Raw genomic sequence first — 71,596 nt, forward strand, 5'->3', positions numbered from 1 at the left:
AACGAGCTATGAACTCGTCCGTCTGAACGGGGCTCGTAGCTATCCATGGTGCTGAAGTTGAGGCTCTGTCGTCCCGACAGGTCCGTTCCTTTCACATGAAGAAGGCCACTTGTGTTGTGGCTGAAACGTCGTGAGAATTTTATTGTGTTACTTTATTTTATTAACTTATTATTTTATTCTCATTCTACGAGGTGACTTTACCAAAATAACCAAAGAAGACGCCGTGAGAGCCGCGAGGCTCGCGATACTTTTGGTGGCCTTGTTTTAAGATTGATTTTTGACTTTCTGCCGGGGTGACGATCTCTGAATTAATTTAAGACCGGCTGCATTTGAAAAAACGCGAATACGTCACGATCGGCCGTGTTCTAAATGGTCTCCCCTCCCACGGCTAACCGATCCTTCATAATCCTGCAATGCCAGAACTGCGCTCCTGCGCATGAGATCATCTCCATCTGGCTCCACGGTCACTGCTAAAGGGGAGCGTTTTCTCCTTTGGGTGCCATTCCATCAATCAAGTCTTGTGCGAATGCTATCATCCTACGTCATCCTGGCCAAGAGCCCCTCTTGCTTTGAAGTCAAACAAGATGCCACTTTATTTATCCCAAGCCCCAACAGCTTCATCTTGACCCACGCTGGTTCCGTCAACCCAACCGAGAACGGCTCAAAGCTCGGTGGGAGGGGGTCACCTCCGCTCGTCGCCGCGACCTCTCACCCCGGTGATGAAGGCCGCTTATGTTATGGCCGAAACGTCGTGAGAATTTTTATTGTGTTATTTTATTTTATCAATTTATTATTTTATTCTCATTCTACGTGGTGGTGACTTTACCGAAAGAACCAAAGAAGATGAATCCTTGCAGTCACGAAAGCTTTAAATCGAAATTTAACCGCCTCTACGGGGAGGGATTCCACACAACCTTAAGATCATTCAACAGACTCCGGGATAAGAAGGCTCAACTAATCGAGTCTCTCACCTTTCTGAAGAGATGCTGCGACTCTAAGAGCTTAAAGGTCGCGATCTGAGCGTGGCTGTGTTCGCTCCAGCGCTGTCCTCCAGACAGTCTTGTCCCTTCACCTGATGAAGGCCGCTTGTGTTGTGGCCGAAACGTCGTGAGAATATTATTGTGTTATTTTATTTTATCAATTTATTATTTTATTCTCATTCTACGTGGTGGTGGTGACTTTACCGAAAGAACCAAAGAAGATGAATCCTCGCAGTCACGAAAGCTTCAAATCGAAACTCTCACCCCGGGTCGAGCTCCCCGGGCGTGCGGCCACCGGGGCCGCGGCACGCCGGCCGGAGCGCGACGAGCCGCTGGTTCATGAGCGACGGGGGGGTCGATGCCCCCGGCGACGTCGGTCAGCCGATCCGAGTCGCCGGTCGTGTTGTAGACTCGGACAAACTCCTGTGGGTGGGGGGGGGGGGGCAGCGAGGAGGTGCAGACAAATATTCTTCGGGTCTTTCGGTAAAGTCGACACGGGTAGAACGATAAAATAATAATAAAAATTAAGTGAACAAAAAAATATATAATTGTTTTTTTTACCCTTTTATCTGGCAACAAAACTGACACCTTTTTTTTACGAGGAATCATGTTTACATTGACCACAATACCTACGGTCGGAACGCAAGATAAAAGGGTAAAAAAACAATTATCATATTTTGTTACTGGCAAATGAGGTTTCCAATGTTGTGTAAATGCTTACCCCGAGCTCTCATACTCTGATGGTGCATTGCCTTTGAGTTGTGCGCCTTTTGGCGTCTTCTGGTCCAACACCAACGTGAGACGAGGCTCTAAAGAAAGCTGTCTCGGGTGTGGACCAATCAATTTCAAGGACAGTGCCACATACATTATCAGAGTTGTTGTTTTGTGTTTGCGTTCCGACCGCAGGTATTGTGGTCAATGTAAACATGACTCCTTGTCAAAAAAAGGCGTCAGTTTTGTTGCCAGATAAATGGGTAAATAAAACAATTATCATATTTTGTTACTGGCAAATGAGGTTTCCAATGGTGTAAAAAAATATATCGCGACATTTCGATCGCAACGCGAGCAAGCAAATCGTCGTCAGGAGAAGAGGAGTGGGGGGAATCTGCCGTGCCGCTGCGCTTGGGGATTGCTGCGTTGCATTAAGCGGCGAGCTCAAAATCATTCGCCCACAAAGGCCTCTTTCTTCTTCATGTACGTCTCTGTGCTTGGGAAGTCGGTGGCAATATTCCAGCCGTGCCCATGTGGAATTTCATGCCATCGTCAAATACCGCACACACACACCATTCAACTTCCACGTCACCTGCCTCAGACGCAAGCGTCGCTTTGTTGTTTATTAAAGTAGGTTCCGCTTACAACATTGGGCCAATTGAGATGATTGATTTTTTTTTCACTTGAAAGGAAACCGCAATGCCCGGAGAAAGCCCCGACGCACAAGGGGAGAATCCTTAATCGCTAAACTTGTTAACCTACTTGCTGTACCGCCTCCAAATGGCACATCGCTTTCCATGTGGTGCACTAGAAACTCGGAGCAGAATTTCTTTAATACGATATTTTAATGTGTTCAGAGTTGGCGATCTACAATAAAAAAAAAATCACTCTTAAAAACATGTTATGTTACTTGCACTGTTAAAAAAAGTTGTCGTTAATTCCCCCATTCGAACCAGCACTGAGCAGCTCTCTGTCTCGGTAAACATTGGAGGGTGGAATAATTTAATAACGTAGTTTTAATGTCATCAGGCCTGGAAGGGACGATGTTCTAAATAATTGTATAACCTCATTGCGAGTCAAGAGCGAATAACCGCAGCGATACCCAAAAGATCACTGCGCCAGGATCTGTGGCTTTCTCTATTTGCCAACGCCAGGCAGATCGCACTGCCCTTAGACAAAGCGTGAGGTTGCCTTGTTACGCCTCTTGCGCAGTGTGTGCATGCCTATGTGGGGAGCGCTGGCGCAGCGGGTTATCGCACTCTGCCACGAACCCGGCGACCCGAGTTCAATTCCCACTCGTGAGCAAAAAACCTTGGCGGATATCCGACGAGGTCTTGAAGTTGACTCAGCCTCAAAGAAGTGCCCGCTACAATGTGTAAACATCACCACTGGGGTGACATTGAAGGCGGCCCGGGCGTGTCGCTGGCCCACCCACCCACTCACGTGCCATGCCGGCCTTCATTAGGCGGTCGCGAGCACCGCTTGCCCCAAACGTCTATTGTGGCTATAAGGGGGATCTCAGTCTTGCATATGTGCCAATGCCTGCCTCCGTTGGGATGGGGGTGGGTGGGGGGTGGTGGTGCGTTTCATCACCTCCGTGTCGGCGAACTCGCAGTACTGCAGGTTGGCGGAATGGGAGAGGGTGCGCACGCACGCGCACGCGTCGCCGGTCGAGTCCTCGCGCACGCAGTCTGGGAAGCGGTGCTGGGAATGGAACCGTGCAACATTACCGCGAGACGAACGCCTGCGACTGGCAAAATAGTGCAAAATACGTCTCCCCCTGCCTCGTAGCCTCACATCCATTCATTCTCTAAAGGGAGGTCTGATGACCAAATAGTTGAAGGTTAAGAGGTACGGCACCTTATAATGTTACTTCCTCGTGCTAGACCTCGCGGCTGTCGCGCGGCGAGCACGTGGTGCGCGTTCATTTTCACTGAATCGGCAAATCATTCAATCAATTAATTATTAAACCACGTTTACAAAAATGTATATTGATCGCCTTGAAAATGACACCCCGCATGAATTTAATCATTTTTAAGTTGTCCAATTTGTGAAACTGCCCACCACAACACTGCCTCGCATTTGCCGTGACTAGACAAGGCAACATTTTTTTCACAAGTAAATACGTCATGGGTATGAGCCCTGAAATGTACGGCGTGTGATGGGAGAAAGAAAATCTCACGAGGGACGCAACAACAAAAACATCGCACCACTCACTTTGGCCTCGCCTCCCCTCTCGTCCTGTGCACCTTTCTCTCTTCTCGTCCCGCCGCCGCCGCCGCCGGATACTTCGTCATGGAACTGCGCGGCGGGGTTGTCAAGGCCCGGACGGTCGCGCTCCGAGGGCAACAGAAGCGGCTCGGAGTCGCCGGCATCGGAGGGGCGCGCGGCGTGCCGCCAGATTGCGTCTGCGGGGTCCGCCTGCTTTCTCCTGGACTTGAACCCGCACGGGCGGTTTCTCCTCGCCTGCCGCCGGACTCTCGGCCTACGCTCAAGTGGGCCGCCGCCGTCGGCACCGTCTCCGTTCGGCCCCGCCGGTTTGGCACGACCAAACGGCTTCGCCATCGACCGCATCTCGCCACCCTGCACTGGCGGAAGCTCGGTTGACTCCGAGTCCGCCGGTGACGTCACGGGAGCTTTCGGAGGGCCCTGAGGTCTCACGGGTGCCTTGCGGACGCTGCCGTTTATCTTCTCGAGAAGTTTGGGCTCCGATTTGTTTACCTGCGGCCTCTCCATAACGGGTTTGGGTTTCGGAGGAGGGAGCGACTTCTTGCGTGTCCTCTCGATGTCTTGGCTCGTTATGTTGGCGCACGTGAGTGGATTCATATTCCCCGTGGATTTTACACGGGGCGTGGTGCTTGGAATAAGCTGAGCTTCATCGCTCGTTGTGCCGTACCGAGGCTGGCCCTCGTCATCGTCGCTCTCGGGTGGCGACGTCAATGACGGCAATGACGCCTGCCGCGGCGTTTCGTTGCGCGATTCCAAAGTGCGGCCACTCTTGTAGTCGTCTTCAACCACAGCCTTCGTCTCCAAAACTTTGGTGAAAAACATCTTCAGATATTCCTTCTGTCGGTGAAAATGCGGCTGTGCGGGTGCGGCAATGGACTCGGCTCCGATCTCATTCGCAATACGGCTGCCCTCGGGGAAAAGTTCTCTTGCCAGCGCATTTTCCAGAAACTCTGCGGAGCTGTCAGTGATGGCCACGAGCAGAACCGGAATGGCCTCTGTTACGTCGGAGAGGAATGCTCGAAGCATTGCAAAGGAAGCTTTTCTTTTGGCAGAATACACCAAAACGTAGCCATGGGTGAGCTCTTCCCGCTTCAGCATTGCTGCGTGGTAAGAGATGACGGTAACCTTGATCCTTCTGCTCTGCATTCCCACAGACATTTCTAGATTCATGCAGTCGTTGCCAGCAGGATGCCCACTGCTGCAGAATTCCAGAAAGGGCGTTAGGACCGTGCCAATGTCGAAAGGGTCTCCACACATCAGACACATGGTGATGTTCACGTCGGGCGCGCCAGACTCTGGGCTGCTGAATGGGTCGGGCAGAAGGGTCGTGTTCTGGCAAGCATTCACGATCTGACTCAGGGCACGTTTGATCTGTGTTTCATGGAATTGTTTTCGAGATGACATCTCAGAAGGGCAATCGATAAAAGAGACTTGTAGCTTGTCGGCCGCTTGCTGGGCTTGCTGCCGTAGCAAAGGCAGCTTTCTGTCTGTAACGTCCTTCTGATTTGCCAGCATCAAACCAACAGGAATGCAGCTCGAGAGGCCATCCTTCTTTATGAAGGAAGCACAAGAATTCACTCTTCCTAGGCTGTCTACGATGTAATTTAACGATTTCAATGAGTTGAAAGCACACAGACATCCGCTGGGCTGAGAAACGTTACTCTGCATGATGTTTGCAAAGCCCGTCACATCTCCATCCATTGCTTTCAGTTCCAACTCATAAACCTTCCCATTCACCGTGAACTCATTTCCGGCCGATTGCTGTTTGATTTCGCTGCAAAGTTTGCTTGCGAGGCCATCTCTACCGAATATTATGACATCGAATGCATCCGCACTGTCAAAATTGATTAAAGATTCCGAACGTTTGCTTACCAATTTGGGAATAGCACTTGAGAGAAGCAGCGGAATTTGCAGGTCAGTGCACTTATCTTTGCTGAAGCAAGACTCCCTGGTTGAATGACGAACAGAGAACACGTGTTTCAGGATCAGCGCATCTCTCAAGGCAGGCGCCCACTTGAGCGTCTCGTGGCGACCGTCACGTTCCAGGTCCTGGTGAATCTCCGCTATCTCGTTGCGGTCAAACGCTTCGTTTCTGTCCACGCCGGCGAACGTTTCCGAGCGCTCGAGGAGCAGCTCCTGGTATTCGTCTTTCGCTTCATCCGTCATCTTGCCTCGGCACTCTCGGTAGATTGAAACGCGCCCTCGCCCGCACGGCGTCCGCGAGCCCTCCTCGTCGATAAGGAACGACCGTGCATCATCCCACGGCCTCCCTGGCAACACCTCGCCAGAATTCTCCAACGTGTCGCGAAGGGCTCCCTTCATTTCCTCCTTCTTCCTCAGCACCTGCAATTTCCGCACGTGGGCTTGGAAATGCGAAGGGCCGAACTCTCGCAAAAACGCAACGGGGACACGCCCGTCGGCGACGGCGTTGACGCGACCGCTGTCGGTCCAAACCCCATCGGACAGCTCGACAAACCACAATCCAAACTCTGGTTTCTTCCGCAAGAGCAGCAAAGCCTCGTCCCAGCTGAGGGATACAATGTCCGTGATGTCAGGGACCAATGAGTTAAAAGTGTCGGGCAGAGAGCTGATGTATTGTGCCACCTTTCCTTCGATATGTGCAGCCTTCAAACGCGTGATGTGTTCTCGAAAGTAACTTTCAGCCCTGTTAGCACCCAGCAAGTCCACAAGCTGGACGTACTCCGGGCAGTCATCCAGTTGCTTGCCGGTCACCTGCCAGGTCACGCGGTAGTCTGTGACAATTTTTGTCAACCGAGAATTATAATCCTTAATGGCACTTTGGTGGTGTTCCTTGACTTGCTTGGCGGCCTTCTCAAACGGCACCAACTTTGGCTTTCCTTTCGGCTTGTCAATCATCTGCGCAAGAGTCAGAAATGCTGCCGACACATTCACATTGTCACTTGCTGACGTCTCGACTATCGGCAGGCGAACTTTTTTCTCAGAGGCAAACGCTCGAAGTTCCTTCAGGTGCTGCTCATCCAACACGTCACACTTTGTGGCAACCAACAAAATGGGCTTCTTTAATTTCACAAGTTGCGACACCAACTCCTCCAGAAACCTCAACTGATCTCGCAGCGTTCTCTGCGCGGAAACGAATAAGTATAGACGTGTAAGTCACGTGTTACTGTGTATATATGCTTTCCTCTGTGCATCGATACTGACGTGTAGATGGTGTGGATATTATTTTTTTCTGTCTGCAGCTGACGCTTCCTCTGACGCTTCCTCTGCAGAATTGGTCTGATGGAGCAAAGGCACTCAGCGCAGCTCGGTAGGACAAGGCTCCAATGCGACCGGTGTGCATACAGCACAGATCGTACTGGAGATTTCACACGGCACGAGAGAACTCACACGGGAGAGAAACCCTTCAAGTGCAGTGTGTGTGGGAAGGCGTTTGCACGTTCATCTCATCTTGTAGAACACCAGAGAACACACACGGGAGAGAAACCTTTTAGGTGCACTCTGTGCGGGATGGCGTTTGCACAGTCACCACATCTTAAACTACACCAGAGAACACACACGGGAGAGAAACCCTTCAGGTGCACGATGTGCGGGATGGCGTTTACACAGTCATGTAATCTTGTAAAACACCAGAGAACACACACGGGAGAGAAACCCTACAAGTGCAGTGTGTGCGTGAAGGCATTTGCACAGTCATCTGATCTTGTAAAACACCAGAGAACACACACGGGAGAGAAACCCTTCAAATGCAGTGTTTGTGGGAAGGCATTTTCACAGTCATCTGCTCTTAAAAAACACCAGAGAACACACACGGGAGAGAAACCCTTCAAGTGCAGTGTTTGTGGGAAAGCATTTTCACAGTCACCTGCTCTTGTAATACACCAGAGAACACACACAGGAGAGAAACCCTTCAAGTGCACTCTGTGCAGGAAGGCATTTGCACTGTCACCACATCTTAAAGTACACCAGAGAACACAGAAGCATCAGAAGATCCACAAGGAGTGGAGTCTGAAATCAGCTTGTGAAAGTCAAAGTGCCGCAATGAGCCCATCCTTCATGAAACACGAACCGGAAAAAAATCCCAGCTTGGACACTTTTAAAGTTATCGAGGTGAAATATGAAGAGGTGATGGTGAAGAGGGAAGAAGTGATGGTGAAGAGTGAAGAAGTGATGGTGAAGAGGGAAGAAGTGAAGGTGAAGAGGGAAGAAGTGATGGTGAAGAGGGAAGAAGTGAAGGTAAAATGTGAAGATGAAGATTCAACTCCAAAATGGGACCTTTACATCGTGAAGCAGGAGGAGAATTCTGACTGTGAGGCAGGGCGAGGCAACTCCCAGCAGTTTGTGCAAGTGGAGGTGTGGGTGGACTTCCTCCGAGACAATCCAAAGTCAAGTGGAGACCCGGTAGATGTGTAAGCTTGAGACGATGTCGCTCCAATAGATGCACCTTTGTCACAGGCCTTTAATGACAAGAACGTGAAGTTGAACACTCTGTTCCTAGGTTCAACCTGCAGAGTAAGGGCGGCCAGTCTTTGTGGATCTGTGGGTTGGGTAGATCTCTAACCAGGAGCGAGGTACAATAAGCCCCCAAGCATTCACTATGTTATCATGATAATTGTATTTACACGTTGCTTGCTTAACCGCCTCAGCAACTCGGATTTTTGTGTTGTACCTCGTCTGAAACACTCGGAAGAGCATCCCCAAGTAGCAGCTGCCCCTGTGTGGCACAAGGTGGTGGCCCTGCACCGGCCTGCATGTGGACAAGAGCCTGTCAGTAGGGGGCGATGATTGATGCGTCATCTCAGTTGTGTAGTTTGTAGGCAATCTTGATTCGAAGCTTTCGTGACTACAGGAATCCACACTCTTGAGTTCTTTCGGTAAAGTCACCACGTGGGTAGAAACAATAGATCACGGCGTTTCGATCGCAACACAAGCAATCGTCATCAGGTGGGACAACCACAGCAAGAGAAACTGCTGAAGTAGTAGGCGCCTACTCCAGCAGTTTCTTCTTATTGCTGCTGTGCTTGTCCCACCTGATGACGATTGCTTGTGTTGCCATCGAAACGCCGTGATCTATTATTTGTAGCGTAATGTTTAGAATTTGCTACATTTTGACCCAGACGCCAACATGCAACGGCCTACTCGTTTTGAATGACGCAACAATAGTACGTTGTACATACACTGTTAAGCAGACGGTGCGTATTCGTAAAATAGCTTATTGTTAACACGATGTAACGTGATGCAGTCAATTTCGCTGCAGTAATCAATGTTAATTAGAATTAATACTTGTCTGATTGTGCGCGTACATGTAACATTTTGTCTGAGGGTCAAACATTGAATAAGTGATGTTAGGACAAAGTGTGTGTGTGTGTTTGGAAGTAACCTGTACAGAGAACTCAGGTGAGACCCGTTGTTCTTGTGATACAGGTCAAAGGGTACTTTTGTGTTTCACGAAGCATCTGGAGCAACTCATTGTCTTTGAAATAGGGAGCACGCTCGGATCATTCATCAGTTACAAGGCATACCACTTGAAAGTTACACGTATAGGAGGAGGTACATTCTCTACAACACGAATTGTAGTTTTGTCTTACGTGTTGACTTAGGTTTTGTCTAACTCGGACTACAAATGCTCCTTGCTGATTCACGTCTGGATGTTCGTAACCATCGGTTGAAGCAAACCCCACTGCTGTTGTTGAGACGCTGTGCACCAATAATGGTCCAACACATTGACGGCTTTCAGGCCAGTAAAGTCACAACATTTGCACACGAAGGACGCATTCACGCAAGTACCCCATGCTCCGTTTTGAAGTTTTAAAATGAAACATAATTGTGTTGTGTTTTGAATTAGATGATTTTATTTCCTCATTAAAAGCTTGTATCAATTTACATCTGGAAGACTTCATTGCAAAGGACATTTCGTGTGAATTTTCTCTCGTCATTAAGTAGATGGCCTTGCCGGGGGTTCGGTTCAATGCGGACACACAGTGTACACACACACAGTGTACACATAGTGTACACATACACAGTGTACACACACAGTGTACACACACTGTGTACACACACAGTGTACACACACACTATACACAATGTACACACACAATGTACACACACAATGTACACACATTGTACACACACACAATATGTACACACAGTGTACAGAGACAGTGTACACACACAGTGTACACACATAAGTGTACACAGAGTGTACACACACTGTATACACAGTGTACACACAGTGTATACACAGTGTACACACACACAGTGTACACACACACAGTGTACACACACAGTATATACACAGTGTACACACACAGTGTACACACACAGTGCGTATACACTGTACACACACACACAGTGTACACACACAGTGCGTATACACAGTGTACACACACAGTGTACACACACAGTGCGTATACACAGTGTACCCACACAGTGTACACACAGTGTATACACAGTGTACACACACACAGTGTACACACACACAGTGGGTACACAGTGTACACAAACAGTGTACACACAGGGTATACACAGTGTACACACACACAATGTACACACACACAGTTTACACATACAGTGTACACACACAGTGTACACACACAATGTACACATACAGTGTACACACAGTGTACACACACACAGTGTACACACACTGTACATACACAGTGTTCACACACTACACACACACAGTGTATACACAGTGTACACACACACACAATGTACACACACACAGTGTACACATACACAGTGTAGACACACACAGTGTACACACAGTTTACACACACAATGTACACACATAGTGTACACACACAGTGACGAGTGTCGCTGTCTTCCTGCTGTCTCCACAGCTGCCGTGACGAGTGTTGCTGTCTTCTTGCTGTCTCACAGCTGCCGTGACGAGTGTCGCTGTCTTTCTGCTGTCTCACAGCTGCCGTGACGAGTGTCGCTGTCTTCCTGCTGTCTCACAGCTGCGGTGACGAGTGTCGCTGTCTTCCTGCTGTCTCCACAGCTACCGTGACGAGTGTCACTGTCTTCCTGCTGTCTCACAGCTGCCGTGACGAGTGTCGCTGTCTTCCTGCTGTCTCTACAGCTGCCGTGACGAGTGTCGCTGCCTTCCTGCTGTCTCCACAGCTGCTGTGACGAGTGTTGCTGTCTTCCTGCTGTCTCCACAGCTACCGTGACGAGTGTCGCTGTCTTCCTGCTGTCTCCACAGCTGCCGTGACGAGTGTTGCTGTCTTCCTGCTGTCTCCACAGCTGCCGTGATGAGTGCCGGTGACTTCCTGCTGTCTCCACAGCTGCGGAGACGAGTGTCGCTGTCTTCCTGCTGTCTCTACAGCTGCCGTGACGAGTGTGGCTGTCTTCCTGCTATCTCCACAGCTGCCGTGATGATTGTCGCTGTCTTCCTGCTGTCTCTACAGCTGCCGTGACGAGTGTCGCTGTCTTCCTGCTGTCTCCACAGCTGCCGTGACGAGTGTCGCTGTCTTCCTGCTGTCTCACAGCTGCCGTGATGAGTGTCGCTGTCTTCCTGCTGTCTCCACAGCTGCCGTGATGAGTGCCGGTGACTCCAGGTTGTCTCTGGCCACTGCCGTGATGAGTGCCGGTGACTCCAGGTTGTCTCTGGCCGCTGCCGTGATGAGTGCCGGTGACTCCAGGTTGTCTCTGGCCGCTGCTGGAGCTCACAGGAACATTCTGGTGAGTCGCTTTTAGGGGGGGCTCACCGGTGCTCTGTGTACTACTATACACTGTACACTACTATACACTGTACGCTATACTATACACTACGCTATACTATACACTGTACACTATACACTGCACACTACACTGTACACTATACTATACACTGTACACTATACTATACACTGTACGCTATACACTGTACACTATACTATACACAACTATACACTACATTACTATACACTACACAACTATACACTATACACAACTATACACTACATTACTATACACTACACAACTATACACTGTACACTATACACAAATATACACTACAATTACTATACACTACACTACTATGCACTACATTACTATACACTACACTACTATACACTCACTATACCCTACACTACTATAAACTACAGTACTATACGCTACTATACACTATGCACTACTATACACTACAATGTAATATACACTACTATACACTACAATCGGTCCTGGGCCTCCCCTAGGTTGACTCAAAAGAGTAGCTGGTGTAGCGGTGTGTCGTAGTAAACAAAGCCACTGGGGAGACAAAGGCGGTTCGGCGTGGTGCTGGCCACCCACCCCCTCATGTGCCACAGTGCCGGCAGCCTTGATAGGTGCTTCTCTTCGCTAACAGCACTTGCCCCTATAGCCTGCCGTGGCTACACGGGGGACCTTTGTGTCTGTGTGAGTGATGACATGTGGCTCCGTGATGCCTCTGTCCGCTGGGATGCAGCTGAAGCCGGTGCCTGCGATGCTTCGTCTGCTGCAGTCGGTCGGTGTCGAGGGCGACACATTCACGTGGGAGCAGGTGGGTCCCATCACGACCACCAACACCATCATCATCTGCGTGGCTAGGAGATGTTGACTACCTCGCCTGGTGTACAGGAGGTCGTGGGTCCCACCATCATCATTATCAGGGTGGCTAGGAGATGTTGACTACCTCGCCTGGTGTACAGGAGGTCGTGGATTTCATCGCGACCCTGACACCTGCTGTATAATTTGGATTTGCAGGATTATCACACATGGCTACGTGCGGTGCGAAAGAAGTTCAACATAGTACAGACGTTACACTCACCCACCCACTCACCCAACCACTCGTCCACCCACTCATTCACTGACCTACTCACTCAGCCACCCACTCACCCAACCACTCACCCACTCCATTTACCCACACACTAACACTCACTCATCCAACCACTCACTCATCCACTCACTCACCCAACCACTCACTCTACTCACCCTCTAACCCATCCACTCACCCTCTAACCCATCCACTCACTGACTAGTCCATCTCTTCCGCCCATGCCACTAAATCACTGATCCACCCACCCACTCACTGATTCTCTCACTGATCCACACACCCACTCACTGACCTACTCACTCACCTACCCACCCACTCACCCACTCAATCACTCAACCACCCACTCACTCACCTACCCACCCACTCACCCACTCAATCACTCAACCACCCACTCACTAACTCATCCACTCACTCACCCACTCACTCACCCACCCACCTACTCACCCACTCAGTCACCCACTCGTGTGTGTGCATGCATGCGTGTGTGTGTGCATGTGTGTGTGTGTGCGTCCCATGTAGGCGCACCACTACGTGGGACAATACATCAAGCGGAGACAACTTTACGATGTAGAGAGGCCGTACCTGGTGAGGTGTGGCGGGGACCCCCTGGGGGAGGTGTTTGGTGTGGAGGGATTCTCACTCAGAGATCCCAGGTGAGGGAGATACAAAGAGGGTGGAGAGAGAGTGGGTGGGTGAGTGAGTGTGGGTGAGCGGATGAGTTATTTAGTGAGTGAGTGAGTGGGAAGGCTAGTGGGGGAGTGAATTATTGAGTGGATGGGTGAGCTGTTTAGTGAGTGGGCGAGTGATTGAGTGGGTGAATATTCTTTGGTTCTTTCACTAAAGTCACGTAGATAGAAAAATTATAATAAAAAAGTGAAATAAAAATAAACAAGCACAAGAGAGAGAGGGGTGGAGAGAGAGAGAGAGGGGCGGGAGATAGAGCCTGCATCCAAACCCAGCCTGGATCTCCCTGTCTCTCTCTTCCAGACACTCGGTGGCAGCGCTGTTTGTGAAGTCATTCTCCATAGTGACGGCCGACAGCAGGCGAGGTGAAGTTCCCCTCCCTCCTCCTCACTCCCTCCCTCCTTCTCACTCCCTCCCCGGGTTCATAGCGCGACGTAGCACTAACTACTACTACACTACCGCTACCCATATACAGTCACACACTCACTCACACACTCACACATTCACTCACTCACTCTCTTCTTTTTCTTTCCCTTCAGCCGGTGTCAACGTCACCACCACCTCCACCACTTCCTCTCCATCTTGCGCTCCAACCGGTGGTGGTTCTGTTGGTGTGGGTGGTGGTGGTGGTGGTGGTGTGGGTGGTGGTGTGGGTGGTTGTGGTGGTGGTAGTGGTGTGGGTGGTGGTGGCGGTGGTGTGGGTGGTGGTTGTGATGGTGGTGGTGTGGGTGGTGGTGGTGTTGGTGTGGTTGGTGGTGTTGGTGTGGGTGGTGGTGTTGGTGTGGGTGGTGGTGGCAGTGGTGGTGGCGGTGGTGTGGGTGGTGGTGTTGGTGTGGGTGATGGTGGTGGTGTGGGTGGTGGTGTTGGTGTGGGTGGTAGTGTTGGTGTTGTTGGTGTGGTTGGTGGTGTGGGTGGTGCTGGTGGTGTGGGTGGTGCTGGTGGTGTGGGTGGTGCTGGTGGTGTTGTCGTGGGTGAGTGCGTGGTGTGCCGGAGTGAGCCGCGTAGCTGCACGTTAGTTCACGGCGACAGCGGTCACCTTGCCACGTGCCGCCGCTGCGCCTTGGAGCTGCAGCGGCGTGGCATGGCCTGCCCACTCTGCCGCACGGAGATCCACTCTGTGGTGCACACGTTCCTGTCCTGACACGACACACACACAGACACACACAGACACACACACAGACACAACAACAACCGCCATTCGCCACTAAGTGGCGGTGACGTCACCACGACGCTTGTGCCAGGCTATGTGTACCCTGAGGCAACGTGAAGTGCAGAACGTCCGCTGGCAGGTCACAGTGTTGTATATATAGGTGTTATGAAAATTGATGAAAATAATGAAAATTAAATGAAATTTGCAATTTGCATAATTTATCCGAAATTATGTTAATTGGTGTAATTATGTGCATAAATTATGCTGATTCGAGAGATAATCGTATTAATTTATGCGAGTGGGCGTGGTTATGATGATGCAGGTCGTTATGGATTATAAGGTCGAGCCTCGGTGACGAGGATTGTGTTATGAATTGGAATGACGCAATTAATCGTATGCAGTGACGCAGGCGTTGTGAGCGTGAATGAGAGAGAGTCGATTCGACTCTGCTCTTTAATTCCGTATTATCGATAAGGATACGATTACTCTCGATTGAACATTACGAATTATGTGTGTTATGGATTATGTGTGGTGATAGTGTGCTTATGATAGGTCCCCAGGATTCAGATCTCATACGCAGAACAATATTATGCAGAATTTCAGGAAGAATCACACACAAACCTTCTGCTTTAATCAATTTTATTTCTAGCTAACTTTAATTTTTGGATATGAAAAACTCAATCTCGGGATTTTGGAATTCAACACAGCGTTAACACGATACCATCACGATTGCGTTGTTTCACCTCGATAGCGGCACCTGTGGTTAATTCCCGACGCGTAACGCAATCGATCGGTTGTTGAGAGAGAGATTAAAAACATGCGAACTATTCTATCAAACCTTAACTTTATAATATGCAAACTCGTATGCTTGAATGGTTACACAACACGGCACTTGGTCTTTGATTCGTATCCAATCCTTAATACATTCTGATATGCGAAGTTATTATGCTTGAAATCGTCAGCACAGTACCACGTTGATATTCGTTCATTGATTCATAACGATTATGAATTTAAAGCGTTCGACTGGAATACTTCTAATTGCCTTATCAACACCACTCGATGGCCGCAATGCTTCGTTACTTGAATTGTCACACAAAACAGCATTCGGTCACTGATCATGCGCGGCCCTTAATGCAATTATTGTCACGTTGTTAACAATAGGATGACTGATTATTATGCAATGCTACTCGTTGACAGGGCACTCCAACCAGTATTATTCTTGGAGGCACAAATATGCGTCTGAATTCGTTATTTCATTCGTGGATACCGGCAAGATTATGCAGAAAGACAAATATTAACGAACGACTCAAGTATTCCTAATCAACTTCTCAACGCGACTCAATGGGTGGCGATGTTTCCTTTTGAGATCCTTATCTCGGGCCAATCTTTTAATTGATTGTGGCCAGACCCCTGACAGGGAACCGGTTGAACAAGCTCTCTATCCCCGCGAGCGGCGCTCCGTGGTGAGGAGCCAAGAATTAATCCTTGTTAATGGGTCAGTTGGTAATTTATGCGGTTAGAAGTACAGCCCCAGCACAATATTACAGAGAAAAATTATGAACACTCTTAAAAACGATGGATTATTCACTCGGTCGTTGCGATGTTTCCACAATCACGGATGGTTCAATGGCTTGAGGTTTTTAGGCTTTGTTAATGACCCGTGTGTGTGTGTTGAATGGTGTGAGTGGTGTAAGAGTAGGCCAATGTTCAGAATCGATTCTTTGCGTCAAGCAGACGTCTGGTTTGTGTGTAGTGGGGGGGCAGTGTATCATACGTATCAGTTGATTCTTCTTTCAGTAGTTGGTTCGGACTCGACGGACGTTGGTGAACGAGTAGATGCGTTGTTGTAGCTGAGATGACCGCCTGGTAGACGGCGTTAGAAGCACGCCCGCAGCGGCGCGCTGGTGCTGATGGCACGCTGGTGGCGCGCGCTTCCTCTCCTTGAAGACGCGCGAACGCGCCCGTGCTGGTTCGCTGATAGCAGTTTCTCTCCACTGCTGGCTGAGCTGCTGCACGCTCTTGCTTGGCGTTGCTGGCCGCGCTCTTTCTCCTTGAAGATGCGCGAACGCGCCCGTGCTGATTCGCTGACAGCAGTTTCCTCCACTGCTGGATGAGCTACACCGGCGCGCGCTCTTTCCGCTGCTGTAGTAGCTGACGCTGCGCTCGCGAGCGACAGGTCAAGTTTTTCTTCTGCTGAGTTGAGTTGAGATGAGTCTTCTTCTGTTGAGCTGAGTTGAGATGAGTCTTCTTCTGTTGAGCTGCCCCCGAGGGCTGATGAGTTGGCCCCGAGGGCTGACGAGCTGGTTTCAATGCTGAAACGGCTCCTTTTTATGCCAAAAATCTCTCCCCTTCTCGGCTCCCCCTCACGAGGTGGAGCTATCTTTGATCTGATCGTATGTCGGTGGGGGGGTTCGTGTGTCGGTGGTGGGGGGGGTTCGTGTGTCAGTGTGTATGTTTGTGTGTGTGTCATTTATGACACGGTCCTGTTCGGGTCTTTCCTCAAGCCATAAACATCAAGACAACAGACACCTCGATTCATCTTGGTGGCGTCTGGTTGTCGGATCCCTCCACCCAGAGAGAGGGGCGGGTTCCCCCCCCCCCCCCCCTTTTCCGTTTGCGTTCCGACGCACAAAGAAATGGTTAAGATTTTTTTTAAGTTTAACATTTCACATCACAGTTGGTATCTTATCATACACAGTTATGATCCTGCTTGTGATTCATAGTATTTGATTTATTTCCAAGTGAAGATGCTCTTCCGAGCGTATGCATTTTATCACGTGCTGCAGGGAAAGACAAAGGTGGCCGGGATCTTCCCATCTCTCTATACTTTGCAAATATCATTTCGACTCCATGTTCGCCACGACTCGTGTTTGTAACTACGTCCTCCCGACACCTCTCGGTTTACCGAGGTTCGAATTGTTATGATGGAATTATTAAAAAGAAAAATAATTTTCATCCTGAGTTTAAGAGGTCCGTTTCCAGATTGTTGGAATCCATATCCCTTGGTTCTGTAAGGTTCTATAATGGAATATCGTTTAAGGTTAACACATTATTATTAATGTTATTTTGCAATTTCTTTAAAACTTGTTTGTCTGGTTGCCGTGTGTGGGGTGGGGTGTGTCTCCTCATCAAACCCGGCTGGCTTTTCCAGATGGCCTCTTGTGATAAGGTGTAATTCCTGCTTCTCCGCGCTGTGAGAGAGACAAAGATGGTCGGGGTTGCTTGGGATATTGTTTAAACTCTTTCGTAAGTTTGCCCGTTCGCCTCATTCCTTCTCGATAACCTTTGATGTGACTCGGTATTTTGTCTCCAAGCTTTGCTTTAACAGTAAAAGTATTAAAGGTGAAAATCATTTGATAGCGAATTAATTATTGGATAATAATTCACTGATGTGTCTGGTGGCCTGTTCTTAATTGGAGTGAGCGTTAGGCTCGCTACTTTTATCTTATTCTTGTTGTTGCCTTTTAATTTTTGTTGTTGTTGTTTTACTGGAAAATAAGGAAAATAATATGTATACGATTTACCCTGTTGGCGTCTGGTGTCTGCTCTCTTGGTGTTCTGACCTCGGAGGGACCTTTCCTAAGGGGCCCATCAAACTCTTGTTCATCTGGAGATTTTCGCCGATAGCTGTTACATCCTCGCCTTGAGAGTTTTATTATTTCTTTATTCTTTAATGGTCTGTTTATGACCGACATCTGGTTTTTCGTGTTTCTGGCTTACTGGTTTGATTCATTAAAAAAAAAATATATATATATTGTTTGTCACGAAAGAAAGGAAAAATAAATCTAGGTGTATGCATCCGTAAATATTCTTATGGATATTAATTGTGGAAAAAGGGCCGTATACAACAACAGGGCAGACCCAGGTGCCACGGGTCGACTGACTGAGATGACTGGCTGATGCACCACCTGTGCCCCCTACTGTGCCAACCTGCTGTGCTTTAGCCACCCGGCGCTCCGCTCGTTCTGAGCATCGCTCCTCCGCCCTCCATTGTTGTTGGAGTGCGACTACCTCCAACTGCCCAGTAGCATCCTTCACGAGCCTCCTCCACAGAGGCCGATCTTGACACCGCTGGTACCAGTCATCGGCAAGTCCACTCAGCTCCACGTCCTCCTGTACCACATCACTCCATCTCTTCTCTAACCCGTGCCGCACCCGCTTAGCCCCCTCAATCCGGCCGAACAAAAGCTGTTTCGGCATGCGGTGGCAGGGCATGCGGGCTACATGACCCAGCCATCGCAGCCTTGCCCGCTGGAGGAGCTCACCGATGGGACCTTGCCCAGATCTTTCAAGGATTTGTGAGCTCCTCACACAATCCAGTCTGGTTAAACCCAGGATGGATCGTAGGCAGGCCAGCCTAAATGTTTCTAACCGGCGAAGATGTTCCATTAGGGGGGTCCACGTTTCGCAAGCGTAGAGAAGGGAGGGAATGACCGTGGCCGAGAGGACCTGAAGCTTAGTGCGGAGCAACAGACCAGGTAGCTTCCACACAGCGTGACGCAACCGATGAAAAGATATTGCCGCTCGACTGATTCGGAGTGAGACCTCTGCTGTTAAACTGGAGCCAATCATAAGCACACTTTCCAGGTATGGGAAACTCTCCACTCTCTCCACAACTGCCCCATCACCGATTGGGAGTTGTGGGGGTGGAGTGTCCGATGGTACAAAATACACAGACATACACACACAGACACACACACACAGACATGCACAACAATAACAACAACTGCCATTCGCCACTAAGTGGCGAATCGCGTCACCACGACGCTTGTGCCAGGACATGTGCCCCTTGAGGCCACGTGAAGTGTCGAACGACCGCTGGCAGGAGGTCACAGGGCAGACCCAGGTGCCACGGGTCGACTGACTGAGATAAGATACACACACAGAGACACACAGAGAGACAGATACACAGACACAGATACACACAGACACACAGACACACAGACACAGATACACAGAGAGAGAGAGAGACAGATAGATACACAGAGCGTTTGTTAATTTATGTCTCCTTAAGGACAATTTAATGTTCATGTTTTTACCTCAGAATGTAAAAAAAATGTTCCTCGTAATGTTCAAAATATTTTTTTGTCTACCTCAGAATGTTTATAAAAAAATTAACCCCAGAATGTTATTTTTTTTACCTCAATGTAAAAAAGATTTGCTTTTACCTCAGAATATAAAAAATGTTTACCTCAATGTAGAAATTCTATTTTTTTACCTCACTCGCACTCTTGAATGCGTTTATTGCCGTTTAATATATTAAACTTTTGCACATTTTACCTCATCGTTTCCTGTCATCACTTTACGAGTTCACCGTGTGTGCACTGTGTGTGTGGGGAGCGTTGGTGCGGCAAAGCAAACCCCTCCAGTGAAGGCCCCCCGTGTGGCATCTAACAGACTGTAGGGGCAAGTGTCTCTTAGCAGCTCGCAGCAGCTGCGACCACCGTCACGACAAAATTATCTTACATCCACGTCCACCCTCTGTGTATATTCACACGCACGTGGGAGACGCGCTAACCCATCCCTAGCGATCCGAGCGGTGCGTCTTAAGAGTGCGAGGAATATTCTCCTGGCCGCTCTAACGCCGTTGCCACGTGACGAGCGACCTGACGGAGCTGCTTTCACTTGGTGCAGGGCAGGCCGCTCGCGTGGACCAAGATTGGCACAGCAGCTCAGTGGGGGGCCCCCTTACACCCTGGTGGCAATACACTTAGTTTAGTTTTACTTAGGGTCTCTGTTAGTGTGGGTCTCTGTGGGTATCTGTGTGGGTCTCTATGGGTCTCTGTGGGTCTCTATGAGTATGGGTCTCTGTGGGTCTCTGTGGGTATGGGTCTCTGTGGGTCTGTGTGGGTCTCTATGAGTATGGGTCTCTGTGGGCCTGTGTGGGTCTCTATGAGTGTGGGTCTCTGTGAGTCTATGTGGGTCTCTGTGAGTCTGTGTGGGTCTCTATGAGTATGGGTCTCTGTGAGTGTGTGTGGGTCTCTATGGGTCTCTGTGGGTCTATGTGGGTCTCTATGAGTATGGGTCTCTGTGGGTGTCTGTGTGGGTCTCTATGAGTATGGGTCTCTGTGGGTGTCTCTGTGGGTCTGTGTGGGTCTCTATGAGTATGGGTCTGTGGGTCTATGTGAGTGTGGGTGTCTGTGGGTCTCTGTGAGTCTATGTGGGTCTCTATGAGTCTCTTTGGGTGTCTGTGCGTCTCTATGAGTCTCTTTGGGTGTCTCTGTGGGTCTCTATGAGTCTCTGTGGGTGTCTCTGTGGGTCTCTATGAGTCTCTGTGGGTGTCTCTGTTGGTCTGTGTGGGTCTCTGTGAGTCTGTGTGGGTCTCTATGAGTATGGGTCTCTATGAGTATGGGTCTCTATGAGTCTCTGTGGGTCTCTGTGAGTATGGGTCTCTATGAGTCTGTGAGTCTGTGTGGGTCTCTGTGGGTCTCTGTGGGTCTCTATGAGTCTCTATGGGTCTGTGTGGGTCTCTATGAGTATGGGTCTCTGTGAGTATGGGTCTCTGTGGGTCTCTATGGGTCTGTGTGGGTCTTTCCCTCCCCCCCCTTTATCCCCTGGCCGTCGCCTCCCCCTCGGGTGCGGCCACGCCCACACCTCATCCAATCAGGAGTCTCTGGCTCACGGATGACGAGTCACCTCCGGCTTCCGGCGCTCAGCAGCACTTCCGGGGGCGTGGAGAGTCCTGGGAGTCGGCGGCTGCGTCACGTGACGACTCCCACGTGGCTGCGTGCTGCCCGCTCCGTCCGTAGTTACCGTGAAAGACTTGAGACTTGCTGTATTTAGACTATATCGTGACATATTGAGGCGTTTAAACAATCACGGTTTGTTACTTGAACGATTTCCCTTCCCGCCGTGTAATAATGGACAGTGTTTGGTAAGACTTTGTTTTATTTTTCATCATAACGGGACACATTTTTTACATTATTCCACATGCATAGCGGGGGGTAGGGTGTGAGCTTGAGACGTTTGGAAGCCGGTTTAGCATGAGCACTTTTAAGATTTCGTCAATAATGTAATCGGTGTTGCTCAAGCAAATGCATTATGAAGTTTGCACACGTGTCAATAACAAATTGCATTTATTTTTTACACATGGGAAAATGTGTTCATTTTTTTTTGCAGAAAATTGCAAATGTAGTTTCTTTTCCAAGTGTTGTGAAAATTCTGCCTTTATTCTTAATGCTCTGTTGAGCACGAAGTGCCCGTGGCGTAACCTGTGGTAATCTCCATATATATGAAAGGCAAAGTTGTGATTGTGTGTGTTGTCTGTACTTCTCCACATGCAACAAACTGGAAATTTGCCATGTGGGTACTTTCCAGACTGTACACCATGCACAAATTATGAAAATACACTTTTGTATATTTTTTTAGGGGGGGGGGCTCAATAATGTATTTATTTTTTGCATGGCAAGTAAGCTGTGACGTCAAATCTGTCACGTGACCACTTGTGTGCACCCAGCACGTGCCTGTCCGAGTAATAAACTCCACTTGTGAACACTTGTGTGTACCCAGCACGTGCCTGCCCAAGTAATAAACTCCACTTGTGTGTACCCAGCACGTGCCTGCCCGAGTAATAAACTCCACACGTGAACACTTGTGTGTACCCAGCACGTGCCTGCCCGAGTAATAAACTCCACACGTGAACACTTGTGTGTGTACCCAGCACGTGCCTGTCCGAGTAATAAACTCCACTCGTGAACACTTGTGTGAACCCAGCACGTGCCTGTCCGAGTAATAAACTCCACTCGTGAACACTTGTGTGAACCCAGCACGTGCCTGTCCGAGTAATAAACTCCACTCGTTAACACTTGTGTGTGTACCCAGCACGTGCCTGTCCAAGTAATAAACTCCACTCGTTAACACTTGTGTGTACCCAGCACGTGCCTGTCCAAGTAATAAACTCCACTCGTTAACACTTGTGTGCGCCCAGCACGTGCCTGTCCAAGTAATAAACTCCACTCGTGAACACTTGTGTGAACCCAGCACGTGCCTGTCCGAGTAATAAACTCCACTCGTTAACACTTGTGTGTACCCAGCACGTGCCTGTCCGAGTAATAAACTCCACTCGTGAACACTTGTGTGAACCCAGCACGTGCCTGTCTGAGTAATAAACTCCACTCGTGAACACTTGTGTGTACCCAGCACGTGCCTGTCCGAGTAATAAACTCCACTCGTGAACACTTGTGTGTACCCAGCACGTGCCTGTCCGAGTAATAAACTCCACTTGTGTGTACCCAGCACGTGCCTGTCCAAGTAATACACTCCACTCGTGAACACTTGTGTGTACCCAGCACGTGCCTGTCCGAGTAATAAACTCCACTTGTGTGTACCCAGCACGTGCCTGTCCAAGTAATAAACTCCACACGTGAACACTTGTGTGTACCCAGCACGTGCCTGCCCAAGTAATAAACTCCTGAGCACGAGGCGCGAGCGACTAACCAAGACATGGACAGAAGCGAGTGGTGGCAAGGCGAGTTGGCAGACGACGTCTACCGCGTCCTTCGAGAGAAGGTATCCGCCTCTCTCATTAATAGACCTCCTACATGCAGACGCAAATCCCACGAACTGATTTACACGGCACGTACGTTTGAGTGCTCGACTCGCAGTGGGAAAGTTGCAAGTTCAATCCTGGCCAGCGGGTCGACCCGGCCCCCTATCTCTCCGGGGACTATAACACGAGCGATATGGTACCTTGTGGAAGAATAAAAGTGGCTGTGCTTTGGAGGTACGGATCTCCACACCTTATGGTTTTTTTTAATCATAGGCTGAGGACTACCGAATGAGTTCTTCGCCATCTTTCACTCGCTTGAACAGGGAGACAATTTGGCCCGTGGCTTTTGTCACTCTTGGTTTGCGTGACGGCGAAAATTAACTGCTGTGGCCCACCGTAACCGGGCACGTCGCCTCCTTAGACCCCCAGAATAATCTATTATCGTTTAAAAACACCTCTTGACCTCTTGACCCAACTCTACAGCGTCCCAACTGCTCTCCCAACCCCGTGTCCTCTGTTTTTTCCCCCTCGCAGGAGCTGTCGCTGCCTCGGTTTTGCACACGCTCGCCCCAGCTGCACCTCCGTCGCCACTTCGTCGACCTCCTGGCAACTCTGAGCGAGCAGCTGCAGCTGGGTGTGGCCACGCACCACCTGGCCATCCCGATGTTAGACGTGTTCATGGACCGCCACAACATCACCGTCCGCTGCCTCTACACCTGCTCAATCTGCTACCTCATTATAGCAGGTCGGTCAATCGCTCACGTGACCCACCCACCCACCCGATCACTCGCTCATCTCTCGCTCGCACGCTTGGTCGCTTGTTCACCGTTGGCATGCGTGTCCCTGACACCCTGCGCAGCCAAGTTCGAGGAGATGGGTGAGCAGGTGCCGCGACTGGACTGGGTGAACCGGCTGGAGGTGATGACCAAGCAAGGGCTGAGTCTGTCCAAGGAGGAATTGCAGCAGACGGAGGTAGCTGCATGCCCATATTAATTTGGCATGCAATGTTTCACCCCAGAACCGTTCCGTGCATTGTCATGATTCAAGGTCGCGATTTGATTCAAGAAACCAATTGTTTTGTCTTGTTACTTTACAATCTTACTCTTTGGGTCTGTCGGTAAAGTCACGTAGATAGAAAAATAATTTTAAAAATCTCGACGTTTCGATGGCAACACAAGCAGTCGTCCTCAGGTGATTGCTTTTGTTGCGATCGAAACGTCAAAGACCCAAAGAATATGAACACATCATCTCTGTTTCATGCCAACTAATTATTCTGTAGACAATTTGAATGTACAGCCCGAATTTGAATATAGAAGCGTGTCTTCTTACTAGATAACAGGAAGGCAAAAGCTGCAGAATAACATTACCACAGCAGACCTGACGAATGAACGTGGAGTGGTGCTCATTTATTTGTATGGCACTGGAACAAGTGCAGGAAATTCTCCCATCCTATGGTGGGGCTCAGTCTCTCCATAAAACAATCACCCCGTGACGATTTGCTTGCGATGCGATGGAAACGTCGTGATATTTTTTATTAATTTTTCAAATCTACGTGGCTTTACCGACAGACCCAAAAGAATATGATGGTCTTCTTTGGTTCTTTCGGTAAAGTCACGTAGAATGAGAATAAAATAATAACTTGATAAAATAAAATAACACAATAATGAGAATATTATTGTGTTATTTTATCAATTTATTATTTTATTCTCATTCTACGTGACTTTACCAAAAGAACCAAAGAAGATGAATCCTTGCAAGTCACGAAAGCTTCAAATCGAAATTTAATATGATGGTCATTGCATTTACCCGTGCAGACGAAGGGCCGAGTTGACTCCTTGACCAGACATTTGAACTGTTTTGCGAGCCATGCACCAAATAAACCCTCCAGGCAACACGCAGCAGCGTGGCGGACTGAATGCTTCACGGAGTGGTGGCAGCTGTGCCGTGCCAGCCCACTCTCCCGTCTGCCGCCCCCCTGCACAGTTCCTGCTGCTGCGTACACTCGACTGGAACCTGTGCACGCCCACAGCGGCGCACTTCGTGGACCACTTCCTGTGGCTGTCGCGGCGTGAGGACGCCCCGGCTGGAGGCTCGTCTTACCGGCACGCGTACACCATCAAGTACACGGCCCACTTCCTTCAGCTCGCCCTGCAAGGTGCTCGCAGAGCTGTAGAGGAGCGCTTCGTAGGCACCGGCCTTGCAGCGCTAAGGTGACCGGCGACAGAAGGGGCAGTGCCTGAAACGTCACCGAATATATATTTTTGTCCAACGTCGGAATGTTTGTTCAAATGTTCAGGGTGCCGTTGGCCCAACGTTCCTCATTCACTGGGTGCTTGTGCGTTTAAGCGTCTGTGTGCCTGCCTGTCATTCCTGTGTGCAGGGTAGAGGTGGCGTAGCGGTTAGTGCTACGCTGCAGCTACGACCCTGGACACCCTGGTCCAACGCCCGCTCACGGCTATCACCGGTGACGATTATCTGAACCGGTCCTGGGCCTCCCCTAGGTCGACTCGGCCTCAAATGAGTAACTCAATGCGGTGTGTAAACATCGCCAGCACTGGGGAGACAAAGGCGGCCGGGCGTGGTGCTGACCGCCCACCCCCTCGTGTGTCGTGCCGACCTTCATAGGTGCTGCTACTCGCTAGCAGCACTTGCCCCAACAGTCTGTTAAGGCTAAACGGAGGGTTATTGTCTTTGTTTGTGTGTATGCAGACCACGTATTCCTGAGTTTCCGTCCATCCGTGGTGGCGGCTGCAAGCATAGCATTGGCCCGTATAGAAGTGAAGCTGCCCTCTGCGTGGACTCTGTACATGCAACACTTCACTGGCCTTGCCTGGGAGATGATCCTGCCATGCGCGGAGCAGCTGATTTGGTGATTTGCACGACAAACAACACAAAGCTCTCCTAAGTGACCGTTTAAGAGACCTATTAAGGCTGAGTTGTGGCTCACGAGGCAGCAACGTGCTCTTTTCTCTCCACAATTTATGTTTACAAACCATACCGGTTACCCGTTAAAGCCGAATTTACCCAAGGGAAATTGAATACAGGTTATGCATCGCTGCCCAAACCATCACTGCTGCCCAAACCATCACTGCTTTAAGATTAACTGCTGGTCACAGGAAGGTGAAAGTGTCTCCCAGATCAACTGAGCAATGTCGGTGGGACCAAGGTAGTCATGTCGATTCAACATTCACACGGTGGAGGCCAGTATCTCCAGAGGACAAATACTGTTGTCAAGTTGGCATGACGAGAGACTACTAAAAAAACCAACGAGTATGCCATTGTGCAACAGATGGCAAATATTTTAAACAATATCCATGACGACTAAATGAAGCTGATATGTGGATTCCTGTGCGTGCGAATTTCACGTCCTAGTCCATCACGGATGCCCTGAGACTCGGTGAGGGGCCCCAGCATTACCCATGGTGCCTTGTGACTCATTGGTAGATGGGCCCTTATGGTTGAGGTTTCTCATCACCTTGCTGAATTAAATAAGCAGATGAACGCTAAACGAGTAGACATTCTTACGGTGCTGTTGCTGGCTTCTTAGCATTTTGGGCCTGTGCTTAGCGACCGTTATTTAAACTTAACAACATTAAGTTGCACACTCTTAATTTTTAGAGATTGGGAAGTATGCTTTTCAGATTTTGCCCCAGGGTTTTTTCCACTTATGCTATATTGAGGACAAACTACTACAAACGACAGTACTATGCAGTGGTGTTAATTACTGCAGTACATCCCATGTGTTTTTATTGATGTCAAATTATTATATTGCTGTCAAGGGCACGGTGTGATATTGGGTTCAAGGATTACAAGATGGCTTGAACCTAACATGATTAGACACACAGGCATGGACCTGTGTGTGTGTCAAGATGGGCTTGAACCTAATATGATTAGACACACAGGCATGGACCTGTGTGTGTCAAGATGGGCTTGAACCTAACATGATTAGACCCACAGGCATGGACCTGTGTGCATCAAGATGGGCTTGAACCTAACATGATTAGACACACAGGCATGGACCTGTGTGTGTCAAGATGGGCTTGAACCTAACATGATTAGACACACAGGCATGGACCTGTGTGTGTGTCAAGATGGGCTTGAACCTAATATGATTAGACACACAGGCATGGACCTGTGTGTGTCAAGATGGGCTTGAACCTAACATGATTAGACCCACAGGCATGGACCTGTGTGCATCAAGATGGGCTTGAACCTAACATGATTAGACACACAGGCATGGACCTGTGTGTGTCAAGATGGGCTTGAACCTAACATGATTAGACACACAGGCATGGACCTGTGTGTGTCAAGATGGGCTTGAACCTAACATGATTAGACCCACAGGCATGGACCTGTGTGTGTCAAGATGGGCTTGAACCTAACATGATTAGACACACAGGCATGGACCTGTGTGTCAAGATGGGCTTGAACCTAACATGATTAGACCCACAGGCATGGACCTGTGTGTGTCAAGATGGGCTTGAACCTAACATGATTAGACCCACAGGCATGGACCTGTGTGTGTCAAGATGGGCTTGAACCTAACATGATTAGACACACAGGCATGGACCTGTGTGTGTCAAGATGGGCTTGAACCTAACATGATTAGACACACAGGCATGGACCTGTGTGTGTCAAGATGGGCTTGAACCTAACATGATGAGACCCACAGGCATGGACCTGTGTGTCTGTTCTAACTCTACGTCCTCCCCCTGTGTTCGAACTCTTCAGTAAATACAACTTCAACAGGAAGCAGGTCATGGAGCTTCAGGAAAATCCTGCTGTCCACTCTGAGCAGCCCTCCCACTCAGCCTCAGCCATACCACGTGTGCCTCGTCACCAGTCAACTCAACAGCAGCAGCAGCAGCCACAGCCACTACAGCAGCCACAGCAACAGCAGCAACAGCAGCAGCAACAGCAGCAGCCACAGCAGCAGCAACAGCAGCAACAGCAGCAACAGCAGCAGCAGCAACAGTAGCAACAACAGCAACAACAGCACCAGCAACAACAGCAACAGCAACAACAGCAGCAGCAGCCACAGCAGCAGCAGTCACAGCAGCAGCAACAGCAGCAACAAATGATGCAGCAGCAGCAGCCACAGCAGCAGCAGGAGGAGCAGAAGCACTGAGTGCCCACGCCGTGCCCCCCACGCCGTGCCCCCCACGCCGTGCCCCCCACGCCGTGCCCCCCACGCCGTGCCCCCCCCCCCCACGCTGCCTCGTGCCGGCCAAGCATCTGGTGCCCAAGTCGGTGCAGACGCCACCTGTGGAGGTGGGTCAGGAGATGGAGTCGTCGTCGCCGCCGCTGCCGCCGCCGTTCAGCAAAGAGACCCTTGGCAACATTTGGGATGACCACGATTTGGCCGCGCAAGCCGCGTGTCAGCAGGAACCTGGCCATCGAGCCGCACAACAGATATATCGGCGGGCTGTGCGGCGCTTGATGTTGCGTTTTCGGCAGGGCACTGATTTCAGGAATGCAGAACGCGGAGCGAGTTGTCGGTCAAAGCTCAGCTCGTCAGAGCTTTGGTCGGCAAGCTGGGGGGGTGGGGGGTGTTCAAGGGGGCTGTAGATTACCGGCAACGAAAGCGTCGCAGAATCTTCGTGACGGTTGCAAATTTCAATTAATGAGGTGTCGTGCCGCACGCAATCCCGCGAATATCGCAAACCGACTTCCGCTGGTCAAGAGGCCAGCCGAACGCCGACAAATAGTGGGTCGGCCTGCAGTTAAAAGCCACGCTGTTGGGGCCCGGCTCCGCTCTGGCCATTTTATGTTTGGCCATGAATTCAAATGGCCAAAGAGACATAGTAAGAATTGTCTTCAAGCCTAAGTGAGCATTGGTTGATGCTTATTTTCACGGGAGTTTCTCAGCCAATGAAGGTATTTTTTAAGGACATGTCTGTGAAGCGATCGTTGCCGTTCCACAAAGCGGTACTTACTGCGTCAATCCCGGAGGAATAATTGGTCGCGAAAGCCTACGTGTTAAACTGGAATAATTGTAGAATCCACCTCTGTGTGCGAATTGAACTGGCGACTATCTGGTTATAGGTTGGACACTTTTATCACTGCGCTACACTGAACAACATTACCAAATACACTGAACATAATGTGCCATCTGTTTAGCCGTTAAAAGAATTGAGGAGAAAAAAATAACCATGCGTGGAATTTGTACCAATCTCATGTCTCTGTTGCGGGGCATAGTGTTAGCCCAAAGCCACCCAGACACTTCCATTAAACAGTGCGAACTCTCTGCTACTTGTTTTTATATATTGCGACCTTGTCACTTATGCATCTCTCAGAAAGAATGTGTATTAATGAAATTACGTGAAATTGTAGGGATGGCAAAGTCAGGTTCGCAGTTTTCTACATCGACATGTGAAAGATGCTGCTACGGACAGGTGTAATGCTGTAATTTCATTGTGGATAATTATGTACACTTTAAATGGGCACATTTAATCCTGTGTGTGACTGGGTGACAGCATTTAGATTCAGAATTATCTCTTGCATGTGAGACAAGGGAATCATTCATTGTTTTAGACTATTAATCTAGAGAAAATTGTGTTACTGATAAAACTGTCTTCCTGCTCAAACGATCATGGCATGATATTCGTATTTGTGGTCCTGATCCAGTGTTGGTAATTCCTTTAATATCACCATCAAAGACTAGTTAAACCTGCAATTGACGAAAAAATCCGATCATAACAGCGCAGGTTGTAAAATCATGTTTTACTTGCGAATAAACACCAACGGTTTCTTCTTAAGCAGTGCATTGTGGTTCTCTTACCTTTGGTCACTGTCAAAATAAATCTGAGCAAATCTGACCGACTGTCAGGTAGCACCAATACAGAGATGGGTAACTCTAGGCCCATTTAGTCATTGATCAGACTCATCAGTGTGGTATCATCACCAATACAGAGATGGGTAACTCTAGGCCCATTTAGTCATTGATCAGACTCATCAGTGTGGTATCATCACCAATACAGAGATGGGTAACTCTAGGCCCATTTAGTCATTGATCAGACTCATCAGTGTGGTATCATCACCAATACAGAGATGGGTAACTCTAGGCCCATGTAGTCATTGATCAGACTCATCAGTGTGGTATTATCACCAATACAGAGATGGGTAACTCTAAGCCCATTTAGTGATTGATCAGACTCATCAGTGTGGTATCATCACCAATACAGAGATGGGTAACTAGGCCCATGTAGTCATTGATCAGACTCATCAGTGTGGTATCATCACCAATACAGAGATGGGTAACTCTAGGCCCATGTAGTCATTGATCAGACTCATCAGTGTGGTATCATCACCAATACAGAGATGGGTAACTCTAGGCCCATTTAGTCATTGATCAGACTCATCAGTGTGGTATCATCACCAATACAGAGATGGGTAACTCTAGGCCCATGTAGTCATTGATCAGACTCATCAGTGTGGTATTATCACCAATACAGAGATGGTTAACTCTAAGCCCATTTAGTGATTGATCAGACTCATCAGTGTGGTATCATCACCAATACAGAGATGGGTAACTAGGCCCATGTAGTCATTGATCAGACTCATCAGTGTGGTATCATCACCAATACAGAGATGGGTAACTCTAGGCCCATGTAGTCATTGATCAGACTCATCAGTATGGTATCATCACCTATACAGAGATGGGTAACTCTAAGCCCATTTAGTGATTGATCAGATTCATCAGTGTGGTATCATCACCAATACAGAGATGGGTAATTCTAGGCCCATGTAGTCATTGATCAGACTCATCAGTGTGGTATTATCACCAATACAGAGATGGGTAACTCTAAGCCCATTTAGTGATTGATCAGACTCATCAGTGTGGTATCATCACCAATACAGAGATGGGTAACTAGGCCCATTTAGTCATTGATCAGACTCATCAGTGTGGTATCATCACCAATACAGAGATGGGTAACTCTAGGCCAATGTAGTCATTGATCAGACTCATCAGTGTGGTATCATCACCAATACAGAGATGGGTAACTCTAGGTCCATTTAGTCATTGATCAGACTCATCAGTGTGGTATCATCACCAATACAGAGATGGGTAACTCTAGGCCCATTTAGTCATTGATCAGACTCATCAGTGTGGTATTATCACCAATACAGAGATGGGTAACTCTAAGCCCATTTAGTGATTGATCAGACTCATCAGTGTGGTATCATCACCAATACAGAGATGGGTAACTAGGCCCATGTAGTCATTGATCAGACTCATCAGTGTGGTATCATCACCAATACAGAGATGGGTAACTCTAGGCCCATGTAGTCATTGATCAGACTCATCAGTGTGGTATCATCACCAATACAGAGATGGGTAACTCTAGGCCCATTTAGTCATTGATCAGACTCATCAGTGTGGTATCATCACCAATACAGAGATGGGTAACTCTAGGCCCATGTAGTCATTGATCAGACTCATCAGTGTGGTATTATCACCAATACAGAGATGGTTAACTCTAAGCCCATTTAGTGATTGATCAGACTCATCAGTGTGGTATCATCACCAATACAGAGATGGGTAACTAGGCCCATGTAGTCATTGATCAGACTCATCAGTGTGGTATCATCACCAATACAGAGATGGGTAACTCTAGGCCCATTTAGTCATTGATCAGACTCATCAGTGTGGTATCATCACCAATGCTCACTGCAGTGAAGACTGCCTCTGGCAAGCCACACATGTAGAGTTACCACTTTCACACCGCGGGGTCAATTACCTGGGCTAAATCAAAGCTGCTTGAGAAAAATACAATACAAACTCAGCGTCTGATGTCACGCTACTGCTAAGGCAAGATGAGCCTATCATAATAGTAACACTGTGTGTCTGTGTACACCTATGTTAATCACACTGTGTGTGTACACCTATGTTAATCACACTGTGTGTATACACTATGTTAATCACACTGTGTGTGTACACCTATGTTAATCACACTGTGTGTGTGTACACCTATGTTAATCACACTGTGTGTACACCATGTTAATCACACTGTGTGTGTACACCTATGTTAATCACACTGTGTGTGTACACCATGTTAATCACACTGTGTGTGTACACCATGTTAATCACACTGTTTGTGTACACCACGTAGAAGGGAAACAATAAAATAATAAAAATATAAAACAATAAAATTCTCACGACGTTTCGACTGCAACACAAGAAGCAATCATCATCAGGTGTGGACCAATCAGTTTGAAGGACAATGCCACGTAAATATTATCATAGTGTTTGTGTTTTGTTTACATTTTGACTGCAGGTATTGTGGTTAATGTAGCGACATGAATCCTTGTAAAAAGGTTTCAGTTTTGTTGCCAGAAAAAAAGGGGAACCCCCCCACCCCTATTATTGTTATTATTATTGTTATTATTATTATTGTTGTAATTATGATGATGATGCAGTGATCACCTTTGTGTTGGGTGGTTTTGACTGTAGCCGCGGCGAGGATGACCCAGAGTCTGCGTGAGGGGTTTATGGTCCTCCTGCATAGACCCAGATGTTGATGAGGCCTGTCAACCCCCTTGCCAGCACCACCATCACCACCACCACCATCATCATCACCATCATCATCACCACCATCACCACCATCATCATCACCACCACCATCATCACCACCACCATCACCCTCACCACCATCACCACCACCACCATCATCATCACCATCACCACCATCACCATCACCACCATCACCACCACCCTCACCACCACCATCATCATCACCATCACCACCACCCTCACCACCACCACCACCATCACCACCATCCTCACCACCCTCACCACCATCACCACCACCACCCTCACCACCACCATCACCACCATCATCACTACTACCACCCTCACCACCACCATCACCACCACCACCATCACCACCACCATCACCACCACCCTCACCACCACCATCACCACCACCACCATCACCACCACCACCACCATCACCCTCACCATCACCCTCACCACCACCATCACCACCATCACCATCACCACCACCCTCACCACCATCACCACCATCACTACCACCACCCTCACCACCACCACCATCACCACCACCATCACCAGCACCCTCACCACCACCATCACCACCACCCTCACCACCATCACCACCACCCTCACCACCATCACCATCACCCTCACCACCATCACCACCATCACCACCACCACCACCACCCTCACCACCACCACCCTCACCACCACCACCCTCACCACCATCACCACCACCATCACCACCACCCTCACCATCACCCTCACCACCATCACCACCACCACCACCCTCACCACCACCACCCTCACCACCACCCTCACCACCATCACCACCACCCTCACCACCACCACCACCCTCACCACCATCATCATCACCACCACCATCATCACCTACACCACCATCACCACCACCACCCTCACCACCCTCACCACCACCACCCTCACCACCATCACCACCACCAAGTCTTTGACAGGCTATGATGTACACATTCAGACTGTTACACAACGCTGTTGCACAAACTCCTTCCTGTGTGCCCAGCCCTGGCATCATTAGCAGGCGCTAAATATCAACGTGCGTTATTAAAGTTACACAACTGTATTTGTGTTGAGTGGACTATTTGATGTTTCTCTCAACAAGCTGGGAAGTTCTGTTAATGAAGGAAGCTTCCAATGAAGATGACACTATGAACACGGTGAAAATTCGCACGGTTTCATTCTAAATCCCAGCCTTGAGGAACAACGCACACACACAAGACACAGAATCTTTAAGAATTGTACTCAATACGTGTTGTGGCACAGCCTTGTTGACACGACGGCTTAGTATAAATCATTAACTCTTAAACAGCCGTGAGTGGGGGGCACTGACGTCACACCCCACCCGCTCGCGGGGAGGGGGAGATCAGCCCCCCCCTCCTCGTAGTGGGGAGGGGGGAGATCAGCCCCCCCCCCCCACACGTAGTGGGGAGGGGGAGATCAGCCCCCCCTCAAGTAATGGGGAGGGGAGAGGGGGAGATCAGCCCCCCCCACGTAGTGGGGAGGGGGGCATTAGCCCCCCACAGATGCCTCTTTGCCAGAGGCTGCATACAAATGTGAATCTCTTAACGCTCATCAAAACTCTGGTTAGCTGAAAGATAACGCTTTATCATGTTACTTGTACAAAATTGTAAAAAATAATTACACTACAATTAACTACCAACTCTGCCTTGCACTAACGACATTGCCACTCTACGAGAGTGAAATGTGTAACAGCCATAATAAATACAATCACCCAGCTCTGTCGTTAGTGCTGCTAACGCGGCACGGATTGGTTGAAGTGCGTCACGTGACCGGAACGAAGCAGCCAACCAGAGGTACGTTTTCACCAAAATTGTACGTTGCACGGATTGGTTAAAGTGTGCCACGTGACCGGGACAGCCAACCCAGAGGGTGCGCCCCTCACCAAACGTGTACGTTGCACGGATTGGTTAAAGCGCGTCACGTGACCGGGACAGCCAACCAGAGGTGCGCCCCTCACAAATGTAGGTTGCACGGATTGGTTAAAAGTGTGTCACGTGACCGGGACAGCCAACCAGAGGTGCGCACCTCACAAATGTAGGTTGCACGGATTGGTTAAAAGTGTGTCACGTGACCGGGACAGCCAACCAGAGGTGCGCCCCTTCCCCAACACGCGCAGTCGTTGAGCGCGCGAGCCGAGTTCGACTCCCGCTCACGGCCACCAGCAGCAGCAGCAGCACTCCTGGGCCCTTCCCTAGGTCGACTCAGCCTCAAGCGGGTAAGTTGGTGCTGTGACGTCAAATTTGTCACGTGGTCCTTGCACGTGGAAGCGTAACTCATTGCAGTGTAGCGGTTTGCGTTGTCTGTGTGTGTGTCTGTGTGTGTCTGTGTGTGTGTCTGTGAGTGTGTGTCTGTGTGTGTGTGTCTGTGTGCCGGGAAAGGTCCTGGCAAGGATTATTCAGTATCGCCTTGCCAGGCACGCTGAGGAGAGGCTTGCGGAGCCCCAATGCGGTTTCAGGATAGGGCGGTCCTGCACAGATGCCATATTTTCTGTCCGTCTGCTACAGCAGAGGTGTAGAGAATTCCAACAAGACCTACATCTCTGCTTTATTGACCTGGTCAAGGCCTATGATACCATCAGTAGGCCTGGGCTCTGGGTTGTGCTTCGTGCTTTTGGAGTACCTGACCCTCTGCTCACGATCATTAAGGACCTTCATGATGGTGAGCGGGCCCGGGTAAAACTACGTGGCCGGGAGTCAGAGCCATTCTTTGTACACCTTGGGGTGCGACAGGGGTGTCCTCTGGCTCCCACATTATTTAACATCTATTTTGACCACGTAGTTCGTGAAGCCTTCAATAGCTGTACCGGGGGAATCTCCATATGGTACAGATATAATGGAAGGCTGATCGATGCCCGGGTGCGGTCAAGGGATGGCTCCCTATTGCTCAACCACGTTATGTATGCTGATGATTTGGTAATAGCTGCTCAGTCAGAGGAGGAGTTGGAGACGCTGCTGCTGGGACTGGAGCGTGCCACTAAGAGGTGGGGCCTTACCATCAGCCCCACCAAAACTAAGCACCTGCCTGGGTATTTTGTACCATCGGACACTATCACCCCCACAACTCCCAATCGGTGATGGGGCAGTTGTGGAGAGAGTGGAGAGTTTCCCATACCTGGGCAGTGTGCTTATGACTGGCTCCAGTTTAACAGCAGAGGTCTCACTCCGAATCAGTCGCGCGGCAATATCTTTTCATCGGTTGCGTAACACTGTGTGGAAGCTACCTGGTCTGTCGCTCCGCACTAAGCTTCAGGTCTTCTCGGCCACGGTCATTCCCTCCCTTCTCTACGCTTGCGAAACGTGGACCCCCCTAATGGAACACCTTTGCCGGTTAGAAACATTTAGGCTGGCCTGCCTGCGATCCATCCTGGGTTTAACCAGACTGGATTGTGTGAGGAGCTCACAAATCCTTGAAAGATCTGGGCAAGGTCCCATCGGTGAGCTCCTCCGGCGGGCAAGGCTGCGATGGCTGGGTCATGTAGCCCGCATGCCCAGCCACTGCATGCCGAAACAGCTTCTGTTCGGCCGGATTGAGGGGGCTAAGCGGGCGCGGCACGGGCTAGAGAAGAGATGGAGTGATGTGGTACAGGAGGACGTGGAGCTGAGTGGACTTGCCGATGACCGGTACCAGCGGTGTCAAGATCGGCCTCTGTGGAGGAGGCTCGTGAAGGACGCTACTGGGCAGTTGGAGGCAGTCGCCCTCCAACAACAACGGAGGGCGGAGGAGCGACGCTCACAACAACGAGCGGAGCGCCGGGTGGCTAAAGCACAGCGGGTTGACACAGTAGGGGGCACAGGTGGTGCATCAGCCAGTCATCTCAGTCAGTCGACCCGTGGCACCTGGGTCTGCCCCGTGACCTCCTGCCAGCGGGCGTTCGACACTTCACGTGGCCTCAGGGTGTACATTGCCTGGCACAAGCGTCGTGGTGACATCACCGCCACTTAGTGGTGAATGGCGGTTATTGTTATATGTGTTTGTCTGCGTGTGTATCTGTGTGTGTGTCTGTGTGTGTGTGTATGTATCTGCGTGTGTATCTGTGTGTACGTGTGTTTTGACGATGATGGCGATGTTTGTGACGGTACGGGAAGCGTGTGTGGGCCGAAGCGGCATCCAGAGGAGCGCCATGGAGAGGGGAGGGGGAGCGAGGAGAGGACGCGGCAGGGAGGAGGAAGCGAGGCGAGGGGGAGAGAGGGGGGTCGAGAGGGAGCCGAGGAGAGAGCCGGCTGCTGCGGGCGTGCGGGCCCGACAGGGGCTCATCGCAGACAGGGACCAGTGGCGGAGAGAGATGCCCGTGAGGAGGCTGGTGAACCGGTCGGTGCCCCGCGGGGAGGACGTGGAGATGGCGATGCCCAACGCGGAGAGAGCCAGGCTGCTGACGGCGTGGGTGAGACGAGCCATTGGCGAAGAGAGGACGCTCAACAGGGAGGAGGCGGGGAGAGAGAGGCTGGAGGCGGAGAGGGCTGCGTGGGACAGACAGGCAGACGCGAGAAGGCGAGTGGATCAGAGGGTCGGCGACTCGCGGCCAAGGACCGAGGCGCAGCAAGCTCGGTTTGATATTGCCGCGAGGGAGAACGAGAGGACGGTCGACAGACTGGTGGAGAGGGCGGTGGAGGCGACGAGGCGAGAGGTGGGGAGAGCGAGAGAGGGAGGCCGCCGGGACGTGGAGGGGGGGCGGCCGCAGACGGGGGCGGCGGCGGAGCAGAGACGGATGCTGCGGCAGATCGCCGCGGCCGTGGGCGCCGTGGGGCTGCCGGGAAGGGTCGTGCCGATTAGGAACCGACAGGGAGAGAGCGGGAGGGAGGGCGGGAGAGGAGGTGGAGAGAGGGAGGGCGGGAGAGGAGGTGGAGAGAGGGAGGGTGGGAGAGGAGGTGGAGAGAGGGAGGGCGGGAGAGGAGGTGGAGAGAGGGAGGGTGGGAGAGGAGGTGGAGAGAGGGAGGGCAGGAGAGGAGGTGGAGAGGGAGAGAGGCAGAGGGGTCTGTTGAGATTGTTGGGGAGATTCGTTCCGATTAGGAGCCCTGAGGGAGGCCAGGAGAGGGAGGGAGGGAGAGAGTGAGAGGGACACGGGGTGCTGTAAGGAGAGGGTGAGCGGGGGGGAGGGAGGGAGAGGTGTGGGGTAGAAATGAAGGAGATAGTGAGAGGGCTGGATGTGCGAGAGGAAAGGAGCGCGGTAGCTGTGGCACACTGCAGGTTCACTTCCCTGCAGAGTGGTGCTCACTTTAGTTGTGATGATGATGGGCTGAGTCAACCAGGGATTGAATCTGGCCCCCTTTTCCACTGAGCCACTTTGCCGGTGTTCATTGTTAACTGCTCGTTCACCGTTGGTTCTTCACGGGCGATCATATTTTAATATTTTGACTTGAAGAGGATTTGTCATTCCTTTGCCGAACACGACGATTGTGCGTATATCCGCCGTGTGATGATGCGTAGCGAGAATCGTAATTTGAGAGTGAATTTTACAAACTGCAACTCGATGCCGGGATGTTTAATTGTATTTACTTAATGTTCATTGTAAAAAAAAAAATGTTTTATCATTTCCACCGCCCTCTGCGGGACATCGACCGCTCAAACCGAAAGCGAGATAGACACAGACAGGGAGACAGAGAGAGACATGGAGAGACAGAGAGAGAGAGAGAGTTGGAGACGGAGAGACATGGGGAAAGAGATGGGGAGAAATAGAGAGAGAGACACAGTGACAGCGGAGACACAGAGAGACAGAGAGATACATGGCCACACAGAGAGACGGATAGGGAGAGGCATGGGGAAAGAGACGGGGAGAAATACAGAGACACAGAGACAGCGGAGACACAGAGAGACAGAGAGATACATGGCCACACAGAGAGATGGATAGGGAGAGGCATGGGGAAAGAGACGGGGAGATATACACAGAGAGACACAAAGAGACAGAGAGAGAGACGATGTTGATGTTGAAGATGGTGTTAATGATTTTGATGTTGATGATGTTTTGAATGTTGTTAGTGATGTTGATGATGGTGTTGATGCAAGGTAAATCAACACCCGTTCATAATAAAAATTCATCCATCCACCACTACCACTGCTGCTTGTTGCCTGCTCCTGGTGGTGCGATTCCAACCTTCTGCAGTCCGAACCAGAAATTGCCATTGGCCTGCGAGAGTGCCGAGGCGAGTGGGGGGAGTTGAACACCCGGTCAGCCTATCCCTTGGACAATAAGTTAATGCGCACTTGTTATCGGTGTGCGACTCAAGTCTCCATTTGTCACGAGTCTTAACTTTATCACAAACTCTTAGCTTAGTGCAGTACACCTTCTTGAGGTCCTTGACTCTGCAAGTGACTCGAAATATTAAGAAAAAAAATAAAATAAAACTTTCAGTGATACTTCATCTGCTTGAGCAATAACTGAACTCTTAATTGATCAGAGCTTTTGCTTCTGCAAATCTCAACTTAAGGCTGATTGCGAGTACTACTCGGAATCTGTGCAGGACTGACGAATGTGAAGTTTGTACACGGTACCTGTTATGTAGGAATTTCTACCTTGCTTCATTAATTCTCTTAGACGCATCAAAAGCTCAAAGCTCCTGCCACTTTCACGCCTCCTGAGGATTCATGGGGCCAGCCTTGGGTCATCTTTGCTTCTGGCTCCACGGACCTCCTGGCGTTTAATGTCATCAACCCCCCCCCTCCCCGCTAGTATTCTCCCTCCGGAGGTCGTCCCAAAAAACTTGTGTAGATACAGGGCCACTGAATTGCCCCTTGGAATGTTTTTCAACTCATTAGAGCGAGCCCCCGGATGTGGTGTGTTTGTGTATGATGTCACAAAGCAGTCCTTATAAGGGCCTCAATGCACGTTGGTGTATGACGTCACAAAGCAGTCCTTACAAGGGCCTCAATGCACGTTGGTGTATGACGTCACAAAGCAGTCCTTACAAGGGCCTCAATGCACGTTGGTGTATGACGTCACAAAGCAGTCCTTACAAGGGCCTCAATGCACGTTGGTGTATGACGTCACAAAGCAGTCCTTATAAGGGCCTCAATGCACGTTGGTTTATGATGTCACAAAGCAGTCCTTACAAGGGCCTCAATGCACGTTGGTGTATGACGTCACAAAGCAGTCCTTACAAGGGCCTCAATGCACGTTGGTGTATGACGTCACAAAGCAGTCCTTACAAGGGCCTCAATGCACGTTGGTGTATGACATCACAAAGCAGTCACGAGGCCGTCCCCCGGCGCGACAAACGAGGTTTCCTCCTCCTCCACCCCCCCCCCCCCCCCACCGAAATCTTTGGCCTTTTCGCGGTGAGAGCGTGGAGCGGTTTGCAATTTTTGCAAAATTTGGGCACAAAGCGGCGGTAATACGACAAATCTGCAAACGTCACCCACCGACGTGGGGGTTGGCCATGTTGCGCACGCACGCAGTTTTGTTGGGGTCCGTGGCTATCCCCGGACTCGCTGACGACGCGCCCCAAGTAGCGAACCGATGTCTGCAGGAGGTGACACTTGACTGTGGTTTAAACGTAAGATTGGCCGCCCGAACTTTGAACAAACACCGATCGCGGCCGCTGCAGCTGCTCCTGGAACGTGCGTCCGAAGACGATCACGTCGTCCAAATAAACGAGGCGCGAGTCCCATTGGAGGCCTGCTAGGACCAGCTGCGTGAGTCGCTGGAACGTGACAGGAGCCGAGTGGAGTCCCATCGGGAGACAATTAAACTGGAACAGAGCCCGAGGTGTTCTTAGCTCTTTCGGTAAAGTCACCACGTTGAAGGGAAACAATAAAATAATAATATATATATAAAACAATAAAAATTCTCACGACGTTTCGACCATAACACAAACTGATGATGACCGTGTGCGTTATGGTCGAAACGTCGTGAGAATTTTTATTTTTATATATATTTTATTATTTTATTGTTTCCCTTCAACGTGACTTTACCGAAAGAGCTAAGAATATGAATCACTGCAGTCACGAAAGCTTTAAATCAAAATTTAGAGCCCGAGGTGTTCAGAACACAGGATTTGGTTTAGAGCTCTCATCAAGAGGCAACTGCCAACACCCCGACGACAAGTCAAGTGTGGTAGAAAACCCACACGGCCGACAGGGCATCCAATGAATCGTCCAACCGTGGGAGCGGGTGTGCATCTGCCACGGAGACCTTGTTCAATTGGCGTAAATCCGCGCGAAGCCGCAGACTCCCATCGTGTTTCTTAACGGGACCAACGTGAGCTCCCCTCGTCGACCGCAGTGGCGAACGTGGTCCTCCTCCTGACGACTGAGCCCGTGTGAATTCTGGCGTACGGAAGCGGCGTTGCCCGTGTCAATGCGGTGCTGCCATCAGGGACGTGCGGCCAAAGTGTCATATTTACCCTGACTGAAAATGTTTTGAAAATTCGCCCCGCCGCTCGCCGGATAAAATCGGAATTCTTGCAACGCAGCGCGTCCATCCATGATTCGCCCGGCTCGCTCCTCCGCTTCACCGTGGCCACGAGACATCTGTGGTCGCCTCGCCGGCCTTCCCGCGACACGCGGCCACTGCGTGGGCCAGAACGGTGCCCGCCTGGACGACCGCAGCACCCAGGCCGACGTTGAACACTCTGAACGACTACGTATGCATAGTCACACCGTTAGTGTCAGTAGCATAACTCTCAACCACTTATCAGTGCCCTACCTTATTACAGACCAACTCAGACCTTACTGATCACCCCGTGGCCCTTATAAATCTCAACGTTCATCCTATACATTATACTACACTATACACTACACAGCTGTCAACCCCTTATCGGCGCTCTGCCTTATTACAGACCAATTCAGACCTTGTCGATCACCCCGTGCCCCTTATAAATCTCAACGTTCATCCTATACATTATACTACACTATACACTACACAGCTGTCAACCCCTTATCAGTGCCCTACCTTGTTACAGACCAATTCAGACCTTACTGATCACCCCGTGCCCCTTATAAATCTCAACGTTCATCCTATACATTATACTACACTATACACTACACAACTGTCAACCCTTTATCAGTGTCCTACCTTATTACAGACCAATTCAGACCTTACTGATCACCCCGTGCCCCTTATAAATCTCAACGTTAATCCTACCAAGTCCCATCACAAGGAAGAAACACAAACAAATCGACACGGATTTGTATTGTTGTTTGCCCGTATTGAAACGGCTGTACGCCCGTATGGGCCTGAGAACTCACTTTGCCTGCGCAAAGACCACGACGGGGTAAAAGCGTGATGGGCTTCTACAGCTCCGCAATAGTCGAGTGTGAATAGTCGCCTAATAGTCGCTATTGGCTATCAGAGGTTCTCCCCAACAACCAGTCAAACAACGTTTGGGCGGTCATCTTGGGTAGGGGGGTGTGTGGTGGCTTCTCCCTTACCAAGATGGCAACCCCCCTCCCACCACGAGTCACGTGGTGTTGATATTTTGTGGGTGTTTTTTTTAATTGGTCAGCTCCATTGCACGTGACATTGAACTTTATTTCATAGCCCGATTAAGGCCCATGGTAAATAGCATAGACTAGATAAGGCGCTGCTGCGTTTCAGACTATACCAAGCATAGCCCGGAAGAGGGGGAGGGGTATGAAAAGCATCAAAACTCAAGACGCGCTGAATAAATGTAGCGAATTTGTTTGATGTTTAATTATTTCATCCATAGCGAAAAGAAGCAAGAGGGGCTCGCTGGCGTTAGTGAACGGTGGGGTTTGCTGTGTACCCCCCTAAATTAAAACAATTTAAGTTTGCCGGTGGCATTCACCCCTCCCTCGCCCGCTGCCCGTGTTGGTTTCGCCCACGACCCTCTCCCTCCACCACCAAAGTGTCGCGTTTTGGCGGGAGAAGGCGGCTGTGTGTTCTGAGGAGACTAACAACCACCACCACAACATCTATAATCATAAGTATAACTACTACTATAATAACAATAACATCTACAATCGTAACTATAACACTAATAATAACATCAACAACTTACAACAGCAATAATATAAACAATTACAATAGTAATAAAAACATGAACTGCTATAATAACTAATACTGTAACATCAACAACTACTACGACTATAATAAAACAAAAACGTGAACGAGAGCGAGCGACACAACAAGAGGGCGGTGAGTGAGAGAGTGGAGCCGACCTCTCGCCCTCACAGCCTGAGGCCCACAAAGACGCGCGGGCTCTGTCAGCCTCACGCAGCCCGTCAGGGAGACTACACGGGGAGACATTTGTGTTGTGTCTGTGTGTGTGTGTCTCTGTGTCTGTGTGTCTGTGTGTGTCTGTGTGTGTGTATCTGTGTGTGTATCTGTGTGTGTGTCTCTGTGTGTGTGTCTGTGTGTGTGTGTGTCTCTGTGTGTGTGTCTGTCAGCCTCACGCAGCCCGTCAGGGAGACTACACGGGGAGACATTTGTGTTGTGTCTGTGTCTCTGTGTGTGTGTCTGTGTGTGTGTCTCTGTGTGTGGGTGTGTGTGTGTCTCTGTGTGTGTCTCTGTGTGTGTGTGTGTGTCTCTGTGTCTGTGTGTGTGTCTGTGTGTATCTGTGTGTGTCTCTGTCTGTGTGTCTGTGTGTGTCTCTGTGTTGTGTCTGTCTCTGTGTGTGTGTATCTGTGTGAGTCTCTGTGTGTGTCTCTGTGTGTGTGTGTGTCTCTGTGTGTGTCTCTGTGTGTGTCTGTCTCTGTGTGTGTCTCTGTGTGTGTGTATGTGTGTGTCTATGTGTGTGTGTGTCTCTGTGTGTGTGTCTCTGTAAGCCTCACGCAGCCCGTCAGGGAGACTACACGGGGAGACATTTGTGTTGTGTCTGTGTGTGTGTCTCTGTGTCTGTGTGTATCTGTGTGAGTCTCTGTGTGTGTGTGTGTCTCTGTGTGTGTGTCTATGTGTGTGGGTGTGTCTCTGTGTGTGTCTCTGTGTGTGTGTCTCTGTGTGTGGGTATGTCTCTGTGTGTCTGTGTGTGTCTGTCTCTGTGTGTGTATGTGTGTGTCTGTGTGTGTGTCTGTGTGTGTCTGTCAGCCTCACGCAGCCCGTCAGGGAGACTACACGGGGAGACATTTGTGTTGTGTCTGTGTGTATGTGTGTGTGTGTCTCTGTGTGTGTCTCTGTGTGTGTGTCTCTGTGTGTGTCTCTTTGTGTGTGTCTCTGTGTGTGTGTTTCTCTGTGTGTGTGTCTGTGTGTGTGTCTCTGTGTGTGTGTCTCTGTGTGTGTGTCTCTGTGTGTGTGTCTCTGTGTGTGTGTGTGTGTCTCTGTGTGCGTGTTTCTGTGCGTGTCTCTGTGTGTGTGTCTCTGTGTGTGCGTCTGTCTCTGTGTGTGTCTGTGTGTGCGTGTCTCTGTGTGTCTCTGTGTGCGTGTCTCTGTGCGAGTCTCTGTGCGAGTGTCTCTGTGTGCGTGTTTCTGTGCGTGTCTCTGTGTGTGTCTCTGTGTGCGTGTCTCTGTGTGCGTGTGTCTCTGTGCGAGTGTCTCTGTGTGCGTGTTTCTGTGCGTGTCTCTGTGTGTGTGTCTCTGTGTGTGTGTCTCTGTGTGGCTCTGTCAGCCTCACGCAGCCCGTCAGGGAGACTACACGGGGAGACATTTGTGTTGTCTCTGTGTGTGTGTCTGTCTCTGTGTGTCTGTGTGTGTCTGTGTGTCTCTGTGTGTGTGTCTGTGTGTGTCTCTGTGTGCGTGTCTCTGTGCGAGTCTCTGTGCGAGTGTCTCTGTGTGCGTGTTTCTGTGCGTGTGTGTGTGTCTATGTGTGCACCTCTGTGTGTGTCTGCCTGTGTGTGCGTGTGTCTCTGTGTGTGCGTGTCTCTGTGTGCGTGTCTGCCTGTGTGTGTCTCTGTGTGCGTCTTTGTTGCCTGTGTGTGTGTCTGCCTCTGTGTGTGTCTCTGTGTGTGTCTCTGTGTGCGTGTCTGTGTGTGCGACTTTGTTGCCTTGTGGGGAGCGATAGTGTAGCGGTTAGCGCGCTGCGCTATGAACCTGGCGACCCGGGTTCGATTCCCGCTCACGGCCAACACCAGTGACGATTATCTGAACCGGTCCCGGGCCTCCCCTAGGTCGACTCAGCCTCAAATGAGTACCTGGTCCGGTGTGTAAACATTGCCACTAGGGAGACAAAGGCGGTCGGGCGTGGTGCTGGCCACCCACCCCCTCGTGTACCGTTCCGGCCTTCATAGTTGCTCGCTAACAGCACTTGCCCCTACAGTCTGTTAAGGCTACACGGGGGATCTTTGTTGCCTGTGTGTGTGTCTGTGCGAATGTCTCTGTGTGCGAGTGTCTCTGTGTGCGTGTCTCTGTGTGTGTGTCTCTGTTGCCTGTGTTGGTGTCTCTGTGTGCGTCTTTGTTGCCTGTGTGTGTGTCTCTGTGTGTGTGTCTCTGTGTGTGTGTCTCTGTGTGTGTGTCTCTGTGTGTGTGTCTCTGTGTGTGTGTCTCTGTGTGTGTGTCTCTGTGTGTGTGTCTCTGTGTGTGTGTGTCTGTGTGTGTGTCTCTGTGTGTGTGTCTCTGTTGCCTGTGTGCGTGTCTTTGTGTGTGTCTCTGTTGCCTGTGTGCGTGTCTCTGTGTGTGTCTTTGTTGCCTGTATGTGTGTCTCTGTGCGTGTGTTTCTGTGTGCGTGTCTCTGTGTGTGTGTTTCTGCGCATCTGATGTCTGCGTGTGTGTCTCTGTGTGTGTCTCTGTGTATGTGTCTCTGTGTATGTGTCTCTGTGTGCGTGTCTCTGTGTGTGTCTCTGTGTGTGTGTCTCTGTGTGTGTGTGTCTCTGTGTACGCGCCTCTGTGCGAGTGTCTCTGTGTGCGTGTTTTTGCACGCCTGATGTCTGCGTGTGTGTCTCTGTGTGTGTCTCTGTGTGTGTCTCTGTGTGTGTCTGTGTGTGTCTCTGTGTGTCTCTGTGTGTGTGTCTCTGTGTGTGTCTCTGTGTGCGTCTCTATGTGCGCGTCTCTGTGCGAGTGTCTCTCTGTGCGTGTTTCTGCGCGCCTGATGTCTGCTTGTGTGCAGTCTCGGCCCGAGTCATGATTCCCATCGGAGCCCTGACCTCCTCCTTCTCATTGGAGGGTCACCAGGACCTCAAGATCCTTCAGCCCTGGTGGGACGTGTTGTGCGACATGCTCTCCGTGCCCATGTTCATGATCGGCATCTTTGCCGGGATGCTGCAGGTGCGTCGTTCCAACAACGCTCCAGAGAGCCCCCCCACGCACATTCATCAATGTCGCCGCCTTGCTCATGGATATTGTATAACATCGCGCCACGGTGGCCGGGAGATATTGACGACCTCGCCTGGTGTGTAGGAGGTCATAGGTTCCATCCCTGACCCCTGCTGCATATTCGGACTCTGCGTATGTCTCATCAGCACGGTGGCCACGAGATGTTAACTACCTCGCCTGGCACGCAGGAGGTCGTGGGTTCCAACTCTGCGTGCGAGCTAACTCAAAGCGCTGGCTAGAGAGCGAATCTTGGGTCGATATGGGTTGCCTCCCCCCCCCGTACACACCGGGAATTGCGCAAAGTGAACCACCTGCGTGGAGCGGCGTCCTCCAGGAGACCACACGGCGTCACGTGACCATGACGACCGCTCCTCACGGTCACGCGGTACCCACTTCCCCCGCCTCCGCCCAGAACATGAACGAGCGCATCCTGTGTGTGCCGGTGCCGAGCGGCTTCGACGTGGATCTGAAGGAGTGGAACGAGACCGTGCTGAGGGACCTCGTGGCCAACCCCAGGACCCACAGGGTGAGTGAGGGTCCCCCTCGGGCCGGCTCGGCACCACCGTGCAGGGGGGGGAACCGCTGGTTGCCAGCGGAAAGGCCGGCTGCGTCACCGCCAGTTGCCCGAGGAATAGTGTCATGTATAGTGTAGTGTATAGTGTAGTGTATAGTGTAATGTATAGTGTCTATAGTAGTATAGTGTAGTGTATATTGTAATGTACATTATAGTGTAATCTATAGTGTAGTGTAATGTATAACGTGTGGTGTAATGTATAGTGTAGTGTAATGTATAGTGTAATGTATAGTGTAGTGTAATGTATAACGTGTGGTGTAATGTATAGTATAGTGTAATGTATAGTGTAGTGTAATGTATAGTGTAGTGTAATGTATAGTATAATGTATAGTGTAGTGCATACTATAATGTGGTGTGTAGTGTATAGTGTAATGTATAGTGTAGTGTAATATATAGTGTAGTGTATAGTGTAATGTATAGTGTAGTGTATAGTATAACGTGTGGTGTGTAGTGTATAGTGTAATGTATAGTGTAGTGTATAGTAGTGTAGTGTATAGTGTAATTTATAGTGTAGTGTATATTGTAATGTACATGATAGTGTATAGTGTAATATCCTAGTACAGCACACCAGTGTGTTGGAGAGCAAAGCCACAACATTGAGGATCTTGAGTACGGTGATGTTTCGCCAGTAATTACAACCGGCATCATCAAGCGAAAGTCAGATTTGAGCCAGCTCTGTCACCCTGCAAGGGAGGGGCATGCGATATCACCGCCACGCCAGTTCACTTTGCCCTTCTGCGTGCGTTCCCACACTCGCCCAGACCGGCATCGACCAGTACCAGTACCGGTTGATCAACCAGTTCTGCTACGACAACGCGGTGCTGTGGATCAGCAAGTACTTCCCGCACCTCGTGGTGCTGCACACGCTCGTCCTGACGGCCACCAGAAACTTCTGGTTCAGGTTCCCGGAGACGAGCTCCAAGATTGAGCACTTTGTGTCCGTGCTGGGCAAGTGCATGGATTCGCAGTGGACCACGCACGCCGTCCACGAGGCCGCGCTGGACGGGGTGGCAACAACGGCGGCGGCGGCGTTGCGGCCGTCACTGCCCGCCACGGCGGGGAGCTGCAGGTCAGAAGGGGGCTGACGGAGAGACGGCCCATGGCTCCTTCCTGGTTATTACTATCCCCTCTCTTGCCTTTGTCATTCCTTCCCCCCTTAAGTAAAAAAAAAACTAAAAAGTTCCCCTTTCTCCCTGCGGGGGGACCCCGCGTGGGTTTGGGGCAGCGAGCCCGTTCACAAATATCTCTATCCCCCTGCTTTTCATAACCGGTTTGGCTTACGGTTGGCGGTGTGCGTGTGTGTGTACGTGTGTGTGTACGTGTGTGTGGGGAGCGGTAGTGTAGCGGTTAGCGCGCTGCTGTGCTATGAACTTGGCGACCCGGGTTCGATTCCCGCTCACGGCCAACACCAGTGACGATTATCTGAACCGGTCCTGGGCCTCCCCTAGGTCGACTCAGCCTCAAATGAGTACCTGGTGTGGTGGATAAAAACATTGCCACTGCGGAGACTAAGGCGGTCGGGCGTGGTGCTGGCTGCCCACCCCCTCGTATACCGTTCCGGCCTTCATAGGTGCTCGCTAACAGCACTTGCCCCTACAGTCTGTTAAGGCTATACGGGGATCTTTGTTTTGTTTTTGTGGGGAGCGGTAGTGAAGCGGTTAGCGACCTGCGCTATGAACCCAGCGACCCAGGTTCGATTCCCCCTCACGGCCAAGACCAGCGACGATTATCTGAACCAGTTCTGGGCCTCCCCTAGGTCAACTCGGTCTCAAATGAGTATCTGGTAAACATCGCCACTGGGGAGACAAAGGCGACCAGGCGTGGTGCTGGCCACCCACCCCCTCTTGTACAATTCCAGCCTTCATAAGTGCTCGCTAACAGCACTTGCCCCTACAGTCTGTTAAGGCTATACAGGGGATCTTTGTGTGCGTGTGTATGTGCGTAATGATGTAGGTGTCTGTGAGTCTGTATGGGTCTTTGTGGGTCTCTACGGGTCTCTGTGAGTCTCGATGGGTCTCTGCGGGTATCTGTGAGTCTCTATGGGTCTCTGTGGGTCTCTATGGGTCTCTGTGGGTCTCTGCGGGTCTCTGTGAGTCTCTATGGGTCTCTGAGTCTCTAAGGATCTCTGTGAGTTTCTATGGGTCTCTGTGAGTCTCTATGGGTCTCAGTGAGTCTCTATGGGTCTCTGAGTCTCTATGGGTCTCTGTGAGTCTCTATGGGTCTCTGTGGGTCTCTGCGGGTCTCTGTGAGTCTCTATGGGTCTCTGTGAGTCTCTATGGGTCTCTGCGGGTCTCTGTGAGTCTCTATGGGTCTCTGTGAGTCTCTATGGGTCTCTGCGGGTCTCTGTGAGTTTCTATGGGTCTCTGAGTCTCTAAGGGTCTCTGTGAGTCTCTATGGGTCTCTGTGCGTCTCTATGGGTCTCTGCGAGTCTCTGTGAGTCTCTATGGGTCTCTGAGTCTCTGCGGGTCTCTGTGAGTCTCTATGGGTCTCTGTGAGTCTCTATGGGTCTCTGCGGGTCTCTGTGAGTCTCTATGGGTCTCTGAGTCTCTAAGGGTCTCTGTGAGTCTCTATGGGTCTCTGTGCGTCTCTGCGTCATGACGCGTTACCCGATGTCCACGCAATCCCACGTACGCAGCGACCCGAGATCCGGCGAAATCCCCATGGAGAAGCTGCCTCCTGAGTCTCCGCCGGGACCGCCCCGGCCCTCCGTCCAGTTTGTCGACCTCAGCGAGGCCGCACCACCCGACCGGTCCCCCCCGGAGCAGAGCGAGGACCGGCGGACGCCATCGGATGATCGCATCCTGGACAAGAAGGAAGGCGAGCAGGCTAAGGCTCTCTTCGAGAAGGTGAAGAAACTCCGCGCTCACACGGAGGCGGGCGGCGGGCTCCACAGGATATACGTGTTGCAGACGGCGGCCCGCTTGCTGCAGGCGCTGGTGGTGCTCACGTACACCGGCTACGCCTGCCCCAATATGCGCTACCACATCCACTGCGTGGAAGGCGAGTACATCACGGGCTACGGGAACTTCTACTGCGTCCACGGGCTGTGGCGCATCTTCCGCATGATGTGGATGGCCTACGCGACCACGATGTGCGTTTACGCGCTCACCTGTGCCTACGTCATCTACTGGGTGGTGACCTGCAGGTGAGCGGGGGGGGGCGGCGGTGCTGCCGCAGAGCGGTTGTGTGGCACCGGATCGCCGTCCGGCAGCCTTCTGGCTTTGGCCTATGGGCTTTTCGGCGATCGTGGAGACGCGGTTAGCGCGGAGGGCGACACTGCTACGAAGATCTAAACGTAACGTTTTACTAGTGGCTTCGTGGGAGATCTTCCGCGTCGGGACGAGGGTCGACGGGCACTGAGTTCTCTGTGCTGGGGGGTGGGGGGGGGCGCTGACACTGCAGGCTCAAGGAGTACAGCTTCGCGGAGACGCGCCAGGAGACGGGGGTGGACGACATTCCGGACGTGCGCAACGACTTCGCCTTCCTCCTGCACCTAGTGGACAAGTACGACCCCTGCTACGCATCCAAGTTCTCCGTCTTCCTGTCCGAGGTGAGGAGAAGCCGCTCGCAGAGCACGCTGTGCGCTGCACGCACGCCGTACACTGGACGGAGCCGACCGCGCTGATCAGAGATGCGGTGTTAGGACAACAAACTGTGGGTCTCTGTGTGGTGAGCGTGGTGCTGGCCACCCACCCCCTCGTGTGCCGTTCTGGCCTGGCCTGCATCGGTGCTCGCTAACAGCACTTGCCCCAACAGTCCATCGAGGCTATAGGGGGGATGTTGAGTCTTTGGGTCTCTGTCTGAGTCGTGTTAGTCCATGTGTAATGACAGGGTGTCACCTGTCGGCCTGGAGGGGTAATCGCAGTTATAGGCAAATTATGTAATGACTAATTATAAGGGGGGGGGGGGGGGGGCGTATCGGTAGTAAAGGTCAAAGGCTGAGTCAGACCGCAAGCACCGGGAACCTGCTTGAAGATTCTGGAAGGGGGCGTGGCCGGAGGCGGGGCTTGGCCGCACCGGGGTGTACATGAGGGGGTCCTGAGTCCTGGCTGCGTCGCCGCTCGCCGTCATCTCTCTTTGCCGTCCTGCCACGTGGTCGATCTTCTGCAGGGCTCTCATCGTCGCCGTCGCTGCGCTAAGTCAAGTAACTGTGTAGTTGGACGCCGACGATGGGGTTGTGTAGCCACGTAGAGACGTTTACATATACGCGATGTGTCTCGGAAGTTGCTCACTACATATGTATAACATGGGGCGGTACGGCTCATTGGGCCCTTGCTGCTGAAACAAATAAAATCCATCCACGCTTTGCTGCTGGTGCTGTTGCTGCTGCTGCTGCAGGTGAGCGAAAATAAGCTGAGGCAGGTCAACGTGGATCAAGTGTGGACCCTGTCGCATCTGACGGGGCTGCTGGAGATCAACGCGCAGGGCGAGAGCGAGCTACGCCTCTGCAAGCTGGCAGCGGTGCCAGTGGACACATACCGCCTCACTCAGATACAGGTGCCCGTGGACACACCCATGCACCCACCCACCCACCCACCTGCACACTCACCCATCAATTCACTCACCCAGACACCCACTTACCCACCAACTCGCCCACACACCCACCCAACCACTCTCGCACACACCCACCCACTTGCTCACTCACCCACTCGCTTGCCAACACACCCACCCACGCACACACCCACCCACACACCCACTCACTCACCAACCCACTCACCCACACACCCACCCACTCACCCATACACCCACCAACTCACACACCCACTGACCCACCAACTCACCCACACACCCACCCAACCACTCGCGCACACACCCACCCACTTGCTCACTCACCCACTCACTCGCCAACACACCCACCCACACACACACCCACCCACACACCCACTCACTCACTAACCCACTCACCCACACACCCATACACTCACCCATACACCCACCAACTCACACACCCACTCACCCACCAACTCACTCACCCACACATCCACTCGTCTACCAACTCACCCACTCGCCCAACCAACTCACCCACATACCCACTGACCCACACACCCACTCACCCACTCACCCACCAACTCACTCACCCTCATACCCAATCCCCCACCGAAGGTGCTGACGCTGGACTCGATGCACGGGGTGACGCTGGGGGCGGCGGTGGTGCAGTTGGTGAACCTGCACCAACTCCGGCTGCTGAACTGCACCGTGAGCGTCGACAATCGCGCACTCGCCTTCCTCAGTGAGGAGCTGCACCAGTTGGAGGTGCGTGGGTGGGTGGATGGGCGGGCGGGTGCGAGGGTGGGTCGGTCGGAGCGGTCCATTCGGCTCCACTGACCCGGCCGTGACATCACCAAAAAGTCACCTCCCCCACCAAATGTATTTAAGTCGCAGTGTCGGGGACCGATATTCACCGTTGCCGTTCGCGGCGTCCGCCCCCCCCCGCGCCCTCTTGCAGGTGAAGTTTGCGGTCAAGGCGGAGGTCCCGGGCTGGCTGCGTGAAATGCGCCACCTGGAGGAGCTGTCCCTGGAGGGGCCCCTGACGCCCGCGCTCCTTAAGCCGCTGGGCGGCCTCAGGCGCCTGCGAAGCCTGCGCCTGACGACAAGCGTCGCCCGCCTCCCGCCCGGCCTGGCCGCCGTCGCTGGCGGCGGCCTGCGCGCGTTCGCCCTCGACAACGGCGGCGTGCGCCTCGAGTCGCCGGCGCCCCTGAGCAAGCTGCGCGGCTTGGAGACGCTGCGGCTGACGCGCTGCGGTCTGGAGCCCGCCGAGCTTCCGCGGCCCCTGCTGGCGCTGGGACGCTTGAGCGACCTCGACCTGTCCCGCAATGGCCTCCGCTCGCTGGGCGACGGCGATGACGCGTCGCTGCCGGCGGCCGCCTGGGAGCACCTCGCCGTCCTGCGCCTTTCGGACAACGCCCTCGTGAGCGTCCCACGGTTCGCGGCGGGGGCGGGGTCGCCGGCCCTGCGCTCGCTCTTCCTCGACGGGAATCTCATCGAGGGCGAGCTGCCCGCGGGGCTGCTCCGCCTGCACGGCCTGCGCGTCCTCGACCTGAGCCGCAACGCCATCGCTGCCCTGCCGCCCGACGTGTGGCTGCTGACTCAGCTGAGCACCCTCCTTCTGTCGGGCAACGCCCTGCGGCGTCTGCCCGATGAGTTGTTCCGGTGCGAGGGATTGCGGACGCTGGCGCTCGCCAACAACGAGCTGTGCGAACTCAGCGGCCTGGTGGGGAGGCTGAGGAGGCTGCGCAGGTTGGAGCTGGTGGGGAACCGGCTGACGGAGCTGCCAGCCGAGCTGGGGGAGTGCGCGGAGCTGAGGCGCGGGGGGCTGGTGGTGGAGGAAGAGCTCTTCGAGTCGCTGCCCGCGCGGGTGAAGGAGGCGATGCGGGGCGAGCCCAGCAGAACGACGCAGAGCCCCTCTGGAAGCCGGGAGAGAAACGCAAGAAACTGGGAGGGAACCCCAAGACACTGAGATGCTTTTACCAGTAATTACAACCACGACCTCCTGTATATCAGGTAAGGTAGTTAACGTCTCAATTACCAAGGCGTAGACACCAATGAAGGTCCAGACGACCAGCGGACTGAGTTTGGGCCGAGTGGGTCGCACACGTCCAGTAAGTCTAGGGTGGGCCTAATAATACACGGTCTTGTGTCTGTGTTTTATTGATCGAACAGTTGGTTCATGTAGCCGCAAACTACAGTTATGCGCATTGAATAATCCGTGGCTGAAAGTCACGTGAAGTAGCTTGTCTGATAATTTGTATAATCTCCCCCTGTTCTATCTCCCCCTATTCTACAGTGAGAGTGAGTGGAGTTTGTATGATTAGGGGTTGACAGGTCTGGGTGTAGGCACTGAATAGGGATTGACAGGTCTGGGTGTAGGCACTGATAAGGGGTTGACAGGTCAGGGTTTAGGCATTGATTAGAGATTGACAGATCTGGGTGTAGGCATTGATTAGAGATTGACAGTCTGGGTGTAGGCATTGATTATAGATTGACAGGTCTGGGTGTAGGCACTGATAAGGGGTTGACAGGTCTGGGTGTAGGCATTGATTAGAGATTGACAGGTCTGGGTGTAGGCATTGATTAGAGATTTACAGGTCTGGGTGTAGGCACTGATAAGGGGTTGACAGGTCTGGGTGTAGGCATTGATTAGAGATTGACAGGTCTGGGTGTAGGCATTGATTAGAGATTGACAGGTCTGGGTGTAGGCACTGATAAGGGGTTGACAGGTCTGGGTGTAGCCATTGATTAGAGATTGTTAGGTCTGGGTGTAGGCATTGATAGGGGGTTGACAGGTCTGAGTGTAGTCACTGATAAGGGATCTAACACCAAAATAAATACAAAACCTGTATTAGGGGAAGCCACCGTTGACCAATTTGGACCCCCGGTTTTTTGTTTTTCTCCGTTGGCTCCAAGCGCTTGATCATAGCCCCCAGCTTTTAAGGGCGGTCCGTGAATCGCTTCTTCTCGCCGCTTCCGCCGGGATGCTCGAGAGCGTGAATGCAAACATTAAAACGCTTCCCCATCTTGACCAGGCTGTCTTTGTTTGCTGCGTCCTGTTGATTTCGTTGCCTTGGGTGTTCTGATTGTCCCTGCGAGGCCATGCCGCCAGGACCCTCCTTGAAGAGACGCGCGGCCAAAGGAGATGCTGATACACATGGACCCAGAGCTGGAAACCCAGCATCTCGATGTCTCCGTCTTAACCATTGCAAATCCCCAGAGAGACACAGCCATTATGAATCCATTGAGAAAGAGAGAGAGCGCTATTATGAATCCCCTGAGAGAGAGAGAGACAACCATTATGAATCCTCTGTGTGTGTCAGTGTGTGTCAGTTTGTGTGTGTGATTTAATCCCATCTGTAAAGGATGTGATTCCTGACATGCAATACCCTGTTGTCTAGAAACGGAGTTATGGTTGCGGCAGCAGTTACATTGGGGAAACGAAATGACATGTCTCGGACCGTGTTCGTGAACACAAGGCAGATCTGAAACACGGTAGGACCAATACCTCTGCCATTGCCGATCATTGTTTTAACGCTGTGGGCTCACACGAAATATATTTTTCCAATACGGAGTTACTCTGCAAACCTACCGGCTACCTTCAGAGATTTGCTCATGAAGCCATCCAGATATATAAACACAGACAACTTCAACCGAGAAGATGGGTACAAACTGAGCAATCATTGGAAGGACTTTATTAACCAAGTAAATTCTTAACTGACTGTGATCTTTCCCTCCTACCAGCCTATGTCAGCTGTTATTCCGACTCTCTGTGTGTCTCTCATCATGTGTACCTCTTGCTCTTAGGGGTTTTTGTTCCTGTTGCCCGGCTCTCTGACATTGGGCCATCTCACGTTGACATGCTAATCTCCCACATTTACATTTAGGTACAAATTCCTTCTCTAGCTCCACCCACTTATCAGTGGGTTGGGCCCACCAATATCCTATATAACCTCTTGTTGCAGCGGCTCTTTCTCCTACGTCAGCAGTCCGCCTGTGTTTGTTTCACACCTGAAGATGGTCGCTTGTGTTGCGATCGAAACGTCGTGATCTATTATATTTTTTCTACCTACGTGACTTTACCGAAAGAACCAAAGAATATGAATTCCTGCAGTCACGAAAGCTATAATACATGGACATGGCCGATATATAAACATAATATATAGATGATGGTTCTGTTGTTGGCGGCGTTTTAGACAATATAATACATGGACGTGGCCGATATATAGTAATAATAGATATATGATGGTTTTATTGTTGGCGGCGTTTTAGACAATATAATACATGGAAGTAGCCGATATATAGTAATAATAGATAGATGATCGTTCTGTTGTTAGCGGCGTTTTAGACAGATTTAATACATGGACATGGCCGATATATAGTAATATATATGATGGTTCCGTTGTTGGCGGCGTTTTAGACAATTTAATACATGGACATGGCCGATATATAGTAATAATGGATATATGATGGTTCTGTTGTTGGCGGCGTTTTAGACAGACAATACATGACATGGCCAATATATAGTAATAATAGATATATGATGGATCTGTTGTTGGCGGCGTTTTAGACAGATAATGGTTCTGTTGTTGGCGGCGTTTTAGACATATAATACATGGAGGATGCTGAAATATAGTAATAATAGACAGATGATGGGCGGCGTTTTAGACAGATATGATACATGGACATGGCCGATATATAGTAATAATAGAAAGATGATGGTTCTGTTGTTGGCGGCGTTTTAGACAGATATAATACATGGATATGGCCGATATATAGTAATATTAGATATATGATGGTTCTGTTGTTGGCGGCGTTTTAGACAATATAATGCATGAAAGTGGCCGAAATATAGTAATAATAGATAGATAATGGTTATGTTGTTGGCGGCGTTTTAGACAGATATATTACATGGATATGGCCGATATATAGTAATATTAGATATATGATGGTTCTGTTGTTGGCGGCGTTTTAGACAATATAATACATGAAAGTGGCCGAAATATAGTAATAATAGATAGATGATGGTTATGTTGTTGGCGGCGTTTTAGACAATATAATACATGGACGTGGCCGATATATAGACATAATATATAGATGATGGTTCCGTTGTTGGCGGCGTTTTAGACAGCTATAATACATGGAAGTGGCCGATATATAGTAATAATAGATAGGTGATGGTTCTGTTGTTGGCGGCGTTTTTGACAGATATAATGTATGAACATGGCCGATATATAGTAATAATAGATATATGATGGTTCTGTTGTTGGGGGCGTTTTGAACAGATATAATGCATGGACGTGGCCGATATATAGTAATAATAGATATATAATGGTTCTGTTGTTGGCGGCGTTTTAGACAGATATAATACATGGACATGGCCGATATATAGTAATAATAGATAGATGATGGTTGTGTTGTTAGTGGCGTTTTAGACAGATATAATACTTGTACATGGCCGATATATAGACATAATATATAGATGATGGTTCTGTTGTTGGCGGCGTTTTAGACAGACATAATACATGGACATGGCCGATATATAGTAAAAATAGATATATGATGGATCTGTTGTTGGCGGCGTTTTAGACAGATGTAATACATGGACATGGTCGATATATAGTTATAATATATAGATGATGGTTCCGTTGTTGGCGGCGTTTTAGACAGCTATAATACATGGACATGGCCGATGTATAGACGTAATATTTAGATTATGGTTCTGTTGTTTGCGGCGGTTTAGACAGATATAATACATGGACGATGCCGATATATAGTAATATATAGATGATGGTTCTGTTGTTGGCGGCGTTTTAGACAATATAATACATGGACGTGGCCGAAATAAAGTAACAATAGATAGATGATGGTTCTGTTGTTGGCAGCGTTTTAGACAATATAATACATGGACGTGGCCGATATATGGTAATAATAGTTATATGATGGTTCTGTTGTTGGCGGCGTTTTAGACAATATAAGACATGGAACTGGCCGATTATATAGTAATAATAGATAGATGATGGTTCTGTTGTTGGCGGCATTTTAGACATATAATATATGGACATGGCTGATATATAGTAATAATAGATATATGATGGTTCTGTTGTTGGGGGAGTTTTAGACAGATATAATGCATGGACATGGCCGATATATAGTAATAATAGATATATGATGGTTCTGTTGTTGGCGGCGTTTTAGAAAATATAATACGTGGACGTGGCCGATATATAGTACTAATAGATAGATGATGGTTCTGTTGTTGGCGGCGTTTTAGACAGATATAATACTTGTACATGGCCGATATATAGACATAATATATAGATGATGGTTCCGTTGTTGGCGGCGTTTTAGACAGCTATAATACATGGAAGTGGCCGATATATAGTAATAATAGATAGGTGATGGTTCTGTTGTTGGCGGCGTTTTTGACAGATATAATGTATGAACATGGCCGATATATAGTAATAATAGATATATGATGGTTCTGTTGTTGGGGGCGTTTTGAACAGATATAATGCATGGACGTGGCCGATATATAGTAATAATAGATAAATGATGGTTCTGTTGTTGGCGGCGTTTTAGACAGATATAATATATGGACATGGCCGATATATAGTAATAATAGATAGATGATGGTTGTGTTGTTGGCGGCGTTTTAGACAGACATAATACTTGTACATGGCTGATATATAGACATAATATATAGATGATGGTTCTGTTGTTGGCGGCGTTTTAGACAGATATAATACATGGACATGGTCAATATATAGTTATAATATATAGATGATGGTCCCGTTTCGGCGGCGTTTTAGACAGATATAATACATGGACATGGCCGATATATAGTAAAAATAGATATATGATGGATCTGTTGTTGGCGGCATTTTAGACAGATATAATACATGGACATGGCCGATATATAGTAAAAATAGATATATGATGGATCTGTTGTTGGCGGCGTTTTAGACAGATGTAATACATGGACATGGTCGATATATAGTTATAATATATAGATGATGGTTCCGTTGTTGGCGGCGTTTTAGACAGATATAATACATGGACATGGCCGTTATATAGTAAAAATAGATATATGATGGATCTGTTGTTGGCGGCGTTTTAGACAGATGTAATACATGGACATGGGCGATATATAGTTATAATATATAGATGATGGTTCCGTTGTTGGCGGCGTTTTAGACAGCTATAATACATGGACATGGCCGATGTATAGACATAATATTTAGATTATGGTTCTGTTGTTTGCGGCGGTTTAGACAGATATAATACATGGACGATGCCGATATATAGTAATAATAGATAGATGATGGTTCTGTTGTTGGCGGCGTTTTAGACAATATAATACATGGACGTGGCCGAAATAAAGTAATAATAGATAGATGATGGTTCAGTTGTTGGCAGCGTTTTAGACAATATAATACATGGACGTGGCCGATATATGGTAATAATAGTTATATGATGGTTCTGTTGTTGGCGGCGTTTTAGACAATATAAGACATGGAACTGGCCGATTATATAGTAATAATAGATAGATGATGGTTCTGTTGTTGGCGGCGTTTTAGACATATAATATATGGACATGGCTGATATATAGTAATAATAGATATATGATGGTTCTGTTGTTGGGGGAGTTTTAGACAGATATAATGCATGGACGTGGCCGATATATAGTAATATTAGATATGTAATGGTTCTGTTGTTGGCAGCGTTTTAGACAGATATAATACATGGACATGGCCGATATATAGTAATAATAGATGATGGTTCTGTTGTTGGTGGCGTTTTAGACAGAATACTATACTATATATCGGCCATGTCCATGAATTATATCTGTCTAAAACGCCGCCAACAACAGAACCATCATATATCTATTATAATTATTATATATCGGCCATGTCCTTGTATTATATCTGTCTAAAACGCCACCAACAACAGAACAATCATCTCTCTATTATTACTATATATCGGCCAAGTCCATGTATTATATCTGGTGTTTGCTGCGTCTTAGACAGATATAATACATGGGCATGGCCAAAATATAGTAATAATAGAGAGATGATGGTTCTGTTGTTTGCGGCGTTTAAGACAGATATAATACATGGACATGGACGATATATAGTAATAATAGATATATGATGGTTCTGTTATTGACGGCGTTTTAGACAGATATAATGCTATATTTCTAGATATCGGCCATGTCCATGTATTATATCTGTCTAAAACGCCGCCAACAATAGAACCATCATCCATCTATTATACTATATATCGGCCATGTCCATATATTATGTCTGTCTAAAACGCCGCCACCAACAGAACCATCATCTCTCTATTATTACTATATATCGGCCAAGTCCATGTATTATATCTGTTGTTTACGGCGTTTTAGACAGATATAATCCATGGATATTGCCGATATATAGTAATAATAGAGAGATGATGGTTATGTTGTTGGCGGCGTGTTAGACAGATATAATACTATATTACTATATATCGGCCATGTCCATGTATTATATCTGTCTAAAACGCAGCCAACAATAGAACCATCATCTCTCCATTATTACGATATATCGGCCATGTCCTTGTATTATATGTCTAAAACGCCACCAACAACAGAACCATATATCTATTATTACTATATATCGGCCATGTCCATATATTATATCTGTCTAAAACGCCGCCAACAACAGAACCATCATTTATCTATTATTACTATATATCGGCCATGTCCAAATATTATATCTGTCTAAAACGCCACCAACAACAGAACCATCATATATCTATTATTACTATATATCGGCCATGTCCATGTATTAAGTCTCATAGTTGTGATATTCCACCTTACTTTGAAAGCTAATCACACAGTGAGCAAAGCTTAATGAACTGAGAGATGTAATGCAATAAAGTCTTGTCAACTGATGATAATGACGATAATGATGATGGCAGCATTCCTCCCCCCCAAAACAAGCTCATATTATGTTGGAAGCTCTGAAATAGTGGTCACACATTCCACATTCTTATGGAAGGAGCAAGCATTTTTATTACATAACCACTGCTGATTTCCCATGAAATCAAACTCATTTTACCGATGAAGGATGGTTAATGGGCTGAGTTGAACCTCAGCTTAGGCTCGAACTCGCAACATTCCCATGCTTAGCTCAACGCTCCAACCTTCAGCACCACCCAGCTGGATAGGCAGTTGCTTTCACCCCAATGAATTAGGATGTACATCGCCCTGCATGATTCAGTGCTTCGTGTTAATTTGCTAATATTCACCCGGCAATGTCCTAGAAACTGCTGCAAGTTTAGAGGATTTAACAGCGACATACAGTCGGAAGTATAAAAATTGGTGATCTTGAGTTTGATTTGGACTAAAAGGTGCAAGTTTCGACTGTACTGACTTTGTTTTATTTAACCTATAAAACTCATTTTTTTTGTCTGTCTGTGTACGCTCGCTTGCGAGGGATTTGGCTCTCGGACCGCGGGGTTCGCGTGGAAATTTTTTTGCCAGGCGGCACGCCCTGGGCCCCCCGCTTGGTATAGGCTATTTCGTTTTCCCGTCCGTCGCCTTTAAAGTGTTTTAATTAACGTTTTGGTGCGATTTATCTTTATTTATTTACTTTTGCCGACCGGCTCACTGCTGCGCATGCGCGAAACGCCGTTGCCCCTGGCAATGCACAGACGCCGTCGCCGCAGGGGGGACGCCATTTCTCATTCAAAATGCCAAAATTTTACACGTGACGCTGAGGTAAATTCATCAAAGTGTCACGTCCTCTTCTGTCCCCCTCCACCCCAATGTGTGCACTTACTATTATAGGGTCGTAGATACTAAAAATATAGCGATTAAATAGGATTATTGTGGGGTGGGGGGGGGTAGCGGCCCAGCCCACAGCCACGGCCGGCCGGGCAATCTAGGCGAGGCCGGAGGCTTTGCACGGGACTAGGCCTCGTCACGGCAATCTGTCAGGTGAGTACTTTGTGCTATAGAGTCGATATATACTGCTACTAGCGGGGAAACATTTTAAAACGTCTGAAAACTTAAAAACTTAACATACAAATGAAAAGATAACTCATTAATTTAAAATAAAATCCGTTTAAAATAAAATCCGAGCGCGCCAAGAATCGATTATTTCAATCGCGCAAAGGAATCAAAGGTTGTAGATTCCTTTAGAATCGTCTTGAAGCGACGACGCTCGCTTGCGAGGGATTTGGCTTTCTAACCGCGGGGTTCGCGTAGAAAAATAACATTGCTGGGCGGCAAGCCCTAAGCCCCCTGCTTGGCATAGGCTATTCCGTTTTCCCATCCCTAAACTTTAAGGTAGTTTAATTTACGATTTAGTGAGATTTTTACTTATTATTTTACCGCTCAGCGCGCGACAGCACACATTTGCACATGCGCAAAACGCTTATATATTCACAGCTCCATTAAAACATAAATTTAATGTTTACTAATTTGATTACTCTTAATTATTAGGTCAGATGATAGAGGTTGAGCAATGTTTTTTGTTTGTTGTGGTTGCACCCGATTCAAGAGCCGAATGGCTCACAGGGCTATACCAAAATAAAAAAATAAAAAAACTGAAATAAATAAACCACGACAAGGCAAATGTCCATGGGCCCAAAAAGGGACCAACGACAAAACCCAGCAAATGGATCCTGGGACACATTGCCCGGGGCCCCGGGAGGGGGGAACCGGGGGATGACGTAACCTTCCAGAATGTTCCAGAAGGAAGGCGTGGCTAGGGCGGAGCAAGCCACGAACCAGTATATAAGCCGGACCTCTCAGAGGTCTGGCTCAGTCATCTGCAAGCTGAAGAACGAAGACCTGGGCTGAAGAGAGGACCCTGGACCCCAAGCTCTGATGTCCTTCTAAGGGCCAGAGCTCAGTGAGGCCAGTGGTCAGAACCCACGGACCGGGACGGTGGGGTCAGATAGCCTCCCCTAGGTCCCAGCCGGAGGACGATAGGGAGCGAGTTGCCCAGTGTTAGAGAGCGAGTTGCCCAGTGATAGAGAGCGAGTTGCCCAGTGATAAGGAGCGAGTTGCCCAGTGATAGGGAGCGAGTTGCCCAGTGATAGAGAGCGAGTTGCCCAGTGATAGAGAGCGAGTTGCCCAGTGATAGAGAGCGAGTTGCCCAGTGATAAGGAGCGAGTTGCCCAGTGATAGGGTGCGAGTTGCTCAGTGATAGGGAGCGAGTTGCCCAGTGATAGAGAGCGAGTTGCCCAGTGATAGAGAGCGAGTTGCCCAGTGATAGGGAGCGAGTTGCTCAGTGATAGGGTGCGAGTTGCTCAGTGATAGGGAGCGAGTTGCCCAGTGATAGAGAGCGAGTTGCCCAGTGATAGAGAGCGAGTTGCCCAGTGATAAGGAGCGAGTTGCCCAGTGATAGAGAGTGAGTTGCCCAGTGATAGGGAGCGGGTTGCCCAGTGATAGAGAGCGAGTTGCCCAGTGATAGGGAGCGAGTTGCCCAGTGATAGGGAGCGAGTTGCCCAGTGATAGGGAGCGGGTTGCCCAGTGATAGGGAGCGAGTTGCCCAGTGATAGGGAGCGAGTTGCCCAGTGATAGAGAGCGAGTTGCCCACTGATAGAGAGCTAGTTGCCCAGTGATAGGGAGCGAGTTGCCCAGTGATAGGGAGCGAGTTGCCCTGTGATAGGGAGCGAGTTGCTCAGTGATAGGGAGCAAGTTGCCCAGTGATAGAGAGCGAGTTGCCCAGTGACAGGGCTCATAGAGGCCATACCTCCCCAGGCATCGGGTTAAGGGACTGATACACACACTCAACACCGATAAACCCTTTGTGTTAGCGACCTTGTATAAAAGATGATACATGTGTTGCCTGATCAGAAGTTTTATTCGTCAATTTATAACCACCACAAATGTAACGGGATAATTTACCAACATGCTGTATTGAAGTGTCATGTTTTTTTGCGTGTTTTACATATTTTTGCATCACTTAGTTTGTTTTTTTTATTAACTTTTAATACACCGCTAGTAGTTTATTTTTATTTTTTTGCAGCAACTTTTGGGTGCAAATGCCACCCATCGGGTAAAAGGGGGTGCATTGCTTTGCCAAATGCGGCACGTCAATATATAGGCACCGAGATGCTGTCGCTTAAAGTCTAAAAACGCAACCTTGAGGGGGGGAGGGGGGGGGGTGACTCAAGGCGCGTGCGTGCGACGATGGATTTGATTGGCTGACGCCATTCGTCGTCACAATGGACCACGTCACAACGGGCCACGTCACAACGGACACGGGCGCGCTTGAGGTCGGGGTGCGGCACGCGCGTGTTGGGAGAGGGCGCGCGTCGCTGGCCCAACAAACAACCAACAAACAACCAACAAACAAACAACAACCGCTGCTCGTTGTCGAGGTGGCGGCGACGTCCGCCACAGCGTTGTGCGCCAGACGAGGTGGCGGCCCTCCTGAGGCCGTGACGAAGGGGACAGACCCAGGTGCCGCGTGCGTGGGTCGACTCACCCAGAGCACCCAGGACGGCCATAGAGAGAGTTACCTTCGCCGACCTCCACATTAAAACCCAGACATCGATATGGGCGTTGGGGGGGGGCTAAAGTCTCTTGCAAAAAAGGATACCTGGGGGTAAGAATACAATCAAAGGCCATTTTCTCCCCGCAGCGAGAGCATTTGAACAAAATGCGTGCGTCTGGAAATCGTCACGTGTTGTTATCCTGTCTTTGACGGTTGAGCATCGTCGTCATCCTCATTAATATTCCAAACGCAAGTGTGGTTATAAAATCGTTTGGGGGTCATTTTAAAGTTATCACCATTTAACGTGGGCATACAAACAGTAGCTCCCTAGGGTCGCTAAATCTACTGTACACTTTTATAAAATCTGCTAAGAATGCCGATACAACTTTCCCTCTCCCTTCTACGAGAATCGAACACTTGAAGAAACTCTTTGTGAGCGGAGAAGGGGCACCGCCCACACCACCTGCACCGCCCGCACCGCCACTTCTTCATCCGGTAACGACGCCGCTCGTCGTTGGGGCTCTGTAACGATCGTCGGGATGACGACGGCGACAGACGCACGGCCGTTCGCGGCGGCGTCCTGCATTCTCCCCCCGCCCCCTCCTCCCCGTGCGGCCGCGTTCTCGCGGACACCTCTTCTTGTTCCCTTAATCGTCGTCGTCCTCTTCCTTCACCTCTTCCGCCAGGTGTATGACACCTGGGGGTGGGGGGGGGGTAGGGGATTTCAAGAGCAACGGTGAAACTGAGGGTACCACCGGCAACACGAGTACTCATGCCGAGATGTCAACCACAGCGGTGGCCGTGAGCCCGAGATTGTTCCGAGTGGGTGAGCGAGTGAGTGAGCGAGTGCCTGAGCAAGCGAGCGAGTGGGTGAGAAAGTCCATGAGCGAGCAGGTTGAGCGATTGGGTGAGCGTGCAAGCGGGTTATCGAGTGGGTGAGTGAGCAAGCGAACGAGCGGGTGAGCGAGCAGATGAGCCAGTGGGTGAGCGAGCGGATGAGCCAGTGGGTGAGCGAGTGAGTCTCTCACCGCTGAGCTGAGCGGAAACCTTGGCGTTTTAAACAAGCGTAGAATGGCTGCCGTCGCCGGGCGCCGATGCATCCTGGGAAGGGGACGCCTCCTTCGTCGGGGAAGCGACTTTGTCTGTCGGGCAGGCGGCAGGAAACAAAACCAGAGAGCGGAGCGACGGGCGTGAGGAACGCGGAGACTCGCTTCGGCCGGGTTGGTCACCCGGAAAATATATCCCCGCTCCGGCACACCGCGTCCGGTATACCACGGAGTCGAGCGCCACCTACCGCAGTTTACCGGCGACCCGGTGAACAAATGGCGAGGCGCCAAACCCCGTGAGGGGGACCCCTGGAATATCGCGTGCCGGGTGCCGCCGACGCGCGGCCGAGCCGCCCGCGGCGGTGGCGCCGTACCGGCCTTGCTGCGCTGGCACGCCTCCTCGGCGAGGGCGCACGACATGCTGACGATGCGCTCCAGCTCCTGCACGTGCACCTCCGCCTTGCCCCGCGTCGCCTCGCAGCTCGCCGGCGACGGCGGCGGCGCCGCGTTCTGCACGCTGGCAACGCGGAGGGGGCGGGGAAATGTGACGGCGGGCGGTCGCGGCGGTGCGAAACCGGAAGGCGGCCCCGGTTAATACCGCGACGCACCGTGACGCGTGCGTGACGACGCGAGCGTGACGACGCTGTACCTGGACTTGGCGAGCATCGCCTTGATCCACTCCGTGTTCTTCTGCCACGCCTCCATTCCCAGGGGGATCAGCGGCTCCTCGGGGTCCTCGTCCACGTGGCGCTCGGGCACCGTCACGTGGCGACGAGGGGGGGGCACCTGCGGGCCGGGGGGAGGGGGCATAACCGTGACCGGCTCGTCATCAACATCATCGCTCCCGTTATCATCGGTAAACATCGTCGTCATCGCTCGCTGTCATCGTCACCATCAAATGCCGTTGCAAACATCGTAACCATGGTCATGAATACTGACATCGTCATGGCTCTCTTTACCACTGTCATCGTCATGACAATCGTCGTCGTAACTACGGTTATCATTGCTGCCTTTGCCATCATCATATACATAATTAGCATTGCTATAATCAAAATCATTTTCTACATCACAACGCTACCATTGCCTTTATGGCTGTGATCACCAGCACCTAACAACAGACACAGAACAATGCTCAGATTTGGATCTCTCTCTCCGTGACCTCCTGCCCGGGTCCAGCTGTTTTCGCTCCTGACCTCCGACTCCTGATTGGAACCCAGGCCTCGTAAGCCCAAAATCCCAGAACTCTCAGCAGCATTTGAAACATCACCGCCAAGCGCCACATCTCTCACCATCCCAACACCCCCCCCCCCCCCCCCCCACCTCTCACTCATCAACCGGATATAGCTCTCAATCCAGACCCGGATCTCTACCCACTGATCTCTAACCCTGGATCACCTCTGACCTTGGCTGTGTCTCACCTCTGACCTTGGCCGTCTCTCACCCCTGGCCCTAGTGTGTCTCACTCCTGACCCCGGCTGTGTCTCAACTCTGACCCAGGCTGTGTCCCACCCCTATGACCCTGCCATCTCACCTCCCACTTTCACCCAGGATTTGGCTGTCTCTCACCTCTGACCCTCACCGTCTCTCACCCCGAACCCCCGGCTGCATCTCACCTCTGACCCCGGATCGTAGCTGCCGTCGAGCTCCGTGAATGCGGTGCGGAGCCGCGCGATCTCCTGCGCCGGCGTCTCGGGCGCCGGCGCGTCCTGCACAGCGCGCTCCATCTCGGCGATGTCCAGGTCGTCTTGGCGCTGCCTCAACTTCGTGAGCTGCAATGACGCGGCGGCGGTGTTGGATAAGGCAGGCGGACACCACACCACCACGGCCTCATGGCCCATGGCCTCGTGGCCCAAAACCTCATGGCCCAAGGCATCGCCCACCGTCTCGCCACGGTGTCTCCCCCGCGATAAAATGCGCCACATCGGTTGACGCCAGGCCCACCGAGTGGTAATGACGCGGAAATGGCGGCACCTCAACGTAGCAACGGCGCGAAAAGCCACGGCTCGTGGAACGTGTCGACTGACTGGGATGGCCGTCCTCTCTGTGCTACTTTGTACGTGCCATGGGTTGACTGACTGAGATAGACTGGCAAATGCACCACCTGTGCCCCCCTACTGGTGCCAACAAACAAACCGTCGGGGCAAACGCTGCTAGCGAGTAGCAGCACCTATGAAGGCCGGCACGGCACACGAGGGGGTGGGCTGGCCAGCACCACGGTCGTGCCAACACACACACAGGGCACGTGCCATCTTCAACCCACACATACAGGGCACGTGCCAACCCCAACACACTCACACACCCGCGAGACGTCCACGGACGCGGGCCGTGTGGGCGACCGCGCCGCCAGGACGGTCCGGCGGTCGAGCGTCATCGCGTGGCCGCGTCGGCCCGATCCCCCCGGGGTCACCGTCGTCGCCGCGTCCCCCCCGACGCCGCTCCCGGCCGCCGCCGCCGCCGCCGCCTTTTGATTAAGCTTGAGCCGCTCCAGTTGCTCCTCCGCGGTCATCTTGCCCCGGGCGGCACCGCCCGCGGGACCGCCCGCCGGGTACAGCGCGTCCATCGCGCTCTTGGGCCGCTCCTAGCAATGACAAAAACGATGGCCACGATGACGATGGCGGCGACGATGGTGACGATGATGACGACGGCGGTGACAAACAATGGGCGACGCTCGCAACAACGAGCAAACGGTCACAACAACGAGTGACGGTCACAACATTTGTGGCCAGGTCGCCTCTGATTGGGTGGGGGATGAGAGGGATGGGGGGGGGGGTGATCGGGTGGGGGATGGGTGGGTGGGAGGATGGGAGGTTGAGGGGATGGGAGGGTGAGGGGATGGGGCATGGGGGTCCCTCTCACCCAGCTGAGCCGGGCGCCGTCTGCACGGAGGTGCACGAGGTCGGCCTGCAGCAGCAGCCGTTGCTGCTGCTGCTGCTCGTGCGAGCGTCGCTGAGCGATCTGCAGGTGCAGCACCTCCAGGGACGACTCGATGCACGCCTGCGCCGCCACGCACACACGCACGTACCCACACACGTACGCGACCACGTACCCACACATGCACCCACACACGTACCCACACACGCACGCACCCACATACACACGCACGCACCCACGCACCCACGCACGAACCCACGTACCCACGTACCCATGCACACACACACACACGCACGCACGCACACACGCACGCACACACACATGCACAAAGATAAAGATGCCTTCCATCCACCCGGGTAGCCTTTGCAAGCTGTCGGGGCAAGTGCCGTCACGGCGAGTAGCGTCGCCACGTCCCCCCACTGCCGATGATTCCACTTCGCACAGAGCACTCATTTAAGTCCGAGTCGACCTCGGTGAGGACCAGGACTGGTTCAGATAATTGCCGTCACCGATGCAGGCCTTGAGCGGGAATTGAACTCGGGTAGATGGGGTTTCAGCGCAAGCGTGGCCCTAATCACTGCACCATCGCTCTCCAAAATCAAATAAAAGTGCCTTGACAGACTGTTGGGGCAAGTGCTGTCAGTGAGTAGCAGCAGCAGTGCCTATGAATGAGACAAAGATCCCCCATATAGCCTTAACAGACTGTTGGGGCAAGTGCTGTCAGCGAGTAGCAGCATCAGTGCGTATGAATGAGACAAAGACCCCCCGTATAGCCTTCACAGACTGATGGGGCAAGTGCTGTTAGCGAGTAGCAGCAGCAGTGCTTATGAATGAGACAAAGATCCCCCGTATAGCCTTGACAAGACTGATGGGGCAAGTGCTGTTAGCGAGTAGCAGCAGCAGCTATGAAGGCCAGCACAAGCGGGTGGGTGGTTGGTCAGCATCACGCGCGCTACAAAGACAAACATCCCCTGAGTAGCCTTAACAGACTGTTGGGGAAAGTGCTGTAAGCGAGCACCTATGAAGGCTGGCACAGCACACCACTCCCGGCCGCCTTTGTCTCCCCAGTGGCGATGTTTAATACACACCGTACCAGGTACTCATTTGAGGCCGAGTCGACCTAGGGGAGGCCCAGTACCCGGTTCAGATAATCGTCACCAGTGTTGGCCGTGAGCGGGAATCGTGAACTCACCTCCTCACTATCGTGACCTCACCATCGTGACCTCCCCTCCTCACCATCGTGAACTCACCTCCTCACCATCGTGAACTCACCTCCTCACCATCGTGACCTCACCTCCTCACCATCGTGAACTCACCTCCTCACCATCGTGAACTCACCTCCTCACCATCGTGAACTCACCTCACCATCGTGAACTCACCTCCTCACCATCGTGAACTCACCTCTTCACCATCGTGAACTCACCTCTTCACCATCGTGAACTCACCTCCTCACCATCGTGAACTTACCTTCTCGTTGCGCAGATGCCTCAGCCTGGTCTCCTGCTCGTGAAGTGTTTTGTTGAGGTCACACAGCCGCGTCAGCTTCATCTGTCGCAGCCACAACAGACAAAGATCACCCCCTGCCCAGTGGAGGCCTTGAAGAGACCGCTGGGGCAAGCGCGTCTCGCGGCCACAGGCACACACACAGACACACAGACACAACCAGACCCACAGAGACACACAGAAACACACAAAGACAAAGATCCCCCATATAGCCTTAACAGACTGTAGGGGCAAGTGCTGTTAGTGAGCACCTATGAAGGCCGGAACGGTACACGAGGGGGTGGGTGGCCAGCACCACGCCCGACCGCCTTTGTCTCCCTAGTGGCAATGTTTACAAACCACACCAGGTACTCACTTGAGGCTGAGTCGGCCTAGGGGAGGCCCGGGACCGGTTCAGATAATCGTCACTGGTGTTGGCCGTGAGCGGGAATCGAACCCAGGTCGCCAGGTTCATAGTGCAGCACGCTAACCGCTACACTATCGCTCCCCACACACAAAGACAAAGATGTGTGTGGGGAGCGATAGTGTAGCGGTTAGCGCTATCGCAGACCCACACAGATACACACAGACCCACACAGAAAGATGCAGACAGACACACGCAGACACACAACAACAACCGCCATTCACCACTAATTGGCGGTGACGTCACCACGACACTTGTGCCAGGCCATGTGCACCTTGAGGCCACGTGAAGTGTCGAACGCCCGCTGGCAGGAGGTCACGGGGCAGACCCAAGTGCCATGGGTCGACTTAGATGACTGAGATGACTGGCTGATGCACCACCTGTGCCCCCTACTAGCCAAACTGCTGTGCTTTAGCCACCCGGCGCTCCGCTCGTTGTTGTGAGCGTTGCTCCTCCGCCCTCCGTTGTTGTTGGAGGGCGACTGCCTCCAACTGCCCAGTAGCGTCCTTCACGAGCCTCCTCCACAGAGGCCGATCTTGACACCGCTGGTACCAGTAATCGGGAAGTCCACTCAGCTCCACGTCCTCCTGTACCACATCACTCCATGTCTTCTCTAGCCCGTGCCGCGCCCGTTTAGCCCCCTCGATCCGGCCGAACAAAAGCTGTTTAGGCAAGCGGTGGCTGGGCATGCGGGCTACATGACCCAGCCAACGCAGCCTTGCCTGCTGGAGGAGCTCACCAATGGGACCTTGTCCAGATCTTTCAAGGATTTGTGAGCTCCTCACACAATCCAGCCTGGTGAAACCCAGGATGGATCGTAGGCAGGCAAGCCTAAATGTTTCTAACCGGCGAAAATGTGCCATTAGGGGGGTCCACGTTTCGCAAGCATAGAGAAGGGAAGGAATGACTGTGGCCGAGAAGACCTGAAGCTTAGTGCGGAGCGACAGACCAGGTAGCTTCCACACAGCATTACGCAACCGATGAAAAGATATTGCCGCTCCACTGATTCGGAGTGAGACCTCTGCTGTTAAACTGGAGCCGGTCATAAGCACACAGCCCAGGTATGGGAAACTCTCCACTCTCTCCACAACTGCCCCATCACCGATTGGGAGTTGTGGGGGTGGAGTGTCCGATGGTACAAAATACCCAGGAAGTTTTGGTTGGGCTGATGGTAAGGCCCCACCTCTTATAGTGGCACACTCCAGATTCAGCAGCAGCGTCTCCAACTCCTCCTCTGAATGAGCAGCTATTACCAAATCATCGGCATACATAACGTGGTTGAGCAATAGGGAGCCATCCCTTGACCGCACCCGGGCATCGATCAGCCTCCCATTATATCTGTACCAAATGGAAATTCCCCCGGTACAGCTATTGAAGGCTTCATGAACTACGTGGTCAAAATAGATGTTAAATAATATGGGAGCCAGAGGACATCCCTGTCGCACCCCAAGGTGTACAGAGAATGGCTCTGACTCCCGGCCACGTAGTTTTACCCGCGCCCGCTCACCATCATGAAGGTCCTTAATGATCGTGAGCAGAGGGTCAGGGACTCCAAAAGCACGAAGAACAACCCAGAGCCCAGGTCTACTGATGGTATCATAGGCCTTGACCAGGTCAATAAAGCAGAGATGTAGGTCTTGTTGGAATTCCCTACACCTCTGATGTAGCAGACGGACAGAAAATATGGCATCTGTGCAGGACCGCCCTTTCCTGAAACCGCACTGGGGCTCCGCAAGCCTCTCCTCAGCGTGCCTGGCAAGGCGATGTTGAATAATCCTTGCCAGGACCTTTCCTGGCACACTGAGGAGTGAGATGCCCCTGTAGTTGTTACAATCTGTACGGCCCCCCTTCTTAAAGAGTGGGACCACCAGGGCATACTTCCAATCTTGCGGAACCCGTACAGTGGTCCAGACTGTTGTTATGATGTCATATTGGGCAGTCTGTGCACAAACGCCACCCTCCCTCAGCATTTCGCTTGGGAGATCATCTCTGCCCGCTGTCTTTCCTGGTCTCAGACTCCGGATCGCCTTCTGTACTTCCTCAACAGATGGCACCTCAGCCAGCCACTCACAGGGGGTGACTTCTTCCAATATTTCGTGCCACGATGTTTTCATGGCTGAGGGATTTCCCATCCCCCAGGGGATTGGTGGGGGAGGTTTCATTTGTCGCCGAATATTTTTCCGCGCTTGCCGATAACACCGCGATTTCGGCGGCACGCAGCCTCAACGAGGGCGCTGGGGCGAGCGCCGCTGCAGCTGCCCGCTGCAGCGGCGCCTGCGAAGGCCGGCACTGTGGCGCACGAGCCGGGTGGGTGGGTGGCCGGCACTACCACCGCCACCATGCCCGGCCGCCTTTGTCTCTCCCCCTACCCCTCCAGTGAAATTATTTTCCAACCCAGCCAGACCCGGCGGGGGGCGGCGGCGCGATCGAGCTTGCGCGACCCCGCCGTTCGTGACCCTCTCGTGACGTGGGGCGGGGGGGTAACTAAACGACGGGGTAAAGGGATAACGCGGCCTCAACAACGCGACGTCA

General features: G+C 50.9%; 3 protein-coding genes and 1 long non-coding RNA gene across 4 annotated transcripts; all 4 read left to right on the plus strand.

Annotated features, from left to right (window-relative positions):
• The first annotated feature begins 11,475 nt into the window (after positions 1-11,475).
• Positions 11,476-13,895, plus strand: LOC142917384 (uncharacterized). The gene is made up of 4 exons (XR_012936975.1): positions 11,476-11,585; positions 12,328-12,402; positions 13,195-13,328; positions 13,663-13,895. It is a non-coding gene; the product is annotated as an uncharacterized LOC142917384 (long non-coding RNA).
• A 9,295-nt stretch (positions 13,896-23,190) lies between these two features.
• On the plus strand, positions 23,191-29,584 carry LOC142917394 (cyclin-J-like). The gene is made up of 6 exons (XM_076062045.1): positions 23,191-23,214; positions 23,532-23,742; positions 23,857-23,969; positions 24,981-25,152; positions 25,707-25,866; positions 27,729-29,584. The coding sequence occupies exons 1-6, from the start codon at positions 23,191-23,193 to the stop codon at positions 27,973-27,975; spliced, it is 927 nt and encodes a 308-aa protein (XP_075918160.1). The 3' UTR covers positions 27,976-29,584.
• A 5,068-nt stretch (positions 29,585-34,652) lies between these two features.
• Positions 34,653-38,794, plus strand: LOC142917395 (uncharacterized). Its single transcript, XM_076062046.1, has 3 exons — positions 34,653-34,765; positions 36,636-37,361; positions 38,772-38,794. The coding sequence occupies exons 2-3, from the start codon at positions 36,671-36,673 to the stop codon at positions 38,792-38,794; spliced, it is 714 nt and encodes a 237-aa protein (XP_075918161.1). The 5' UTR covers positions 34,653-34,765; positions 36,636-36,670.
• A 3,531-nt stretch (positions 38,795-42,325) lies between these two features.
• Positions 42,326-53,778, plus strand: LOC142917389 (volume-regulated anion channel subunit LRRC8E-like). Its single transcript, XM_076062040.1, has 9 exons — positions 42,326-42,640; positions 45,480-45,637; positions 46,098-46,211; positions 47,021-47,328; positions 48,895-49,404; positions 49,662-49,809; positions 50,598-50,756; positions 51,363-51,512; positions 51,706-53,778. Exons 2-9 carry the CDS (start codon positions 45,494-45,496, stop codon positions 52,714-52,716), a joined length of 2,544 nt encoding a protein of 847 aa, XP_075918155.1. The 5' UTR covers positions 42,326-42,640; positions 45,480-45,493; the 3' UTR covers positions 52,717-53,778.
• The last annotated feature ends 17,818 nt before the right edge of the window (positions 53,779-71,596 follow it).

Source organism: Petromyzon marinus, unplaced genomic scaffold (genome assembly GCF_048934315.1).
Source record: "Petromyzon marinus isolate PM22_M1 ecotype Great Lakes invasive population unplaced genomic scaffold, UKy_Petmar_22M1.pri1.0 PM_G_Scaffold_48, whole genome shotgun sequence".
In the NCBI taxonomy this organism is placed as follows: domain Eukaryota; kingdom Metazoa; phylum Chordata; class Hyperoartia; order Petromyzontiformes; family Petromyzontidae; genus Petromyzon; species Petromyzon marinus.

Coding starts and splice junctions, on each gene's coding strand:
- LOC142917395 (XM_076062046.1), top strand. CDS start 36,671: ATGGAGAGGGGAGGGGGAGCGAGGAGAGGACGCGGCAGGGAGGAGGAA. Junction 37,362..38,771: donor GAGGGAGGGCGGGAGAGGAG/GTGGAGAGAGGG, acceptor GTGCGACTCAAG/TCTCCATTTGTCACGAGTCT.
- LOC142917394 (XM_076062045.1), top strand. CDS start 23,191: ATGGTACCTTGTGGAAGAATAAAA. Junction 23,743..23,856: donor CTGCTACCTCATTATAGCAG/GTCGGTCAATCG, acceptor CACCCTGCGCAG/CCAAGTTCGAGGAGATGGGT. Junction 25,867..27,728: donor TGCGCGGAGCAGCTGATTTG/GTGATTTGCACG, acceptor CGAACTCTTCAG/TAAATACAACTTCAACAGGA.
- LOC142917389 (XM_076062040.1), top strand. CDS start 45,494: ATGATTCCCATCGGAGCCCTGACCTCCTCCTTCTCATTGGAGGGTCAC. Junction 49,405..49,661: donor TACTGGGTGGTGACCTGCAG/GTGAGCGGGGGG, acceptor CTGACACTGCAG/GCTCAAGGAGTACAGCTTCG. Junction 51,513..51,705: donor AGGAGCTGCACCAGTTGGAG/GTGCGTGGGTGG, acceptor GCCCTCTTGCAG/GTGAAGTTTGCGGTCAAGGC.